The sequence below is a fragment of the Vicia villosa genome, linkage group LG5 (assembly GCF_029867415.1).
Source record: "Vicia villosa cultivar HV-30 ecotype Madison, WI linkage group LG5, Vvil1.0, whole genome shotgun sequence".
Taxonomy (NCBI): Eukaryota; Viridiplantae; Streptophyta; class Magnoliopsida; order Fabales; family Fabaceae; genus Vicia; species Vicia villosa.
In genome coordinates, this window is record NC_081184.1 from 143,933,898 (window position 1) to 144,005,986 (window position 72,089).

Below are 72,089 nucleotides of genomic sequence, written 5' to 3' on the forward strand. Positions count from 1 at the left end.
CAACAGAGAGAGAAATCAAAAACATTAAGTAACGAGCACGAAGCTCAGAAAAAAAATTAACCAAAGAACGAAACAAGTTATATCAGTTTTACTACCTCTTAATTGATACGCTACACTTAGATTTTCCATGAAAGGATATACAAGGATTCTTTCCGTCGAGCTCGAAAAAAATCCAATTAGTCTTAGGAGGTTTCTATGAACTGCAACACTAATGAGATCAACTTCTCTCTCAAATGCAGCCTCTCCACCAGCATTATGATAATCAGTGAGGCGTTTCACCGCGATTTTTGTGTTATCCGAGAGAATTCCTTTGTACACTTTTCCAAAACCACCTTGGCCAATTACACAGCTTTCGCTGAAATTTTTAGTCGCAAGTTGGAGTTCGCGCAATGAAAACTTTCTTAATTGGCCAAAATAAACTTTGGTCTCATCTTCACCTGTCCAAATATAATTTTCATACGAAATCAACTTCAATGCTCGCTGAACCTATTATGATATGCTTATATCGAATAATTTGACGAAAAAAGAAAACTTACCTAAAACATCTACAAAGACATCATTTTTGTGTTTGTCCTTCTGATGGTGTCTATATGTAAAAATGGCCCCAAGAATCAGAAGTGCAAATGCACCGCAACTCGCATATCGCACGACTTTTGCCAATTTTGATTTGCCGGTTGAATCTGCATAAGGAAGAGGTAAACTTTAGTTACCTGCTAGATAACAGTTTTTCTATCATATACTTTATTTTTTTTCGAGTTAAACAAAACAAACCTGGATGATCAGATTTAGAAACACAAGACTGCTCGAAGCTAGAGCCGCCGCAACCAAGGCGTGTATCCGAAAAGCTGAAAATAATAATCCAAAAAATAAATAAGAAATCTATAAATTAAGAGAATATGTTATTATTTGTCACTAAATGAAAAAATCGTAAATCTATAAGTATTCATACTTAAACAACGGAACCGAAAAGAGTTGTGTTGGGATAGTTCCGGTAAGATCATTAGACGAAAGATCCCTGTCAAAAGAAAAACAAAAACCAATTATAGAATTCTTGAGAAGCACCATAGAGAAGCACTTAAGAAATGGAAAGTAAAGACTTACACATTGTTGAGATTAGATAGTTGAGCCCATGTAGCTGGTATTGAACCGTTGAAATTATTGTTAGCAAGATTTAGATTTTGTAGGTATGTCAAGTTGGCAATGTAATCGGGTAAAGGGCCCGAAAGATTGTTGTTCTGCAATTCTCTGCATCATCAAGATTATAGTTTAACATAATTGAATTATTCAAAACATGACTTTTCTAGTCCTTTTGATTTTGACAGAAAATGAGAATCTCAACATGCAATATACATCAGCTGAATTCAGTGTATAGCTACAAAAAGTAAAATCCAAAACTACTTTGATTATTATCGCATCATGCTTCTGATCATGGGAAATTTAGAATCTGTTTGAGTTGATTTATTTGAGCTTATCTACTGGTATAAGAATCTACAAGATTCATCGAGAAAGTTTATGGAAACAACTTATGGAAACGGCTTACGACTTGTCCATAAGTTGTTTTTAACTTATCTCCATAAGCTCTTCATGATAGCTTATGTAAACAAGTTATTCGATTATGTGAAAACAATTTGACTTTATTTCATCTTTAACTATAAAAATAGCTTATATAAGTACTTATATGATAAGCATGCATGCTATAAGCACTTAATTAAACTGCTTATCCAAACAGGAGCTACTTAAATGATGATAGTTCATTAACTAAATAAGCTGAAAATCTTATTATTGTCAACTTATGATAGCAAGACTTACAAGTTAACCAAATATTCCAATCTGGTAATCGAGGGAGAAAGTGTTCCAGAAAATCCAATTGACGCCAGAGTCCTGAAGATCGATTCGCTAAAAATTATGAGAAATCGAAGACAAAAAATTCTAGATTATGAAAATAATAGTAAGAAACATTTTGTACTTACAGAGATATGACATGTCCATTTCTACAGGTTACATGCGACCAACTGAAACAAGGGCTCACTAAATGACTATCCCAATCTTTTATTTGATTATTTGAATCATTGAGATAATTCAAAAGATCAAGCAGAGCTTCACCTGAATCATCAAGAGTGTTGAGATATATTATGGTAATAAATAATCTATGGTTTTTCCAAAGCTTTAAAAATACTGTATGTTTCAGCGAAAACGGCCGCGACAAAACGGTATCAAAAAGTGCAGATACCGATACAACAGTGTTATTCACCGTTTTTATGATAAAAACAAATTATGGCTAATTCATACCATGGCGACCACCCTGTACCGACCAAAATCGCGAACCGCGGCCGTTATTTAAAACCTTTTTATAGTGAAATCTTTAAGTAGTTTTCTGAAACATGTTTTCATCATTGATAGCTTAAAATTCATTCCACAGTAACACAAGGAATCAAAATTGAATTCAAACAATACATACATGTTTCATAGTTTTCAGAAAGAATAACCAAACCTTCTATATCAGGATCTTTGATTGCAGAACTAAGTTTCAAGACAACAAGGAATATGAACCACCTCATCAATATTCTGAAATGAGCCTTGCTAGAAGAATTTAGGGACAACATAAAAACCACTTTGATCTCCAATGAAAACAAACCTAATCAATCCCTTCATGAAGTAAAATCACAATAAAAAAAAACAGTTTAGTAATATTGCAAATTAGTCCTTCTATTCTACCTTAATATAAAATCATGACATGCATGTATTTTGTTCATCTTTATTGATGATATATATGAAGACACAAGAAGGGAAGAAAAGTAAAAAACTTACTAGTTTGGGGAACATGAAGAATGATAAGAGATGAAGGAGGGAGTGATGAGACTTTATTGTTGTGAGAAAGATGAATGTCAAATGAGTTGAGTGATCATAAGGTGGTGAAGAGGAGGGACCCACATGGCATTGAGAGAGAGGACTAAAAAGGGTAAAGAAAGAGGACTATTGTTTTTTCTTTTTTGAAATAACATGAACCAAGCTAAATAAAATGTGAAGAAGAAGAAAAATAAAAAGGAATATACTAAGAGAGCAATGAGAAAGAATATGAAGGGGTATGTGTTGGTAGTGTCATGGTGGGAAGAGAATGAGAATCCCACTAAGTTGGGATTTCACTTTGTTGATACTAATAGGCTTCTTCATCACCCTTTTATCTCTCTATGTTCAATTCTATTTCGACAGGGAGTTAGATACAAATCTTTTGAAATATTTTGATTCATTTATAGAGTTGATATTTATTTATACATATTATTATTATTATTATTATTATTATTATTATTATTATTATTATTATTATTATTATTATTATTATTATTATTATTATTATTATTATTATTATTATTATTATTATTATATTATATTATATTATATTATTAATATTATAATAGTAAATTACACTTTTCTCTTATGAGAGATACTTATATTACACCGATGTTTTTGGTAAAATATATTTTTTTCTCATTTCTTATGCAAAATATATTACACTCATCTTTCTCGAGATACTGATATTGCACTACCCTATTCTTTTGTGTTAAAATATACATTCTTCTCTCCTTCTTCTCTCCTATTATGAAAAATATATTACACTTATATTCATATTACACCATCTTTCACTTATTATGTTTTTTTTTCTTCTAGTAGGCTAGTGACCATTTCACAGTCCCATTAAAGGGAGTAAATAGGATGTCGCACTTTCAACCCACTCACATATAATCAGATATAATCATACGTTAATTAAAGATGAATGAATTATACATTTACATATTTTCTTTAACAAAATATATTAGAAAAAATGACACCCTCCTTTCCTAAAAGATGAATAAATGATATTCTCCATTCTTCTTAGCAACTCGTTTTTCCATTGTTTGCAAAGCTCACCCAAGTTGTTGAAGATTTTACGGGCCCCGTTTCCAATACTTTCGGCGAATATGGATCCCACTTGAAGTCCTCGACTTAACATATAGTTCTTCCGATCATCGTTGGAGCCTTTGACTAGTATCGCTTCTACGTTGAACCTCTCGATGTAGGATCATACTGTCTTATATATCTTTCCTTGTCTGATGGATCTCAGGCTTTTCCCAGACTTGGGTTGCCTTCTCGACATCGTGAAGTGCACAGAAGACATCTCCTTCTAGTTCCAATACTTTCAGCTAATTTGGATCTAGTGAATTGCTTGTTTTCGTACACTTGACGACTTCAAGAAGGCAACTCATGTTAATGGAAAGCCTGAGATCCACGAGACAAGGAAAAACGAGTTGTTATGATCCTACATCTAAAGGATCAATGGAGAAGTGATACTAGTCATGAGCGTCAACGAGAAAATAATGAAGTACATGTTAAGTATAAGAGTCCGAATTCGCCGAAAGTATTGGCAGAACCCGTAAAATCTTTAAAAGTATACTGACAAGGGGCAGAAAAGTTCATACAATACAAAGTAAAGTTGGTTGTCAAGAAGACAATTTATGAGAGAGGGTTTGAGAAGGAAAATCAAGTAGAGTGGAAGACAAAGAAACCAAAAAAAGAAAGGGGAAAAGCCAAGAAATATTCAATGATCAACCGAGAGGACAAATAAGAACGACCTCTTACTAAGAGATTACACGTCATTGAACTTATCAAGAGAGTATCTTGCCTGAATACATCAACATAAAGTTTAAAGAAGAGCAAGTTGAAACACTAATACCACTCTGAAAATGAACAAATCTCAATGTTGTCATTCTCCCCCTTAACATAATTACAATAAAATATTATAAATATAATTTGTTTAAAAAACAACACAAATACAATTTTTTTAATATATATAAGTTACATATAATTTATTTAAGAGAAAAGGGGATATGTACTGACAGTGTAAAATATTTTTACACTGTCAACCAATCACAACCATGTATCCAATTAAAGCATAATTTTAATTAAAAAATAAAAAATGATATGGCAAGTGTAAGGATTTGATTGGATGTATGTGTAAAGTTTGTTTACACTGTCAGTGCACTACCTTTAAACTCTTTATTTAATTAATAAATTTAGTTATAGATTTAAATTGAACTTTTTGATTAATAAATCAAATTCAAATGATTAATAGCCGTATTAAAATTTAAATTATTTTGGAATGAACTCCATTCATTGTGGATCTTAATGTCGCGCTATATTTGTTCTTTATTTTTTAAAGATGCTCTAACTCCAATCAAATATATGTTCTAGAAGTATTATTTGGTATATTTGTAGTTTTAAAATACAAATTTAAATCATTTAAAAAAAGTTGCAAAATAGTTATAAACACTACTTTAGTAAATAATATTTTTCCTTCCATGTTTTCTTTTATAAATAAAAAAACTCCAATCAAATATCTCATTCTCTCCTATGTTTATGCTGATCTGTGGCACAAAGAAGCTTCCACTAAAAATGATTTGATTATATATTCTCCTGTTCCTTGACAGTGCCTCATCAATTTTTTTATATGTTTTTTTAAAGGAAAAGAAGAAAGGAACCACTTTGGCTACATTTTAAAAGCCTCCATTAGTAATAATAGAGAATTTGTTGGACCGTGTGGTAGTGGGAAAGAAAAGGAGGAGACTAAGTAAAGTTTTAATTAAGATAAGAGAATTGTGGATAATTATGGTATCATCACACATTAACAACAATGGTGGAGTGTGATTGTGACATTTGCAAGAAATCAAATATTTATAGATTGAGGCATGATTCACATGTTACTAAGAATTAATTGGTCACAAATTTAAATTCTGTCGGAGTAAACTGATCACTCATATTAGAAGATTGAGAATAAAAAGATAGAATCTTGTTCAACAAATTGAGTTATTGATTATTTTTATAATCGATCTAAAGGTCAAAAGATGTTAGAAGAAAGTCTTTAAGACTTCAATTATGAAGAATTTTTAATATAAATAAGAAATATAATAAAACCTTAATTGGTTTTGTTACTATTGATAGTTGTAGTGGGATTTGAGAAATAAGTAAAGATTGACCATTTAGCATGGGTATTTTGTTGGATATTTAAGGGACACAAAAGAGCTAAGTTGAAGGGTGTACTATTGTTTATAGTTGTACTTCCCTTAAAAATATAAGAAAATCCAAAGTACCAAAATGCTTATTTGTTACAAGAGATTTGAAAGAAAAATAAAAATCAAAAGAGGGGTATACTAAATATTTTCTCTTTTCTTTTTGTGCCTTTTGGGTGGGGCTATGGGGAAAAAGAAGATTATATTTTTGGTAAAATGGGATAGGATATGGTGACTAAAAAGGAAAAGGAAGCTAGAAATAAGTTAGTATGGGGAAGGCAACTTCAAAGTCTATAATAGGGCACTTTGAAGTTGAGGGGGGAAATGGTTTCATGGGAATGAATTATTAGCAAGTTGCAAGTTGCAAGTACTATAGTGCTATTGCAACCCTTTTTTCTTTTTCAATAATTTTCACTTTAATTCTTTCTTATGGAAAATGTTTATTATTATGAGACAAGTTTGATAAGAAACACAACAATGTTTTATTATCACAAGACAAGTTTGATAAGAAACAAAACAATTTTATGCCATAGTGTATCACATTTATGGTTTTTTTTTTACTTTCATAAAGTTGGAAGTATAACGACATTGTTATGATTTGATGACATTCTGACTATGTTATTGATCAAGCAGCACTTTTCTTCTTCAAGTATTCTTGATAATGATTATATTTTTTTTCTTCTTTTTAGATTAAATTAAGAGTATATAGACATTGTTATGATTCGATGACATTTCAACTATATTAATAATTAAAGAGTTAGAATCAACACAAAGATCTCAATTTTAATAATATGATATATCTAATAACTATTTACCGCATATCCGTATGGACGGATCTAGACCTTACATATTACTAGTAATTAGTATGGCTAAACATAAAAAAATTATTAATTAAATTATATTTAAAATAAGAAATAATATTATTTAAAGTAATATATTTATAATGAAAATCGTGTGCCAAAATGAAGGATTAACAAATACTCCCTCCGTTTTTTATTATAAGTCGTTTTAGACTTTTCACACAGATTAAGAAAAATAATAATTGTTGTATGAAAATGAGAAATTATGAAGGTTTTTACAAAATTATCCTTCATTAATGACATGTGGAAGATAAATTTATATAATTGAAATGAGAGAGAATAATAAATACTTAAGGATATAATAGGAAAAATAGTATTAATTATTCATTGGAATTGTAAAGCGACTTATATTTAAATACAATTTTTTTTCCAAAACGACTTATAATAAAAAACGGAGGGAGTATAAAAGTGAGAGAAATTTGAGAGGTGGTGACAGTGTTTCAAAAACAGTATCGGACCGACCAGTTGAATCGTGAATCAGAAGAGTCATCAGCCTGATTTGAATGCTAGATCAGATAAAGTATTAAACAAGTGAGAGTCTGACATAACCAACGAAAACCTATAAAAATTGGCGAACCAGCGATTTCTAAAAACCAACAGATTAAATGTTTGTTTTTCTTTTCTCAAACAAAATGACGTCGTTTTGATAATTTTGTTAAAATATAGGTAGAATTTGTTCAAAATTTATTTGGAACAACTTTTTCTCTTTTGAAATTAAATTGATTAGATATTACACTTTTTTTTTAATTTAGTTTATCTTCCAATTAGACTTTGTTCAAATTTTATTTTGATTTGTATTTTATATTGTTTTGTTGTGTGTAATGATTATGTTTATAATTTGAATTTAAAGAAGGACTTTGTTAAATTATTTTGAAATTTGGAAATTTGGTAGGTGTCATGATTTTTTTAAGAGATCGAGTCATCTAGTTTGACCAGTTTAATAACTATATAATTTTATCATAGAGATCAATTTATTCAATTGAATTATTCAATTTATTCAATTAAATTATTCAGTTTAGTCATGCGGTTCAACCGATAACTCAATGATTTAATAAAAAAAATTATATCATCCTCATGGATTTGATAATTGATTTAATTTTTAAAACATTAAAAGAAGAGAAAAATGATATATATATATATATATATATATATATATATATATATATATATATATATATATATATATATATATATATATATATATATATATATATATATATATATATATAAGAAAAAAGAAAAAAAATTGGTGGGGATATAGCCACACCATGCCTTAGAGTAGATCCGCCCAAGCATATCCGTATAACAAAATCTACCGTTAGATTGAAAGTTGTTATCATATAGATAATGTCTATAAAATTTAACATCAATCGAAAATCATTTGATATGTTAAAGAGAAATATCAAAATTAACGGTCTTGGTGAAGTTTTGTAAGACATTAGTTTTTTATATATGTATCTCGTTGACATGTCAAATGATTTTTAATTGATGTTAAATTTTATAGACATAATTTATATAATAGCTTTCAATCTAACAATAGATTTTGTTATACGAATATGCGGTAAAAAGTTATCGGAGGTGTCATATTATTAAGTTTGACACTTTGGTGTCATTTGATCCTGACCCATGACCAAGTAGAACATTTCTTCTTCAAATACTTTTGATAATGAATAATATGATGAAGAACTTTTGAAGCGACATTCAAGCTTTGTCTAGGGGTGGAGAGTGAACTTGTAGATACTCAAAGGATTGAGTCAATGGCGACTATATTTTTGAAGTTTAAATTTGAAATTTGTATACTTAAGATTGATTTATATCCCATCTTTTATAGTAAACTTCTAGGAGTTTGAGGTCCTAGAATATGTGCAAGTTACACTTGTCTTGAATGACAAATGTCAAAAGATTTTGTAGAGTTCATCAGAGTATAATATAAATTTCTCGAGGGACCTGTCAACTTTGATCAAACATACTAATAGGATAGGTTCATCTTAAATTTTTGAAGTATCAGAACCTTCTTCGGAGACAGCTGCCCCTGATGGATGACATCAATAAATTTATATGTGCATTTGATTTGACGATCTTTGGATGCTTGAGCATTAATCTAATACAATGTCAAGGAATGACCACTCTATGGATCCAATATTGTTGAGTCATTCTTCAAGTATGAATGTCATTAATGATTTTAGAGAGCCATTAGATAGATTTGACACTTCGAATATACTGAATAATGCCATATGCCAAATATTGTGGAGTGAAGTAGATCGACAATTGACTCAAACAAAAATATTTAACATCTTAACAAATCAACAATCACCTACAATACTTCAAAAATATTATATAAAATAAATAAATAAATAAATAAAGCACAAAGATGTCGAAATCCACCAAACCTATTAAAAGTTATCAAAATCTAAAATTAGATAATGTAAAAAAGTCGCCCGTAACACAATTTGACAAAAAAAATCCAACAAACTATCCTCATTTCATTGAAAGAGTTCATGTTGGTTAATTTATCAATACATTTTGTATTTTTTTTTCTTTCTTTACAAATGAGATATTTCAAAATAAAAACCTATAATAAGTACAACTATGCTACTTTTTTACACAATTTTCTACACTAAATACATATACGGTATATTCTATTTACCATAATTATACGGTGAACCGCATTTTTTTAATATATATATATATATATATATATATATATATATATATATATATATATATATATATATATATATATATATATATATATATATATATATATATATATATATATATATATATATATATATATATATATATATACGTGATGTATTAAATGAGAAATTTAATTATTATAAAAACTGATAACTTTTAATAATAATAATCGTAGGATTTAAATCAATGTCTCTAATTTTAAAATATTCATTCAATGGTCACGTGAAAAAGATATTTATGTGTTATGTATTTAAATCCATATCCATCTATTAATAATTATCTCTTAAAACTCAAAACAAATCCGAGGCGTTGATTTAAATCTTACAATTATTATTAAAAGTTTAATTTGATATTAAATCTTAATTGTTAAGATCAAACGCTCATATATATATATATATATATATATATATATATATATATATATATATATATATATATATATATATATATATATATATATATATATATATATATATATAACCAGGAGAGTCGGCCACCACTAAATAAAATAAATTTAAGTCTCCAATTAGTGAAGAATAAGAGAGATAAATAATGGAAAGATTATGAAGCATCCATTGACGGCGACGAAGTTCTCATCACATCACATGCATATTTTATTAGGGTAGAATGACACCCACTTGGAAAAAGCATACTAGTAGTGTGTGAATTATATGAGATTTTCAGCACAAATTCGTGCCACCCAAATATTTTTGCCATGCTAATTCAAAATTTTACATCAAACCTCTAAATTTGGGTGGTGATAGCTATTTTCCAGTGAGTGATCACACGTAGAAATCTCAATGCCCCTTTTATATCTTAGATTTTAATTTTTGGATGCGTTCATTCTACAATAAAATGATTTCATTACTTAGGTACAACATTTTTATTAAAAATTAGTTTGAAATTTAATTTTTGGATATAGTCTGGATTTCAATTTGCAAACGGAAAAATAAATTTGATTGTCATCTTGTATGTATATTCTCTTCAAGTTCTTCGCGATCATAGCACTATTTTTTTAAAAATTCTACAAAATTTTTCTTCCATTGTCACTACAGATTTTTTCTTTAAAACCACATTCTTTTGTATTTTGATCTTAAAGAGAGGAAAAGAAACTGAAATTTCAAGTAATGTACATGTATTTCATTGTGCATTGCTTTAAATCATCTAGTTTTGTGAGTTAATAACTGAATGTTGTGTCTGATTTGTACATGTTTTATCCCCCCGCGGAACTGATAAAAACAAAGAGTGGACATAAGAAAGTCAATTCAACACCAAGTGACAATTCAACTAAAAGGTCTTCATCATATTTCGAACATGTCGACACACTTTTCTGGACTCTCCAATTTCACAATCCAAAAGAAGTTCTTTCAAAGGTAATCACATCAGTATACCATCGTCTTCACCACCTTTACAAAAATTATAAACATTGAAGAGATGACAGTTTTTATGCACAAATATATTGACTGGATTGTAGATGTCAAAGGTGGCGTAACCACAATTATCGCATTGTTTCAGCTATGCTTGGTAGCGGAAAAGAGAATCATACACTTGTCCACCAAATCTTATCAAAGAGTTGAAAGCACATAATGAATCATACACAACACTATACATGAAAAAAAAACATTTTGATGAAATTCATGCATTTCTTGTTCCTTGTGTTAGTGGTCCAACATTGGTGGAAAAGTGGATGCGTTTCTTTGAAATGGATCATCTTATAGAAAGTACATATAACAGGGTGTGTATCGATCTGGCAAGATATGGTTTCTCATAAATATTTTTCCCACTTCGAAGTGGCCCACCTTAAAATCCAACCAAACACATTATGTGTAATGAGTGACTTTTAAAATTACTACAAACATCTCCTAAGTGGACATCTCATTCTACAAAAGAAGTTGAAAGTTGGAGGAATAATTTTTTGAAAATGATGGAAGAGTTTCCCAAGTTGAGTGAAATAGAAAGATGATCAAACTAGGAAAAGTCAAAGGCGTAATCGCCTATAGATATAGATTTAAGCGGTGACAGATGTTTTGATGCATTTCAGTTTTATCTTATTATTTTATTCAAATTTATTTGAAACTGGAATGACTTATACCACAAACATAAGTGGACATCTCATTCTACAAAAGAAGTTGAAAGTTGGAGGAATAATTTTTTGAAAATGATGGAAGAGTTTCCCAAGTTGAGTGAAATAGAAAGATGATCAAACTAGGAAAAGTCAAATGCGTAATCACCTATAGATATAGATTTAAGCGGTGACAGATGTTTTGATGCATTTCAGTTTTATCTTATTATGCATTTTAGACGGTGACACAATTTTTGTATGAAATATGGATTGATATATTCAACAATGTAATTTAGATATATTTTGCCGTGTTTTGATGTATATTTAACATTATTTGTATAAAAATTAGGAATTTTTGTGTATGTAAAACTGGGTGCTTGCAAGATTAACTTATGTAATGGATGACTCTAGATTTTTAAATTTTGGAAACCCATAGTTATTGTTGTATTATTCTTTTATAGTAAAGGCTCACTCTAGAATTTAATATCCGAAATGACACATGAAATATGATAGCTTATGTATGGTCCTTATTTACCTAAAACTTGTATAAATATGCCTCTTAAATAGATGTAGTTATTAAAAAAACACCGAATTTCTCAATATTCGTATCTCGCATTTGTTCACTTCACCGACGTGAAACCTTCTCTTGAATTTAGGGTCACAAAACACACCTCAATTGAATTTTTGAAATTCAAATTGAATAATCTCTTGAACTACTCAAACTATCAAAAGGTGATTTTGATTGAATATCATTCACCCTCGATTGATAACAAAGGAAAGATGAAGTTCAACAACTTAAAGTTGAAGAATGAAGAATTGAGACCCTAAAAGTGGATGCAAAACAAATGGTAATATTGGACCATTAAATTCAAGGTGAATATTGGACTCAAAGTTGTTGAACTCCTCTTTCCTTTGTTACATTGGCTTTTGTGTGTTTCATGGTAATATTGTGTATTTCAAACGTATTCGAATTTTAAAATTCAAAATCTAAGAATATTTTTACTCTTGTGTTACACCCACTCATTCATCAGGTTAAAGAAAATTGTAAATTTCTTCTTAATGCCTGATATCTTGATGATGGGGGCCATAATAAGGGATTCATAGGAGGTGGCTAAAACCTTTGACGTCATTCGGGAGACAGGTCCGAGATTAAGCCTCCAATTGAATATTCATAAGACTGAGATCTTTTGACCTTCATGTGATTGTAGTAAACTTCGTTAGGATTTATTCTCGTCGAGCATTATGAGGCTATTGTTGGAGGGGCTGTTAGTCGAGATGATAACTTTATCAAAGGGTTATCCATGAAGATAACTTGAAGGGATGTTGAGTTAATTCATCTTCTACCAATAATTAAGGGGTTCTCAGAGTGAGATTCTTCTACTTCAATCTTGCATAGGTATTGCCAATTTATTTTTTTGGCCTAAGAACGTGACAACCTTATCATATGAAGGAAGTAGCTATTTGGTTTGATAAATAGTTGCGAAGAGCGGTTGAAGACATCGTAGTTGGTGGGGGTCATTTCTTCAGGCACCATCAATGGAGGGTAGTTTCTTTACCCATTAAAGGTGGGGGATTGAGTTTGTACCCTGCATTAAAGGATGCCTCATACACTTTTGTGGATTCTATGACCTAATCTTGGATGTTACATGATCATATATTGAGAGACAATGGGGTATATGGTATGGACTCTGGTTTCGACATAGCTTTAGATGGTCTTAATCCTACGTTTCCAGATTTCGACATAGCTTTAGATGGTCTTAATCCTACGTTTCCAGATTTCGACTTTAGCAGTTTTACTAGCAAGGACATTGTCCCTCCTAAAGCACAACATGTTTTGAGGAGGGCCCTTTTTAGTAAAATTGTTCAGGACATAGATGTTAATTTTGACATGACCACAAGACAGAAAACAACTTTTGGTTGTTAGCAAGCCCCACATGCTCAAGACTTTCTCCTTTCTATTTCTATTGGCTGATTAGGCCAACATATATTATCGGTGGAGTACCGTACTATCTTGAGATACCACCTTATGTTTCCCTTATATTCTATTGATGAGGTTTGCCTTATTTATGGCAAGGTATGTTTGGATACGTTTGGGAAACACACGTTTTATTATAGGTAGCTTCTAAACTTCAAATATCGGCATGACATTGTTAGGGATGTCTTGTTGGATATATTTCAACGAGCCAAACTATCTATGAAGAAAGAGGTGTCTGTGAATTTCTTTACACCCACAGGAAAGGACATCGACACTTAGGCTAGCAGATGTTCTGGTATACGAGTGGGTATGAGGGAAACATGTTGGTGTGGACTTGGCCGTGGTTTTTCCATTGATGGAACCGAGGATCGAAGGTTTTACGGTTGGACATGCATCTCTCAAAGCTACTTCAAGTAAAGTGATCAAACGTGAGAAAGCGTATTCCAACAATTAATATGTTTTCGTACGTTTTTCTCTTGACACCTTTGATTTCCTAACATCAGAAACATCAAATCTTTTACAGAGAATCAAAAGACTTATAAATATCAGAGTTTGTTGTCAACTTTACCTTCTATTTTTGTTTAAGTTTTATTATATAAAAAAAACTATAAATTACTTGAGTAAAAAAAAATTGTAAATGAAGCAATAGCAATTACAACCAAACTAAAAATTAATATTGAACAAAAATTCAAATCACGATACACACAAAATGGCAAATATTATAACTATGCTAGTTACAAATGAAGTACAAAACAAATCACATATTTTTTCCTTAACTATTTGTTTTCCTTCAAGATTATATTTTCAACAATAAAAAATCATATCAATTAATTCAACTATAGCCCTCTATTCCCATAATGTTGAATTTTCTCATGACATCTCAATTCTCTAGACAACTTGAGTGGCACCACTTGAAGCCAAAACTCCCTGTCCTGTAGTAGTATCATCTTTATAAAGACTAAGTTTCTCTCCATCACCCCACAAAGCATAAGCTTCTTCCCCATGAACAGCATCATCTCCAATAAGCAACTCTTCCTCTGTCATTCTCAAAGGAACACAAAAACCTACAACTAGACAAATAATTGAAGTGGCAACAATGTTCCATCCAATGATGAATAATGCTCCAACTATTTGTTTGAGGATTTGGACACCACCGGAGCCTCCGTAGACACCACCTTTGGAGTTTGTGACGGGGAGAAAGAGAGAACTTAGTCTTGGCTCCGCGAAGAGGCCGGTGAGGATACCGCCTAGAAGGCCGGCCACCGCGTGAGTGTGGAAGACGGCGAGTGTGTCGTCCACCTTTTGAAATATTGTGAACTTTTTTCCAAGAACCATCATTGTGTACCATGGTACGCTTCCTGATAATACTCCCATTATTATGGCTGCCCATCCTTGAACCAGACCTATTCACAAACAATAAATTTTTAGATAAAAATAATTATCTAAAAGTTTGAATTTTTTTTTATAAGACTAATTTTAGTTTGTGACTCTGTGTCCTTATAATTCTAAAGGGACAAATTAAAAAATTAAATATAAAATATTCATATTAACATTGTGCATTTAATTTTTAAGAAATTAAAATATATTATTATTCAATACTTAATTTTCACTTTAAAATTTTTAAATTTATGTTTTAGAGTACATGTTGGTAACATATTATTTTAAAATATATAAAAATGTATACTTGAATAATAAATAGAGAAAAAGGGATATGCACTGACAGTGTAAAGTTTTTTTACACTGTCAACCAATCACAACCATGTATCCAATTAAAACACAATTTTAATTAAAATAAACTAATATGACATGGCAAGTGTAGAGATTTTGATTGGTTGTATGTGTAAAATTTGTTTACACTGTCAGTGCACTACCTTTAAACTCTAATAAATATGTGTTTTTAATTAATTAAGAAATTATATTAGACAAATTAATGCTATTTAATAATGAATTTAATTGAAATATACTAACCGTGTAAAAAAATTGTACACGATAAATTAATCATAACCTTAAATTAGTTTAAAATATATAACTTCTATTTTAAATTTTTTTTAAGTAACAAAATTGAGTGGCTATCATGTTTGATGGTGTAAATTTTTTTATATAATAATATATATTAATTAAACTCTTTAATAATTGATGATTAACTGCTTAATAACTTTTAATTAATATTTAAAATACTCTTAACTTACGCCATAACATAATATACTGCATATATATTAATACCAACATTTATCAATTGAATTATGCCAAATAAATCGTTTTAATTTTAATTTTTATAAATAATACAACTTACTTATTTATAAGAGAAATTTTATTTTTTAAATTCATTAAAATAATCAATGAATATGAACTCTTTCATAAATTAGATACATTTATTATCAATAAATTTAAAAAGTTTTATAAATAAGATAAGAGGGAGTTATTCTTTCAAATTAATTATATTTTATTTTTGTAATAATTATTATAAAAAGTGAACAAATGAGGTCATTAGTCATTTGGTGTAATACGTGGAGTTCTTTGGAACATTGAGTGTTTCTTGGTTCAATTTTATCTTTCTATATTTATACACCAAAATCAAACGTAATCCCATGCTTAAATTAAAATTAAGCCAGCACCACTTATTTAAAAAAGAGTCAATTATGGTGAATAAAAACGAAGAAAAAAAAGTCAATAATGGAATCTATTAGTATATACTATTCCTGGGATCCCAAGTCAAGAGTGGAATATCCTTGCCAGTTTCATGCCAAATTCTCAATACTAAAATAAGATGAAGTAACAACCAATGTATAAACAAAAAGAAGGGTCAAAACGTGTAATAATATATACTTATGTAAGTATGTTATAATGTATCTGATTTATGTGTTTATATAATAGTGACATCAGAGATTACGTACCAGCTCCAGGAGTGATGCAAACTATTAGAAACTTAGGCTTATTGGACTTTTTTCCTTTCTAATTGGGCTTCCATTCAATTTATTCACAGCCCAACTTTTGTATTATATAATGTACTATGCTAGTTGCTTTGAGGTTAATGAGAAACGAGGGAAAATTCCTCATTTGAATTTCCCCTTCCTGTTCACAACATTCACCTTCTTCATAATGCATTCTCATATTGTAATATGGTATCAGTAGAAAAACCAACTTTCTTGAATCCCTTTCTGATTCATCTTCCGCACCCCATTCTGATTCATCTTCTTCCTTGCATCCCTTTCCTCTTTCTTTCTTATGGCATCTGATTCTGAATCTGAACAATCAGAAGTTCATAAATCACCCAAAACCAAAAATGTCGATCCTACCACCAATCCACGCGATCCCTACTACCTCCATCCTGGCGAAAATCCGGGCGCAACCATTGTCTCTCCTCCCCTTGATGATAACAATTACCATAACTGGAGCAAGTCTATGCGGCGTGCCCTAACCTCCAAGAACAAACTTTCTTTCATCAATGGCAGAATCAAGAAACCTGCCCTAACAGATGACAATTACGAACTCTGGGAACGAGCCAACAGTATGGTACTCTCTTGGATCAACCGCACTCTATCTCCTCACATCGCTCAAAGTACAATCTGTTTCGATTCCGCTTTCGACCTATGGGAGGATCTTCGTGAACGTTTCACACGAGGTAACCATTTTCGGTTTTCCGATCTCCTTCGTGAAATACATTCTGTACAACAAGGAGATCGCACCTTATCTGCATATTTCACTGCATTGAAAATCCTATGGGATGAATTAGAGGATCTTAGACCTACACCTTCTTGTACATGTCTTACTCCCTGCACTTGCGATCTTGCTAAAGCTGTTCGTCAATACAAACACATAGAGTACATCACCTGTTTCTTGAAAGGTCTCAATGACAGTTACCATAACATACGCACCCAAATCCTTCTTCTTGATCCTCTCCCCAGCATTAGCAGAGTTTATTCACTTATAGCCCAACAACAAATCACTCCCTCACCATTACCGCCTGCCACCGTTCTTGCCACCACTGGCCCTAATACCAAACCTAAATCCAAAGGCAATTTCAAACCGGCTATGGTATGCACAAATTGCCAGAAAACAAATCATACCGTTGACAATTGTTACTTCAAACACGGTTTTCCACCAGGCTATCGAAACAACAACCCCAAGAGCAACACTTCAGATTCCAAGACTGCTCCTACCAACAACAAAGACATGGGCATCTCCAGAGAAGACTACAAACATCTAGTGCAGCTTCTTCAACAATCTCGCAAGGACTCCACACAATCTGCACCAGACAAAACCGCCCCTGCTACAGCCCTCATCTCAGGTATTGTACAAAAAGGGAGTATTCTTAATAAACCATCTATGTGGATTTTAGATTCTGGTGCTTCACACCATGTATGCCCGTTTATTCATTGTTTTTCCAACATTATTGCTATAGAACCTATTTCTATACATTTGCCCAATGGCTCTACCTTATATGCTAAATTCTGTGGCACTGTTATATTTGATAATTCTTTCCAATTGCATCATGTTTTCTTCATTCCTGTTTTCAAATTCAGTCTTATATCAATATCTAAACTCTGTAGTTCTTCCAGATACAACATCTCCTTCTTACACAACTCTTGTCAAATCCAGGATGTGTGTACCAAGAAGATGATTGGCCCTGTGACTCAAATGCTTAATCTCTACATTTTGCACAAGACACCTATTGCACATACACATATCAATGCTGCTCCTATACATCACTCTTTTCCTTCTGTTAACAATAGCCATGCCACTCCCAATGATGACTTATGGCACTTTAGATTAGGACATCCCTCTCCTGAGGTCCTTCATCATATGTCTCAACACTTTTCTGCTATTACTTTTCATAAGAATTCTGTTTGTAATGCTTGCCACTTGGCTAAACAATGCAAGTTATCTTTCCCTTTAAGCAATTCTGTTTCAGCCCATTGCTTTGATTTAATACATATGGACATATGGGGTCCTATATCCATACCATCCCTGGATGGTTTTCAATATTTTCTTACTATTGTTGATGACCATTCTAGATATACATGGACTATTCTCATGCATTCCAAATCTGAAGCTCGTACTCACATTAAAAATTTCATAGCATACTGCCATACTCAATTTAAATGTAACATTAAAACCATTAGGACAGACCATGGCTCTGAATTCCTTATGACCTCTTATTTTGCTTCATTAGGTATCCTCCACCAAAAGAGTTGTGTTGAAACACCTCAACAAAACTCTATTGTTGAGAGAAAACATAGACACCTTTTAAATGTGACAAGAGCCCTTCTTTTCCATGCTAAATTACCTAAGTGTTTTTGGTCATATTCCCTTTGTCATGCCACATACCTAATTAATAGACTCACCACTCCTGTTTTACAAAACAGCACACCATACAACATTCTTTTCAACACTGACCCAAACTTCTCTAACCTTAAAACCTTTGGCTGCTTGTGTTATGCTTCCACCTTACTTAGACAAAGAGATAAACTAGATCCTAGGGCAACCAAATCCATTTTTCTAGGATTCAGTTCTGGTATCAAAGGATACCTCTTGTTTGACCTTGACACTAGAAAAATCTTCACCTCTAGAAACTGTGTCTTCTATGAAACCAGTTTTCCTTACACACCTTATCCTTCAATACACTGCCCCTCATCTGTTGACCATGAAAATTCCACTACCAACTTCATATTTGATATAGACTATTTCCCCCCAACCTATTCATCCAATCACCAAAATCCTCCCAATCATGCTTCACCTAAAAACACACCTACAGCCATCACATCTATAAATTCTAATTCTAAAACCAACTCTAATACTCCTAACAGCCCTGCCATTGAAACTCAAAATAACCACACAATTGACCAAACAGATTCTACTAACAACAATACTTCTGTCTCTAACAATGACTCTAATAATTTTGATTCTGTTATGCATGATCCTGATCATACTAATAATAATAATAATTCTGATGCTAACATTGACCATAGTAATGCCATTCCATCTGCTTCTAATACTTTGAGAAAATCTGTTAGAAACAAATCAGCACCTGCACATCTTAAGGATTTCATATGTAACACCAACTGTCTTTATGATATTTCCAAGTTTATCTCATACAAATCTGTTAGCAATGCATACTTTAATTTTCTGTCTTCTATTTCTGTCACTGCTGACCCTACTTCTTATAAGCAAGCCAGCATAAACCCTCATTGGATTCAAGCTATGAATGCTGAAATCCAAGCATTAATCAAAAACAAAACATGGCAATATGTGCCACTGCCACCAGGTAAGAAGTGCATAGGATGTAAATGGGTATATAAAACTAAATTCAATTCTGATGGTACTTTAGAACGGCACAAGGCAAGGTTAGTAGCTCAAGGCTTCAAACAAGTACAAGGTATTGATTTCTTTGACACTTACTCCCCTGTTATCAAACTCACTACTGTAAGACTGATTCTTGCCCTTGCTTCCAATTTAAATATGCACTTGTTTCAATTAGATGTTCATAATGCTTTCTTGCATGGAGAGTTGACTGAAGAAGTCTATATGTCTCTCCCTAAAGGCATTAAACCTTCTTATCCTAATCAAGTCTGCCGCCTATTAAAATCTCTTTATGGATTAAAACAGTCTAGCAGACTTTGGTTTGAAAAATTGTCTCGGGTTCTGTTGGATAATAAGTTCCATCAATGCTCCTCAGACCATTCTTTGTTCATTAATCAGTCTAACTCTTCCCTTACATTAATACTTATATATGTTGATGACCTTCTTATTGCAGGCACCAACCTAACCATTATCAACAACACAAAACAACTTCTTCACCAGCACTTTCACTTGAAAGATCTTGGCAATCTCAGATATTTCCTAGGTCTGGAAATTGCAAGGAACAAGTCAGGCATACACATCAATCAGCGAAAATACACACTGGACTTGCTGTCTCAAACAGGTCTCCTTGGTTGCAAACCGGCATCAACACCGATGGCACGTGATACAAGGCTTACAACAACTGATGGCATTCCTCTCACAGATTCCACAAAGTACCGCAAGCTCATTGGTCAATTGATATACCTTCTTAATACACGACCTGATATTTCATACGCAGTGCAACAACTAAGCCAACACATGTCAAAACCCACTGATCTACACTACAACGCTGCGATACGTGTACTACGCTATCTCAAGTCATCTCCGGCACAAGGCCTATTTTTCTCCAGCAATTCTCCTCTTCAACTGAAGGCTTTCTCCGACTCTGATTGGGCAACCTGTCCAGAAACCAGAAAATCAATAACCGGCTACTGCATATATCTAGGAAACTCCCTTATATCCTGGAAGTCAAAGAAACAGGCCACCATCTCACGCAGCTCTACAGAGGCTGAATACCGCTCTATGGCTACTACCGTTTGCGAGTTACAATGGTTGACCAACATCCTCAACGAACTACACATCACCTTCAAACAACCGGCCTTGCTTTACTGCGACAATGCTTCAGCCATTCATATAGCCAGCAATTCGTCCTTCCATGAACGAACAAAACATATCGAGATCGATTGTCATATTGTTCGTGAAAAGCTTCAACAAAAACTGTTCCACTTATTACCTATATCCTCAAACCAACAACTTGCAGACATGTTCACAAAACCTTTACACCCATCTTTGTTCAAATCTAATATAGGTAAGCTTGGGTTATATTCAATATATCCTCAAGCTTATGGGGGGGTATTAGAAACTTAGGCTTATTGGACTTTTTTCCTTTCTAATTGGGCTTCCATTCAATTTATTCACAGCCCAACTTTTGTATTATATAATGTACTATGCTAGTTGCTTTGAGGTTAATGAGAAACGAGGGAAAATTCCTCATTTGAATTTCCCCTTCCTGTTCACAACATTCACCTTCTTCATAATGCATTCTCATATTGTAATACAAACAAGACCAGTGATCATGCCTTGAACAGCTCCAATAACAGATGGTTTCTTGAAATAAATCACATCAAGCCATGTCCAAACCAAAAGGCTTGTAGCTGCACAAATGTTTGTGTTAAGAACAGCCATGGAGGAATCAGTGTTGGCCGAATAAGGATCTCCACCGTTGAAACCAGCCCATCCTAACCATAGTAAACCTGCCCCCGCCAACGTTAGTAACACGTTGTTTGGTGGGAACCTCTCCCTGTCCTTCTTTGATCTAGGCCCCACCTACATTATTTTCAAACTCATTATTGTATTAGATTTTTGCAGTTTGTATATTTGCTTCCATGATACCGACCTAGTTAATTATTTGTTGATATATTTGTCACCAATGACAAATTTATACATTAATACAAACACTACCAAACAATGAGTACATTTCTATTATTAAGAATTTAAATATAATATATGAATGGATATTCTGAGATTTTTCAATCTCTACCAAGTCAATGCATATAGAAAAAAAGGCAATCATGCATATTGTATCGATGTATATATTAAAAATGGATATAAATAAACTTTAGTAACACTTATAAAAAAAAAGCATGGTGAAAAAGAGAACAATTTACCCAATAAGCAGCAGTGAAACCAGCAATTCCAGAAGAAAGATGAATAACATAACCACCAGAATAATCCATAACACCCCATTGAAACAAAAACCCACCACCCCACAAACTAAAAGCACCAACAGTATAAGAAAAAGTTAACCAAAGAGGCACAAACATCATCCACGCCTTAAAACTCATCCTCGCCAAAACCGACCCCGCCAATATAACCACCGAAATAGCTGCAAAAACACACTGAAACCAAACCATAGTCGCCATCGGATAAAACGGCGTAGCTTCAGCGGTTTCAACTACTCCATTGTGATAGTAATGCGTCGTAGCCGGTAGCCCGGCCTGGTTGATAAGAAATTTCTGGCCTAAAGCCGGCCCGGCCTTACCCCAAAATGGTAAGAGTTTTTCACCAAATGACATCTTATAAGCCCATGTAACCCAACAGATTATGACCGCTGCGAAAGCGTAAAGCGCCATGAAAGCTGAGTTTACTGCCCATTTCTTTTTGACTATGCTGCCGTAGAGGATCACGAGTCCCGGCATGCTTTGGATTCCGACAAGAGTGGCTGATACCATTTGCCATGTGTTGTCTCCTTTGTTTAGCCAGTCTGGTACTGCTTGAGATGTCCATGCTTGGTATGCTACCGGCAATGGAGGAGAAGCCATGGTTAGAGTTACACAAACACAATTCTCAGTATGTTACATTATCAATAGAAACTGTAAGAACATGGCTTTATATAGAGAGCTAGAATAGTAGTAACAAAAGACTCGTTGACCTTCAAAAATGGTTACATCAATATTTAAGACTATTAAAAAAAATAAAAACAATGTGTCATTGTATAACTAATGAGAGAAATCACTAAAAAAAAATATTAGACTATTGGGACAGCTAAATCAAACACATTATCCGTTATTTTAAGGCTTAAATGCACCTTTGGTCTATGTAAATTAGCGAGTTTTTGATTTTCGTCTTGTAAATTTTTTTTTGTGTATGAGTTCCTATATTTCACTTTCGCCTTTGTTTTAGTACCTAAAATCAAAATTCGCAGGAAAACCTGCAGATTTTCCTGCGGATTTTGGCTTTAGGAACTAAATCGCAAGCAAAAAATAAGATATAGGGACTCATACCAACAAAAAAAAACTTATAGGGACGAAAATCAAAAACTCGCTAACTTCAAAGGACCAATGATGCACTTATTTTAAAATGTCACAGTAGATTACAAATACCAACATTTTAAACCGCCACCATTTGCTACTGGTAAAACACCGGAAGTTAAAACAAAAATTCCCATTAAAGAAAGTATATAATTTGGATTTTCCTTATGTTTTATTGTTTTTTTTAATGAAAACTACAAAATGTATTTTTGTAATTTTTTTTAAAGAGATACACATAAATATGAAAGCTATTATAAAAGTTTAATTACATAATATAAAAGTTTGATTTAAAAAAAAATGATATGAAAGAGTTCTTCCGGAGTTTTATGTGACGCAATCGGAGAAATTTGCGATGTTGTGCGTGACAAAATATTGAACGGTTAAAAATCAATACGAGAATAAAAGTATAACAGAAATGATAGTGTTGCATTAGATGTGTAATAACACTAGATATGATAGGATTAAAAATAAAAAATTAGAGAGAATGTTGGGGTAACACCTACGATAAAAAAGATGATAGAAAATAGATGATTTGGATTTGTAGAGAGAAGATCTATACATTATGTGATAATTAAGGAGAATACACTACAAGAAAAATACTCCCTAGCCACGTGAAGTTGTGACGTGATTATCACGTAGGTAAAAAAGGTCAGTTGCGACGTGATAATCACGTCACTAATTTTTTTAATATTAAAATAATATACATAACGTAAATATTATGTGTGAGAGAACTTTATTTTTAAAAAACAATTGCGGCATGAGAATCACGTCGCAACCATAAAATTAAAATTAAAAATTAAAAGGACAATGACGTTTACATGGGAGAGTTTGAAAATTTTCAAAATTTTAATTGTGACGTGGGATTCACGTTGCAAAAATTCTAACTTTGATTGAGCTGAAAACAAAGATTGCGAGATCGACCAGAGATATTTTGAAGATGTTACAACGTCCTGCCGAAGTATAACCTTAAATTTATGCTACGTATTTATGTTACGTATTTTGATAGTAATATATGCTTTTCTTCAACTTTTTGCATCCATCTATTACTTATTTGTGATTTGAGTCAACAGAGTTTATTCTATATATGCATACCTGTAAACTTATTTGAATTTTAAAATAAGGGTTGTCACAAAGATACACCTTCGGATAAATCTTAATATAGTTGTGGAGGTATATCACCAAAAATATTTTTTAGATTATATGGGACAAATCATTTTAAATGTATGTAATTTGAATGCGTTTGGAGGTGTATTTCTGAAATATCTAAATAATTATAACTTTTCACTATAATAAAATAGTACCTCATAGAATGAACAAAGTAATATCCCCGTTGTTATAACACGTTTTTTGGGAATAAAATTGTGGAACCCAATATATGTTTTTTAGAGTTGCATAATTGGAGTGATAATTGAGTAAATTGCTTTAAGATGATGTGGCTTAATGAGTCCTAAAAAAACCCAAAAATGAGTTGCAAGCTATTAGCACCCTCAACAAAGTCCACACCATTCTATATGTCAAGCGCTGACTGGTAATTTAAATTTTGAGACTAGCAAAAGACAACTTTTCCACTAGTCCAATTTGGGGGCTTATACATGTCAAATAATTTTAATAATTTGTATTAAAATTTAATATTTTAAATAATGGTTAAGTTTAGTGTTTTTAATATTTTCACTTATACATTTTTTATAATTTGAATGTGATGATATCTTATGTTAAGTTTTAGATTTGAGCTTGGTTCAACACTTTTTTCTTTCTGAAATGTTTATTTAAGTATATATTTTGCCAAGTTAATAAAAAAAATGAATTTCATAAATAGGAGATTGTATTGTATGTATATTTGTAGTTTTAATTGAGTTCTTAATCTTTGACTGAGAGTCATACATCTGTCACTGCCAAAAGTTATTGACTTGTATAGAAAAAGAAAAATAAAAAAAGATACAAATCTTAAAATTAATAACTTGTAAAAGTCACCCTAAAAAAATGACTTGTAAAAGTCTTATCAACAAGTTTACTAGAAAAACGATTTCCATTTGTTATAAAAGTCATGCATGTGAAGATTAATGTAAACATATGCACCTAGTTTGTGCAAGCTCTTAAATGTTTTTAGTGAACTTTAGAGATTGCATATGAACCATCCAAATTGATACTCATACAAAATTACAGTTGACTAAGTCAAAACATAGAATTTTCATCCAGAAATGTAACTAGCAAGGAAATAGTGGCAAACTATTGAGTCAAATAATAGAGACAAATGTGTAGAAAATTGACTACAAAAACTATGTAAGGACATAAAATTAAGTGTGTGAATGAAAAATGATAATGAAGAAAACCTTACTAAAAGATAAACCATCATATTTGTATTGGCCACGGAATTGATTAGAATCTACTATAATGGTTATGTTCAAATACCTTTCTTGACTTTAGAGAGTAAAAGACATGATATTTTTGGAAATTTACAAACAGTAACAATTCAAATATTAATGCCTTAATAATAAAAATGGAATTAAATTTGTTTTTTTTTCTTTAAAAACTAGATTTTATTTTAGATTCCATAAATTTTTTTTTTAAAGCAAGAATTTCATATATGAGAGAGCTAATCCAACCTTGTTACACAAGAGCGGAACGAGTCCGACAAAAAAAGATATTACAAACCAATTCCTATTACGACATAAAAGACAAAAGGTCTTTGCAAAAATCGTAAAAGTTGCAATTGGAATAACCAATGTCGCCAAAGGAAGACCACCTCCAAATCAATATCTTGATGTTCCAAACAATATTGTAAATATTTCAAATGTCATTCCTAAAACAATAGTCGTTTCTTGTCATCCAAATAATCCAACAACTGGCTAACCAAAACACCCCCATTTTCCAACTTTTATACCTTTTACCCGACCAATTAAATACCATTCCATAAAAGATGGCATGCATTCCTCCTCTTTCCGACTCGGATAATCCACCCACGTACCAATTTCCCTCCAAGCAACCTTGATAATATCACATTTAAAGAAAGTACGGTCTTTTTCCTTCAAATGCATATTACAAAAAAACACAATTTAAGTTAGAAGTAGGAAAGTTAATACCTCTATACACTAAAAGATCTTTAGTGGAAAGCTTATTCACAAAAAGTCTCCAAGCAAAAGCTTTAATCTTAAATGGAACCTCCATTTTTCAAACAATTTCCAAAGCCTCCTCATTCCTTTTAATGGGACCAAAAGGCGTACGCATATCGGTGATAACACGAAGTAACCGTAAAAGCCTTTTTCTGAATCAAGTAACCAACACACGAAATATTTTTCTTCCTTCAATTCCCCAAAATTCTCTAAAAGAAACCGTAAAACCGCCAATTTAGAAACCAAACCCGCTTGCTCAACCTCCACCTCCGAAATTCCCAAATCTCCCCATAACCATTCCCCCTCTCTCCACCCTCCCATAGCCGTAACAGACACTTTTTTTAAAGAAGAAATCTCAAAAAGCTTCAGAAAATCCTCCATCAAAATCGAATGATTTAACCAACAAACTTCCCAAAACGGTGTAATAAAACCATTGCCCACTTTAAAACAAAAATTAAAAATAAAAGGATCTTTAATCAACGAAGTAGAAAAACCAACCTTTAATAAATCCCGCCACCAAATAGATGAAGAAGAAAGTTTGAAGGAATCTCCACCGGTAAAAACAAGCATACTCACATCACCATAACGAGCCTTCAAAACCTCGTGCCACAACGATCCGCCTCCGTAATCTATCCTCCATCTCCACTTGTTCAAAAGAGCGGAATTGAAATCTTTAATTTCTTTGATGGCTAATCCTCCTTTGGAGTATGACAAGGTCACATCTTTCCAACTAACCCAATTAATGTTCCTTTTTTCGACCACTCCCCCCATAAAAATATTAATTCATATGCATTGTTGTAAAAAAAAATTACCCAAACATCTAATCAAATCATATAGATATTTGTCGAAATATTTTAAGAACTAATATTTAAAAATGACACTTTAAAATATATGAAAATACTTTTCCTACATATGGTATAAGAGTTTATCTAAGGTTTGTTCAACCACATGTTTTTTCCGCTAGAGGGTCATTTGCCATTTATATTCACGCTCCATTTTTCTAATCTTTGGCATGAGAGTGTGTTAAAGAGTTCCACATTGAACATAATATGGTCTCAATATATGTTTAAATGTGGAGGCAATCTTAATCATAAAAGTTGATTTTATAAGGTTGAGTTAGATTCAAGCATAATTCATAAGATGGTATCAGAGTCTATCGACTTGGTCATTCAAAGTTGATTTACTAGAGACACGGTATGCCAAATTTGACATATGCAACCAACGTGGTGAGCCAAATCATGCAAAATCTGAGGGTGAGACACTTGAAGGTGGTTAACCGTTTTTTACATATCTCAAAGCCACTATAGGAATAGGAATCTTATTTAAAAGAGGTGGAAGTCTAACTATGAAGACTTACACTGATGTTGATTATGCAGGTTCATTGATAGATAGAAGATCTACTTCAGGCTATTATACCTACTTGCGTGGAATCTATGTTGTGCAATACGTAATTAAAGCTCACTACATTGTCATAGAAATATACCAAGCTATAATCAATTGAAGCCATCATCAACTTGAATTTTCTTCTTGACGGGCCCCTCTCCCTAAAAATGCTTTAAAAAAATTCCTTGTAGGGTAGTGCATCCTAAAACAACTGAAAACTGCCTCAAGGGTAGCGCTCATATAGTTGACCAATTGTTGATTCAGAGAAGCGTTCTTAAGGCGCAAAGACTCTAATTCTCCTTGAGTAGATGATAAGTTGCCCCGGGTAGAAATCATATCCTGGCTCTTCCTCGCAACTGTCCTCACTAGATGGGTCACTTGGCCAACAAGAAATCCAACAACATTAAGAGGGAGAAAAGCATTCCCCGCTCATGTAAGATAGGTAGAAACTTTCTCTATTTCTTGCAAGTATTTATCTCGCTGAAGCTTCAGATTGTGAGCGCTCTCCTCCAGATGTTGCTTCTCAGCACGATGTCGGTCAGATAGAAGAGTCTCTAAGCGGCCAGCTTCGCCAACAACCAAAGCAGCAGAAGCACGCGGGTACGGAGCCATAGTAGCCAATTATTCCCCCAGAGCAAGCCTGAACATATTGGCCAAATAAGAGTAATCCTCATGCGAATGAAGGGTACGATGAACTCTAATAGAACCAAATATGACTTTTCTCTCTTTCCAGGAACGGGCTTCTATCACTAATTGGAAGTTAATCAGGTGTTACAAGTGTTTCTTCTCAACCTCGTCTACCGGGGTACCTCCTCCGAAGTATCCCAAATCAATGATGAAGCGAATCGGTCATTTCTTCTGGTACTGAGCCTCATCGGAAAGATTCTCTTCCTTGTATACATAAATATTGTTCCCCATCAAAAAGTGACTCTCACTCTAGTACTTAGGGAACAACTAATAGATCTCCCTTTTACTCTGTCTCCAACGGTGCAAATCGTAGCATGCGCTTCAGGGCCGATTAGGGTATGCGGAAAAAATCGGCCCTCAAAAGTTTGTAGCTCAAGAAGAGGAACATAGCCATGAAAAGTCGGCTTCAGATAGATTAATCATCAGCCCCGCGTCTGTTTTGCTAGATCGTAGTGACATTTAAAGAGGTGAAAGAGAAGGATCACAGAAGGCTCCCCCTTCAAGAATTCACACAAATATTGGTATACCTTCATGTAAGTCCAGATTGCGGGATGAATTTGCGAAGGAGCCATCGCCAGGTACTTCAATATTTCTATCTCATAGGCAAATAATGGGAGGCAAAGATCTAGAACAGAGAAAGTACACTCATAAAATTGGATGAAGCAATTGCCATACTTGTTGCAGATCCTTTCATTATCAGTGGGACTCAAGACTCCCCGGTAGGAAGATTGACCGACTTTGGTAAAAGCGTCATCAAGACCACCTACCTTCACGAAAGCAAAAACAGTGGAAGAGTAGACATAATATACCCAAGAAGATGGCATACTCATCTGAAATTTGTGAGTACTCTTTTGTGATATTTTGTCTATTATGCATTAACTTTTTAGATCAAGGAAGTGAAGCGCCAAAGAAGAAGATAATTGCTAAAATGGGAAAATAACTCACAGAGAACAATCTTGATTCTTTGAGGACTTTATTCTAGCACACAAAAGGAAATATACTCTATCAAATGCATCAAATCACTCAAACACAACACTCGAGTGTTTCGATTCTCAAGAGTTGCAATGATGACACTTCATAAAAGATGTTTGAAGTACAGAGTGGTCGACCACTTTGAATGAGCCACACTCCTTCCAGAATCTTCTTAACACACGAGAATTATCATCCAGAAGATTATAAAGGACTTCAACTGCAAGTGCATCCAACGACTATCTGCAAGTCACTTTTAACAAATAACTAGTTCGTTATTTTCATCCCTCTATATAGATAAAGCGTCAAATTGAGGTACGAAGTTTTAAATTCAATTTCACTTCACTTTTCTCGCTCACGTAATGCCTTGAGTGTTGAAGTGTTAACATTGAAGGTCTCATGCACCACCACTCGTCAACTCATTTCTCACTTGTGAACGCAACAATTTATTTTTATTAAAATTAACATATTTTTCAAATAAAATAAAAATCAACCCATTTTTTTCTTATTTTAATGATATTATTTATATATTTTAAGAACTAAAATATTTTAAAAATTAAATTTAAAAACTTTTATTTTATAAAGATAAAAAAAAAAAAAACATATTTAATCTGTAATATTTTCATTGAATAAAATAAAGCTAGCAATTAGTACCAAGCAAACATAATGGTCATATAGTCATTGGCATTTTAATTAGATCGAACAACAAAAACTAGATGTGTGGCTGCTGGGATTCGAGCCCAGGTCTCCACGGCCACAACGTGGAATTCTTACCACTAAACTACAGCCACATGATGTGATATCAAAAGCCAATTTATTTTATTTATTGACTAGTTAACAATGATATATTTACACTGCTACACATGCTTTTCCTGCATAAGTTAGATAAGACAATATTGTGCTTGATATATATACTCTCCGATATCAAATATAATCTTTTGAATATTCTCGATTAATATAAATTTTATTTTTTAAGTAACCTTTTAGTTACAAAGAAATAAATTCCTGATGAATGTTACTTTCAAAAATATCTTCTTTTTTTATCAGTAAAATTAAATATATTTAATTATTTTTATTAAATATAAAGTTTTTTTATAACCAAATAAGATGGAGAATAGCATAAAAAAGAATGTCTATTTAGTTATTTAAAAAGTAAAAGACAAAAAATCAAAGCTTCTAACAAACCTTATGAATGATAGAAGTTATGGAAATAAAATGAGACAATTATAAATAGATTTTTATTTGGTCAAGAGGACAGTTATAAATAGATAGATACAACATAAAAATAAATTCTACTTGTATCCTATATTATTATAAATAAAATTACCCCTTCGTTAAGATAAACAAATAAATAATATAAATATTTAAAAATAAATGCACATCATGTATACACAGTATGAACTCCTAAATATCAACATACATGGTTTAGCTTCTACATTTGTCAAACTCCAGAACAAGGAAAGAATCATTTTACAGAAACAGAGAAAAAAATGTGTGGTGCCGGATGAAACCAATATGAAATACAACAAGAGATACAAAAATGCAAACATGGTGATTAATCAATCCTTTGAAACATTATCACTCAAGCCTTCATTGCAGATGCAACCAGTAAACCAGATTCCAAAAAATGGCAGCACTGTCTCCTCTCTGCCAGCAGTGTGATGATAGAGTGTATATATATGCTGTGTTTAGCTGATCAATGGATGGATACAGCACAAGATAATAGACTAAACTTCTTGTGGTTTAAGCCACTAATCACTTGAAATGATCTTGCCGTATAACTGCTATTAAATTAAATGGCGATACATCTTCCTCCTTTTGTTTCCAGGATTCATTGTTTCCTTGGATAAACCATGCTACTCTTGGAGACAGTGGTGAATATAAATCTGCATGTGGAGAATAATTATCAGATAATTTATTTATAACTTGAAATATTCTTTCTTTGGTACACTAATAAACATACAATATTTGATAAAGACCTACCCGAAGAAGCATAACTTTAGTTGTATAAAGGTATAAAACACAGCAAAAGAGATTTAATGAAAACTTAGCTGTTGAGTATTGAGTACACAACGCATTCACATCTTACTGCTACTTTTCAATTCTACTTACAGACACATTCTCCACATTCGTGAAAGTAAAGCTACAACAACTAACCCTCCCCAAACACTACAATGAGGAAAGCCTCTGCCTCATGCATTTGGCTACCCCAATTAATTGACCACAGCACTATTAACAGATAACAGAAGTGTAATAGTTGGAAGTAATGGAATAGATGTATATTGATGATTGTGACTAGCTTCTTACAATAGAAATAATACTAAGATGGAATGGAGAATAGCTCCTTACAAAATGGTAAACAGGAAGATACTAATATTCTCCAAGAGAATATCCCTAATGATAGTGACAATGACTCCCACTACTCTGCCACCAAATTCCATCTCAATACCAGAATGCCTCACACCATATGTGAGGTCTCCCTTTATTCCCTCCTACATGTGCTCACTGATTTCCTCAATCCCTTCCTCCACTCTCTGACTGACACCTAAGCAATTAGTTTTTCTCACATGCATTCCCTCCTTCCTTCCTATTTTCCTTTTAAGCCCTCCTGTTATACACATGTGTTAAAGGGGTCTATTAGCCACCTCTTATGTTTTCCTACTCCTGTATAAATCCAGTGTTTCAGGAACTTTTAAACGAAAATAAGCCTAACTAATTACAAAATGTGAGCACGTTGGATACAAATTATTATACTTGCTCATTTTCAGCATCCAGCACATAATGATATAGACAGATATAGTTATTAGCCAATTATTATAATGATGTAATGCTGACTCCTCATGATGTTATAAGTTGTTTCTTTTTTACTTTATCTATACAAGGCCCCTTTGTGTATCTTGGTTAGATTTTGGCATACAGCAGATAATACTTGTGCTTTTTTTGTTACCAGTCTATACAGTAAAATTCTCATTTTAGAATTACTCAACAACAACAACCAAGCTTTATCCCACTAAGTGGGGTCGGTTACATGAATCAACTTTCGTCATAATGATCTATCTAAGACCATGTTTCTATCCAAATTGTTAATCTCGAGATCTTTCTTAATAACTTCTCTTATAGTCTTTCTAGATCTTCCTCTTCCTCCAATTGTTTGACTTCTCTCCATCTGATCTACTCTCCTTACCACAGAATCTACATGTCTTCTCTCTACATGCTCAAACCACCTAAGTCTATTTTCCTTCATCTTCTCTACTATAAGTGTTACCCTAACACTCTCTAATATTTTCATTTTTAATCCTCTCCTGTCTAGCCTTACCACACATCCAACGCAACATCCTCACCTCTGCTACACTTACTTTATTTTTTTGGGTTGATTCTTAACCGCCAAACATTCTGTCACGTGCAACACCGCAGGTCTTACTGCAATCCGACAAAAAATTTCCTTCAACTTGAGCAGTACATTTGCGTCACATAAAACCCCTGAAGCCCTCCTCCATTTCAGCCACCCAACTTGAATTTGATGGTTTACATCCCCCTTCTATTTTTCTTAACCAAATAATTTGTAAATACCAGGTGACTTTTTCACGTTATTCCCTTCTGTTATAAAGATGTAACAGATGTTCACAGGAATAACAAGACTATAATATTACGAGTATGAAGTTCATGAAATTCAGTGGTGAATTCATTTGGAGACTGTTGGAATGTCCAAATTTTCAAGGATCTGTGTACACTTATGTTCATCACAGAATACTTTGGTATTTTGTTGGCTTATCTCTGGTGTTCAATGTTCAGCTCATAGTAATTTCGGGGGAATTTATGTTACTGGTATACAACAAAGCATTTGCATTTTTGAGCCATATAGTTGGATATACTACTGACTGTTTTTCTGTGTAGGAGGCTTTCCCCCCTCTACCTAGTTTTGATTTCTTTGAGGCTATAGAAACACCCTCATATAAGTCCAGATAAAATCTCATAATATAGATTACCTCTTGTTGTGTACCAAAAACTAAGATTACATCTTATTTAAACTTACCCAAACACAGTCACCAACGTGCAAACATCCTTACTAGTCCATGGAAGTGGAAAAAAAATACTACTCATCGAGGTTGGTAAAATATTTAAAACAAAGATGTTTGTATGAGTTTCTGAGCCTCATGGGATGTTTATGTAATTTACTAAAGGAGTACAAATTTGTAAGGGTATAGTATAAGAGATTTTAAAGAATAGTTGGTATTTATAAATGTAGACCTTTTCAAATTCCTATGTTGAAAACAAAGCATAATTCTGCATCAATTCTTTCACATTACCAACATTTTTAAACTTTGGTGTAAGCACTCCGCATTAGAAGCCAAGCCAAGCTAGATACCTTTTAATCCTCTATTGTCACCTATCATATAATTTATAAGGTGCCTATATCATCTATGTTTTCATAAAACATTAAAGTGTCTGAGATATACCTGGATTGACTGGAGGATCTGGCTCTCTTGTACTATGCAATAGAAATGTTCCAGATAAAATAGTTATGAAACCGCATAGCTCTGATACAATACTACCTATGCTTTGACCAGAATAGTCCTACAGGTAGGTTTAGAATATAATTAAACCATTAAATGTCTTCTTGATGATTTTTTTTTCATACTATGATTCAGTAAAACACCAACCTTAAACATAATTGCACTGGCTAATATTGTAAAAGCTGTGAACAATGCATAATAGATTGGAGAAACAACTGCTGTGTTAAAGTTATCCAACGCCTGCAACCGTGCAAGAGTTGATCATGACAGAAGCTATATTGAAGATCAAATAACCAAAAAATTGTGACAAAGGAAAAATATGGAAACAAAATTCTAGTAAATCAATTTGGGAGGTGGCTTCAGCTTATATAGCCTTCAAACAGTTATAATTTGATATGCAAATTAATTTAGAACGAAAATTCAATGGATACATGGAGTGAAAAGAATGGCAAGGAAAAAAAATGTGTGTGATAGTAGTTAGAATAATATGAAACAATAATGCAGGGTTCACTTAGTTTTCAGTAATCAGAAGTTTCATCACAGCTAGAATAACACTAGTAAAACTTAATGCTAAAACTATGTTCTGTTAACATAAATTAAGTGATACTGACCATATTAAGGTAATTAAGTTGGACAATGATACAAGTGATAGCAACCATTGTAAAAATCCATGTCTGAAAATAGAAAACCTGGTTTGCACCTTCTAGTGTAAGTTTTATTGCAATGCCAATCGCTTTTACGCTCATAACCTAAGAGAGAAAAGGGTGTTTTATCAGAAACAGAAATCAAGTGGTTGGGCTTCTTGGTATATAATTTAGTCAACTATTAGAAGTTAGAGCACACAAGAATATCAAAACAAAGATAAACTAGGTAGAGTCACTTACAGTTAAAGACCCAATTATAGAGCAAATTCCAATATAAACCAAAATATTAGTTTGGCCATAGCGAGGAGCACAATACAAAACCAAGAACAATGTTAAGGCAATTGCAGAGGCCGTGTACATGAGAAATGCTGAAGGACGAAAAACAAAGCAATAATCAGGAAAATCACAGACTAACACAGAGATTACGGCACAAAAGGTTACCAGGTTGAATGGCCAACTTCCATATCTGATGTACAGAAGTAAGCGACATCTCTTGCGGTGCATGGAGTACAATAATAGTGGACCCCATAATGCATATAAGACACCCCAGCATGCCCATTTTTTGTAACTTTTCCTTCAAAACAAAATGTGCCAAGACAGCACTAGACAATTTCACATAAATGGTTAGCTCGGCAAATAATTCAAGTAGCTAATTTGGCAAAACGAAAAAAACAATAAAGATAACACTAAATAGAATGATTTATAGGATATACACTACAAGTGTAAACTAGCATTACACAAACATTCATCAAAAATCTAAACTCTCCCCGTCACTACTATAATCAAATTTGATTTTTTTTTGCTTCATTCAACAATTGATGTATCCAGTCCATAAATAATCCATACATCAATTATTGAAGGAACCAGAAAAAGTGAAATTTACTTATAATAGTGACGAAAGGGTGTACTAATTTGCCACATCATTTCATTTTCATTACCCTTTTTTAAAACTAGCAGAGTAAAATGGAAAAATAGAGACATCGTATTGTAAAATGAATTCACAGTTACATGATAGTGTATATCAATTAAACCCTAGATGGAATAGAAATGAAAATTTACCTAACGATAATAGTCAAAGCACCTAAAGGAGTGACAAGAACAGCAGGAGCATAAATATACGCTACGAAATTCGCTATCTCTCCAACAATCACTGTAAAAAATCTCCAAATCAATTCAAGTAAATAACTGAAAACAATACAACAAAAAAAGCTGAAAATTGAAAAGTGAAGTACATACTGGTAACCATTCCGACCCACCAAAGAGGCTGAAGCAAATAACCATAGCCACCAACACCTGAAAATTACAATGCAAATGAAGATTTACCAAAAATTGTTGTGTAAAGAAAATGGAGAGAATGGTAGTTACTGGCACTAGGACCGTTGACTCTAGCGAGTTGGAGACCCTTTTTCTTGATGATGAAACTGGAACCAATGAAAGAACTGGAAACAACTGCCAAGACGAACCCAATCAGATTGCTGGAGTTCATCTCAGATAAGGATGGAAGGTTGTTGAATTGATGAATAATTGAGAATTGAAGTCATGAGAGAGAGGGTGAGTTGGAATGGAAACCCTAGATTATGATTGCGATTTGAATTAGAAGTGTGTACGGAAGGAGTGAATAATGTTGGTCGTTCTGTTTCAAACTCACAACAACGCAGAAGAACACATGGATTGGTCTTCTCAAAACAACAACTGACAAAATGCTTTCTGTATTTTGGGTGTTAAACTTTGGGGTCACTTGTCTGTCTGTCTATACCTGTCCACGTGGTTCACGTGTGCTAATAAGATTTTTGAGGTACTCTTCCCTCTCTATTTGAATTTACTAAGGTACGCTTTGGGGATAGTTGGGAATATACTCATGGACTCGATCTCTAAGGGTATGTTTGGTTGAGAGAAAAAATGGTAAAGAGAGAAAAAATTGTAAAGAGTGTGAAAAGAGAGAAGTATGAGAGAAGTAGAGTAGATTTGATATATTGATTGGTAGAAGAGAAAAAAGTGAGAAATAGAAGAGAAAGAGATGTGTTTAATTTGTAAAATGACAAAAATACCCTTCACATAATTTTATGTTATTTAAACTAGATCGCCGACCCGTGCTTCGCACGGATATATTAGAAATAAAATTATATTTTTTTAGTAGTTGATATTTTATATTTTAGTTGCATATAAAATAAGGTCATTTAAATTACATTTGTAAGTATACTATTAATTTTTTAATGTGAAAAATAAGGTCATTTAAATTATGTTTGTAAGTATACTATTAATTTTTTAATGTGAAAGCATATAAAATTATTTTATATGTCATTAAGATTATGTATGCAATTATACTATTAATTTGTTAATATGAAAGACAATAAATTAGAAAAAATTTACTATGATAATTTAAAATATATAAATGTAAAGAAATAAATATTAATTAACTAAAAAATAGTATTTAATACTTCTTTGTAAACTACATTTAATATTGTATTAATATCTATCTTCACAATCATCATTAGCCACCAATATATTCAACCCTTCCATAGAAATAACCCTTGATATGACAACATATAGTTGTACATGAAATAATTCTTGATATGACAATATATATATATATATATATATATATATATATATATATATATATATATATATATATATATATATATATATATATATATATATATATATATATATATAGTTGATATACCCAACATATTTTAGTGATTGTCCTTGACTTTTTTATTAATAATCGTACAAATGAAACAACCAAAAGAAATTTGTGTCTTTGGAATTTGAAAGGAATTCTTTTATCAGAAAGATAATATAAAATAATTAATTAAAAATATAAATTTTAAAGTTGTTACTCAAGTTTGATTGTCTCTTGGAAGTCGTCATATTATCATATATGTAGATTCTTTTACATTTATGTAGACACAATGGATCCTCTCATTCTATACATCCTCTCCTTCAACCGAAATACATGCAATTGTTTAGAGAATTAAAAAAAATGATAAATAGAATAAGAGAAATAAAATGTTAGAAAGAGATAAAGACATAAATGTGAAGGAGAGGGTTGGAGATAAAATATTAAAGGAGAGGATCCAAACCCATATGTAGATGTAGATTTGTATTTTTATTATTAAAACGATTGATTACACTTCAAGACATGTGATATGTATAAGGCCATGAACCAAGACATACGAAAAAATTTATACACAAATATTAATTACACCGTTTATGTAAAACATCATAAAAGAATAAATTATACATCTTTTATATCTAACATAATAGTGTACATAATCTTCTGTCCAAATATACACTTCTGTCCATAATCTTCTGTCCAAATATAATACATGTTTCTTCAATATACACTTTATATGATTTGATCTATAAGATGAAAGAGGAAAAAGACATAATGATATCACAAAATTTTTGAGAAATCATTATACTTATTCTATAATACTTAAATGTCTGCAGAATTAAAACATTGCACTCAATAATAAACTAACTAAATTATATTAATAAAATAGAACTTTTATTGATGCATATATTAGAGTTAAAGATCTTTACTTATGTGGCTACATGAACGATCATTTCATAGAACTCCCAAGCAAGCACCAATGATGCAACACAAATTTAAGAGCTTCTCCTAATTCAGATCATCCAATAAAAGACAATTAGATAGAAAGTTCAATAGTAGACAAAATGAAGTTGTATCAATATAAAAGAGAATTGAAATTGCTCAAAAAAAAAAAAAGAGAATTGAAATATTTATAATATAATAATTTAAGTCTCTATCCTGCCACAAAAACTAATGTTAAGGAATATAAGTTAAGAGAAACTAAAATTTTTACAATACAAAATTGAAGAGCACAACCAACAATTTATATGTAGAACACTTTGATAATGCAATATCAAAAATATATATACACAATGATAATTGACAGAACAATAACGAATAATGACTAATTAAATCATTAATTAAAATGTATATTAATACAATAAATAAGTAATTATAATCATAATAACGAAAGAATATACGTTACAAAATATTAAAAAATGTAATTCATAGGTTAAGAATATGAGTTACACAATATATTTATATATTTATTTATTGTGTCAAAGACTTGTAGTAATAATCTAATAAACTACAACAAAATAATAATAATAATAATAATAATAATATAAAAGTTTGAGCTATGTATTCTTCCTCAATAAATTATAAAATTAACAATGTTTTAATAAATACATTTGTACTATGATAAATTATGAATATAATTTTTTATTTTAATAATAAACTATAAAATTAAATTTATTAAATTAAAAAAATATTCAATTAGATAATTGAAGTTAATAAAATTTTAAATTAATAGTTTAATAATATTTAAAAGTACAATGGTAGATTTTAATAAAATCTTGTACTAATAATCTAATAAATTTTAATAAAATTTAATTTAATATATTAGCATATGTGATTTTTCTTTATAAATTACAAAATTAAAAATGTTTTGATAAATGAATTTGTACTATGATAAACTATGAATTGAATTTTTGAAATATATATTTAAATATAAAATTATATTTATTAAATGATAAAAAGTTTCCTATAAGTCATTATTAACTCATTTATTATGTAACTTTCAGGAAATTAATAATTTATTAATATTTTTATTATATAACTTCCATGAATTAAAGGTATTGTAAAGTTTTTTAAATGAATTTATATTTAATATATTTTGTATATTTTTTTATTACTTCTCTATTATACATTATTTATATAAAGAATCGTATCACATAAATTTATGAGTATAAAAATGTGACTACTAAAACTATATTAACTTTAATATTTAATTTAATATTTTAATGTATTATTTAAATTTAAATCTGAAATGTAGAAGAGAGATATTTAATTATATTTTACATTAATAATTTAATAATATTTAAAAATACAATCGTAGATTTTAATAAAATCTTGTACTAATAATCTAATAAATTTTAGTAAAAAATAATTTTATATCTTGGCATATATGATTTTTCTTTATAATTTATAATATTCAAAATGTTTTGAAATGGATTTGTATTTAATATATTTTGTGTATATATATATATATATATATATATATATATATATATATATATATATATATATATATATATATATATATATATATATATATATATATATATATATTACTTCTCTATTATAAATTATTTATATAAAAAATCTTAACACATAAATTTATGAGCCTAAAAATGTGACTACTGAAACTATATTAAATTTATAACTTAAAATTTTAATGTATTATTTAAATTTAAATATGAAATGTAGAAGAAAGAGATTTAATAAAATTTTACATTAATTATTATTATTGTAATTGAGTGATGGAGTAGTTATGGAATATGAACAAAATATTTAAAAGTTGGTGCAACAAAGACTAAAAAATTTTATTCATAGAAAAATAATATTTGTATTAAACGATTATATTTAAAAAATCTTAATAATAATAATATTTGTGTGATCCGAATCGTGAATATTTATCGACTAAATTTTAGTCCTGTATGAAAATTAATACTATGAAGTAAAAGAAAAATAATGACTTATAGGTTTTTTATTTTTAATTTATTTAATTAATATAATAATTTATTAATATTTTTAGAAGAATAACACTTAATAAATGTCGTAGTATTTTTAATATTTAAATGTTTTTATTAATACAATTAATGAGTTATTGATTATAGTTTTTTTAAAGAAAAATAATGGTCAAAGTTAAATTGAAAAATAACATAAAATATTTATATTTAAATAAATTCAAAAAATATCTAAAGTGTTTATAATAAAATATGGGAAAAATAATGATTTATAGAATTTTATTTTTATTTTCTTTTGATTGTCATAATGATTTATTAAAAAAAATAGTACAATAATACTAAATAAATATTGTACTTGATAATTTTCATATTCAAATATTGTAAAAAAATTCATTAAAATTTTATTATAAGAAATTTGTGTACTCATTTAGAAAACACGTAATTTTCTAAAAACGTATTTAAAATAGCATATCTGTTTTTATTATTTTATTTTTGTCGAGTAGAAATTATAAACACATTTATTTTATTTGTAATGTTTATATATTATCATCAATATAGTATATCAATTACAGTTTTTCTATTCATTAAAATAAAAATAATTTTCATATTTGTGATTTTTATTTATTATTTAGAAAACTAAGTAATTTATAGTTTATATAAAAAATTATAATTTTAATATTAAACAAAATAACTAAAAGAGAATAGTTAAAAAAATAATTAAAATAGAATTAGGATTATAAGTTAAAATAATGTTAGTTGAATATAATAGTGTTAATTAAAAATTTGTATTATAATAATTATTTTTTGATTATTAAAATTTTTTTAATAAAAAAATGAGAATTAGGATAATAAGATATAATAGTGTTAGATGAATATATTATTATTTTCATTATTATTATATTATTATTATTATTATTATTATTATTATTATTATTATTATTATTGTAGTAGTAGTAGTTTGTTATTATTATATTATTATTATTGTTATTTTTATATTACTATTAGTTAGATATTATGTAGATTATTATTATTAAAAATATTGATGGTTTAATTTTATTATTATTATATTATTTTTATTATTATTTATTTATTTAATTTAATATAGAGTTTGTATAATTAGGGTTTGTATTTAGAATTATCATCAATATAGTATATCAATTACAGTTTTTCTATTCATTAAAATAAAAATAATTTTCATATTTGTGATTTTTATTTATTATTTAGAAAACTAAGTAATTTATAGTTTATATAAAAAATTATAATTTTAATATTAAACAAAATAACTAAAAGAGAATAGTTAAAAAAATAATTAAAATAGAATTAGGATTATAAGTTAAAATAATGTTAGTTGAATATAATAGTGTTAATTAAAAATTTGTATTATAATAATTATTTTTTGATTATTAAAATTTTTTTAATAAAAAAATGAGAATTAGGATAATAAGATATAATAGTGTTAGATGAATATATTATTATTGTCATTATTATTATTATTATTATATTATTATTATTATTATTATTATTATTATTATTATTGTAGTAGTAGTAGTTTGTTATTATTATATTATTATTATTGTTATTTTTATATTATTATTAGTTAGATATTAGGTAGATTATTATTATTAAAAATATTGATGGTTTAATTTTATTATTATTATATTATTTTTATTATTATTTATTTATTTATTTTAATATAGAGTTTGTATAATTAGGGTTTGTATTTAGAATTATCATCAAATGACATTTGGCGAGGATTGTTAGCAAGATGACATTTGGCGAGGATTATTATCAAGATGACATGTGGCTAGGGTTGCCATCATGACTTCTTTACATTTATATTAAGTAGATGTTATTTTTATTTTGTTAATTTAATTTTAAATGATTAAAGAAAATAAACTATTTGACAATTAAATAAATATACACGGCTAGCTATATAATTGAAAAAAAAAATCAATGTACAGCTTCGGTGAACACATGAAATTTTTTAATTTTCTTGCATTAAATTGAAAGGATATAAGGGAGAATTCAAATATCTATACTCCTTTCTTCCCATTTTGGAGAGAACTTAAAAAAGGGTGGGACCCACAGGATCTTATTCTCTCTGCACTAATTATGTGTTGTCCAAACAGAAGAAATGCCTCATATCTCTCTTATTTCTCTCTCCCCTATTTCTTTCGCTTCAATTTCTCTAATTCCAAACGGACCCTAATGCAAAATATGATGGCAAAGTGATTAATATACTCAGTCTTCACGTTCACGTTCCATCTTTTTCATCATTACAATGAAAAAAACTCTCTTTCATTTTCCGTGAAAAATATTCGTCACACACAACCTATTCATCGCCGCCAGATCCACTTCGTTACTTACTTGTTTCTTGTTATGCCACAAGACAAGCGAGTTTTCAAGTAAGCAATATGTACCACTTGTATTTTTTCTATCCAATTTGCACCCGACAAAATCAGAATCGATGTACCCAACTAAGTCACGATCCGCTCTCTAAAGTACCATAGACCTATTTGTTATGTGCCAATGAGATATCAAATGATGTGTTTGACCACACTGGGATGTGATTCTTTCGGGCATGCTTGAAAGCAAGCACAGAGACAAACAACAAATATGATATCAGGATGGGATGTAGTAAGATAAAGAAGAGGGTCTATCATACCTCGTTATTTGTTTTCTTCAATTGGTTTTCTGTTTTCATCCTTTTTTCTAAGTTGCATGATGTTGACACTGAAGTTGCTATTGTTTTGGGCTTCTCCAAGTCAAATCTTTTTCAATATTTTTTTATAATGTTTGGATTGATTGATGAAGGTTCCTTCCTTGGTTTGATGAATGTGCAGCCCTATGAAGTATCAAAGCTCCCACGTCATTGACATTTCAAATTCGTTCTGCATCATTTTAGAAAATTCCTTGCACAAGGATTAATTAGTAACACCAAAGATGATATCATCGACGTAAATCTGAACCAATAAAATGTCATGTTTAATTTTCTTAATAAAAAATTGTATCGAATTTTCTTCTTTGGAACTTGTTATTCAGTAAGAGTTTGCTTAGACAATCGTACCATTCTCTAGGAGCTTGTGTCAGACCATATAAGGCTTTTTTGAGTATGAAAACATGACCAGGAGAGGTCAAGTTGATAAAACCTAGAGGTCGAGAAGGCTAATAACATCCTTATGGCCTCCAATATAGTCATATGAGCATAAATTTCATCGAAATTTATTCTTGCATGTTGATTGTAACCTTCTGCAATGAGTTTGGCTTTATTTATTAAAATGTTGCCATCTTCGTCCAACTTGTTGCGCAAGACCCATCAGGTACCAATCACTAGATTAGCTTAAGCTTCGGGAACGAGTTCTTAAACCTTGTTTCGTTCGAATTGATTTAACCATTCTTGTATGGCAAGAGACCAATGTTCGTCAATGATAGATTTGTTAATTCCTTTTGGCCCAGTTTGTGAAACAAATGCCACAAAGTTACATACCTTATTTAGGGATCGTTGAGTAGTGACTCCCTTAGAGATGTCTCTAATGAATTTTTTTTAATAAGATGGTCATATATCGTCCTCCATTATTTTAGAAGATCTTAATGATCTGAAGGAGTATATATGTTTTGATCCTGAACAGGTTCTTCGTCAATGATTTGATTATGGCTTTGACCTTGTTCTGCTTCTTGATCATCTTCTAGATTTGCCCTTTCCAAAATGCCTGCATAATTAATCACGTCTGATTCTAATGGTTTAGGTTTAGTTTCATCAAAGGTAACATGAACTGATTCTTCTATTAACATGGTTCTTTTGTTGAACACTCTAAAAGCTTTGGTATAATTGGAATATCCTGATGAATATACCTTCATTAGCCTTTACGTCAAATTTTCCTAGGTTATCTTTCCCCATTGTTAAGGATAAATCATCTGCATCCGAAAACATGTAGATGATAGATATTCAATTTTCTTCCTTTATATAGTTCATAGAGTGTCCGCTTTAGAATTGGTCTTATCAAGACACGATTCGTGACATAGAAAGCAGTGTTTTCTACATCATTCCATAAATATTTATGAAGATTTGTCTCATTGAGCAACATCCTTGCAAGCTCTTCTAGAGATCTATTTTTCCTCTCTACTACCTTCATTTTGTTGGGGAGTTCGTGGATTGGAAAAGGTATGTCGAATACCATTCTCATTACGAAAAATTTAGAATTCCTCATTTTGAAATTCTCCACCATGGTCACTTCTAATAATTACAATAATTACTTCTTTTTCATTTTGGATAACCTTGGCTAGTTTTTGAAAGACATCAAACACATCTCTTTTATGAGATAATAATAATAATAATGACAAGGTGTGGTAAGAGTAGTCATCCATAATCAAAAGGGCGTAGATAATTTCCCCAAGACTTATGGTTCTAGATGGTCCAAAAAGATCCATGTGAAGCAGTTGTAAAGGTCGATGTGTGGAATCCTTAAACAGTTGGATTTTTGCATAAAACGAGGGCGTCAATCGATTGACACGTAGGTGTAATCGATTACACCAAGACTCATCAACTTTCTGCCAAACGAAAAATAACATTTCTAGGCCATGCAATCAATTGATTAAACAGTGAAATCGATTGACACTGTGTTATTTCTCAAAAATACCAATTTGAACACTTCTTCCTCCAATCTAAACCATTCTAATTCATCCCAAATAATAAAACAACACCAATACACATGATCATTGGTCATAACTCTAAGAACAAATCATACACATGCAACCATGTTTACTCTTTACTCATACAACATGTATTCACAACAATAACAACAAAACATGGCATCAACACAACAACAAAACACCTTCAAGAATCAAGAACATCATCCAACCAATCCACATCATAAGATTATTTCAACATAACAACATAACTAATGGTTCTAACATAAAATTAATCTACATGCAGTATCATCAACAAGCATGGAATCAAAAAATAGAACATGTATGATCATCAAGTTTCATGATCATAACAATAACATAAACTCTAACTTCCCAACCATGGATTCTTCCCCCGAAGCTAAATATAACTAGGAACTCACCTTCAGGAGATGAAGATGATGATTCCATGGATTTCTTCTTCAAGATTACTTCTTTTTATTTCTTCCCTTATTTTATCTTTTTCTTCTTTCTCCTCTCCCTTTCTATGTTTCTATCCTTCCTCTTTTCCTTGGTTTTTAATGATATAAATAAATAAAGAGGTGTGGTTGGTATACATGGGTTGAGAATGAGTTGTTGGTATTGAAAGTTGGACCAATATAATTATTAATGTTACTAAAATGTTCCTTCTTATACTAATTAATAAAGGTGAGTCTCTTTCAATAAGAATTGATCTCTTTTGAGTCCAATAATCAATTACTCTATTGGTCTCAACTGATAACAATTAAAGCACTTAAGAGTATACGAGATATTACAGTATGAAAGTGGGCTCTAAACTTAATTGAATTTTATTTGAATATGGCATGTTAAAAGAAATGAAATACCATGTTATAATTTATATTCTAGCCAACTATTCAGTGGAAGGTGAAAAGATTGTGGAACAAAATTATGTGGGTATGATACCTTGGAAACTTTATATATATATATATATATATATATATATATATATATATATATATATATATATATCGAATTATTGATAGAATTCAAACAAACAATTATGATAGTTTAAGAGGAGTTTCAATCAGTGATAAACCAATTAAATTGAAATTACAAAAGCACAAAGTGTTATTGAATTGATAAGATAAAGTTGTCTATAAATTCTTAACAACAACCGACCTTAGCTCAGTTGGTAGAGCGGAGGACTGTAGTTGGATTGAACTGACATCCTTAGGTCGCTGGTTCGAATCCGGCAGGTCGGAAACTTGTCATTTATTTACACGGTGTCTTTATTTTTTAATTCTCAATTTGATTCATTTTTCTTTTACTATTTTTCTAGTGACTTCCATTGGTTATGTTCACCGATCTCTATATGGTGATTTCTATTAAATATGTACTAGAATATTGAAGAGCAGGCATGCAACATTTTTGTTATTTTAAAAAAAATTCAATTAAAAAGTCAAAATGCCTTTGCCTTTATACGCTCATTCAATTTATGTGAATGATTTGTCGTGCCATATATCATTGCTTTAAGCCAAATACATGTTATCTTTCGTAATTTGATTTAAATAATTAATCATTGAATAAGTTTAACAATATTTTTTTATTGAGGAAAAATTGAATTCAATATTATATGAATTGCAACATTCACACACATTATGCATTAACCACTTGCGAAATTTTCTTCTTAAATATTTTTCATTAGTGTTAATTGAACTAAACATTATAGAGTTTGTTTTTTTAAAAAACAAATTTAAAAATATCAACAACTTGTTTACATTAATACATAAATATAAATAAATGCTACATTATAGATTTTGTAACTTTCATAATCCCTCGTAATATAGAGTTTGTCACTTTCATTGTCTTTATATGGGGAGTCTGGCAGGTGGTTGTTAGCGACTCTATGGGGGAGGTCGACCGTCAGGTGGCGACAACGGTAAGACGGCAGAAGGAAGTTTGGAGTGGTTCGGGAAGTTTGTGGATGTCAGGTTTGGTCGCTTTAATTTGCATATTCGTTCATTGATGTTAGAATATTATAAAGATCTTTTATATTAATTTAGACATTCTTTTACTTAGAAATACTGTAAGATACTTTAAGATGTTCTAAAATAATATAAATAATATTATAAAATATCTATAATCTTTTAAATTCTAATGATTAATGGGTTGTGATTTGAGTTCGTTAAGTATCCATTAGGTTTCAGTGGTTATAAATAAGTATCTCTATAATTTTTGTCTTTACAACCTTGAAAACTTTATCAAGACGAAAATAAGGGTTAGGAATCCTTGGTAAACTTGGAGAGACAATGGTTGAAATTCCTTAGATTTCTTAGAACTCAGGAAATCTTTGGGAGCATTTAAAGGAATTAAAAAATACTTCTAAACACCTTACGCTTGTGTGATTCATGTATAGAGTTGAACATATTTATAAACACTTAGGTAGAAAATAGTGTTTGTTCTTGGGAACTTGGGTGACTACTTTCTTGTAGTTCTTTTGTAATCTCTTGTAAAAATTATTGGAAGCATACTGAATTAGAGGTGTTGGACTATTTTCGTGTTAGGGTAGAATATCCTTCATTCGGTCACATTCAAAAAAGAGGTGTTGGACTATTTTCGTGTTAGGGCAGAAGCTACATCTATTGTTTTCAATTAGACCAAGTCTATGGAGTCTTCCTCTAGTGTCCAACCTTTCATAACATGTGAGCTAAAGTATCATAATGGCCTTAGGTCTAGCACCATTGTGATAAAAAATCCTCCTCCAACTTACCTTTTGTTCTACTTTCAGCAAGGCAAGATACATGGTCTTCATGTGGAATTTGTCCTTCTGTTGCTTCACGCTCTACGCCTGCAAGTTAATTACATTATTTCTTTGCATTAGAATGACTTTTAAAATCCATGAACAGTTCATTCTAATCTTCACACCCATCGGCTTCTCTTTTTTCAAGTAATATGCATGAATACATCGAACCCATAGACTGTCACCCTTTCAGCTTATATTCCACAGTAGCTTTGTCAGAGTAGCTTTGTTTCATGTCTGCAGGGAAGTTAGGTTCATTCCCCCATTAAACTTTGGGCCGTAGACTCTCTCCCAAGAAATTGGATATTTCCTACTAATCTCATTTCCACCTGTCCACATGAAGCTCCTACAAATTGCATCAATTTTGTTAAGAACATGCTTCGGGAGAGGAAAGTATTGCATCCAATAGTTTGTGACTGCAAAAGAAATGTTCTTCAACAATTGGATTCTACTAGCATAACTAAGGAGTCGGGCACTCTAGTGGTTTATCTTCCCTACAATTTTCTCAATAAAACACATGTAGTGTTATGTGTTTAGTTTTCTTGTTGTGACAGGAATTGCTAAGTATCTGAATGGGAGGGGCCCTTTAGAAAAACCAGTTATCTTTATAATCTTCTATTTGGTATTCTCCTTGGTGCTTGCAAAATAAATATTGCACTTGTTAGCATTCATCTTTAAACCACTAGCAGTAGAAAAACTAGAGAATGTTTTCATCATGAGGTCAACAGAAATTGCATCTCCTTTAGCAAACAAGAGTAAATCGTCTTCAAAGCTAAGATTCATGATTTGTACCTTTTCACACTTGGAGTGATAATTGTAGTTTGGATTTTTCTGCATTTTATGGAAACACCTGTTTAAATACTCCATAACCAGTACAAAAAGTAGGGAAGATGGGGTCCCCTGTCTGAGTCCGCGCTTTGCTGGCATTGCAGGAGTCAGTTCTCCATTGATGTGAAATCTGTAGGACATAGTTGTAATAGCTGTCATGATTCAGCTTGTGAATTATCTAGGGATACCCACTTCATTGAGGATGCACTAAAGAGCCTTCCAATCAACCGTATCATAGACTTTTTGTAAGTCTATCTGCATCATACACCCAGGGGATCCTTCTCTCCTAGAATAACCTTTAATGAGTTCAAAAGCAATGAAGATGTGATTGTGGATATTTTTCCCTATAACAAAGGCAACTTGGTTGCTATTCACAATACTACCAATTACCCTACCCAACCTATAGGTTAGAATTTTGGAAATGATTTTGTAGGGTGTTGTACAGCAGGAGATTGGTATATAATCCTTTATGGTTCTTGCTTCTTATTTCTTTAGAATAAGAGTTACTATTGTGCAGTTCATGGCCTTGTAATTCTATTGTTGGCAGAGAAATCTAGGACAACAACTACCACATCACTTTTTATAGTTGTCCAACTAGTTTTAAAAAACTTGGCACCAAATCCATCCAACCCTGGAGTCTACAAGTTGACTATACTCTTGAGGGCATTAGATTTCATTCTCATTCATAGGATGAATCAAGTATTGTCTTTGCTCATGAGTTAGTTGTGCTCGCTCTCTCATAACAGGGATATCAATATTGCTTAGGTTCTTATTAGCTTTTCCCATCAAAGTTTTAGAGAAGGATAACACCTCCTCTTTGATTTCCTCATCAATAACCACATGTGTGCCATCCTTTGTATACATGCCCTTCATGGCTTTATGTTTGTGCTTAGCTTTGATTGTGGCATGTAAATAAGCATTATTTCCATCCCCTTATCTAAGCCACTCAATTTTTTATCTTTGTTGTAAGTTTTATTCCTCTATCTCATGCCATCTAATCATTTCCCCAGTACAACTCTTTGCTGTTTCAATTTTGTGAGTATTCAATCTATTAGTTGTAAGGTTGTTTTGTGCTGCAAGCAAATCTTCTCCAGCCTTCAAAATTTTAGAAGACAAGTCAGATAAAGGCTTAGTGACCTTCCTCATGTTTGGTTGGAGTCTCTTCAATTTTTGCCATAAAACATACACCGGTCGCCCCGTCAGAGGTTCATTCCAACTTTTCTCCACATTTGCAGCATATCCTTCCATGTCAGTACTACTATTCGGAAACTTGAATTGGCTTTTATTTCTTATGTCATCAACATTATCATGGAGGCTAATTAGAGCATGATTAAGCACACTAGAAAAATGAATAGTCAAGCTCATGTTCATGAAGTCTTGAAACCATTCAAGATTCCCTAGTGCTTTATCAATCCTGGAATAAATGAGGGTATTAGTTTGTTTGTTAAATCATTTAAAGTGTTCAAACAATTTAGTTCTAGTCATCATGTTGGAGAGGTCTTTGTACTCTTTGTCAGTCATATTGTTAAAGTTACCAATGAGACACCAAGAGCCCTTTTATTGATAGTGGATTCTTTGAATAAATAATATATAATTTTAATCAATATATTTGGTGTATATGTAGAGATTAAATACATTAATTATTAAATAAATATAAAAAACTATTTGTCTCATCTATAATGGAGAACGAAAAAAATAGTACTTAATTGAGACAATTTTATAAAACTATCATATTTATTAACTTATATGTTTTTTTTTTAAAGTTATTTTAACATTTTTACACATTTTCACCTTAAAGATATGAAATTTCAGCTAATAGATTATTTAAGGATTTTTGTTGGAAAACATGATTATTGTTAAACTTTTTCCACAATCCAAACACACTAAAAAAAACTTTGGTGGCAATATCTTGGCTCTTACTATGTCTTATCTAGATGAAAGAGTGTAAAATCTAAAAAGAAAATGAAAGCATCGTCTTGGTTACACACGGGAATGGTCAGTTGTTCACACCACCGGCAATGGTGCTTCGTTGACCCGCAACAAGGACAATATATTTTTTTAGTGTTTTCCGCCGTGGATTTTCAGTTACCTTTATCTAATATTTAGAATAATTCCTTCACACACGAACGGATGCAGAAAAAAAAATCCAAATAACCATGTTTAATAATTTATTTACACCAAAAACCATCTTTTCGGAAAAATTACCGGTATGACCAGGTTTCAGAGGTGGTCTCCGCATAGGAGCCACCTCAGGTGGCGCCAACCCCCAAATTGTCACAACATATGCGCCACCCAGGGTGGCATCAATGTTGTTTTTTTTGTTTCTAGCCACCTAGGGTGGCGCCTTCTCACATTTTCTTTTTTTTTTTTTTTTTTATTTTTTTTTTTTTTCTTGTTTATATACTAATTTTTTTTTTAATTTTTATTTATTTATTAATAAAATGGTTTTTAACATAAATAAATAAGTTATATTTTGGTTTTTTTATTTATTAATAAAATTGTTTTAACAATTAAATAAATAATGAAACACCACATGTCATTCATTCCAAACATTACAAGTACAAGAAATGCAGAAACAACATTAGAAATACGGTCATACAGTTCAAACATTACAAATACGGTACAAAAAAGATAAATAATAAAACATGGATATTATGCTATTCACGACCCCTCCGACCATGACCCCTCCGCCCCGGCGCCGGACCATGACCCCTCTCACCGCCAGTTCCGCAATCTGGAACTGTTCGATTCCGGTTGGAAGGTTCTCGACGAGCCACTTCTCCACGACCCCCCTATTCCTTGGTTGTTCTTGTTGTGTCTGGGTAGGCGGTCCTCGGATTAGCCCCTCCATGCGCTCATTGGACATGTATTCTTGTATGTTGCTGTCAAATAGTCGGGTCCCCATGCCCTCAAAGATTTGTCTTGGCGGTGGAGTTGCGTCACATGGTCGGTAAAACCCAGCGCTTGATTGACCTTGAAAAAATGGCATTGTTTGCTGGGGTGTGGTGTACCCATATTGTTGGTGTTGTGGAAATTGGGGTGTGGGGTATCCATGTTGTTGGTACTGTGACGATTGAGTGGTCATTTGCTCGTTTGGGTCGTAATCGTCATCTGAACCCATGTCGGGGCTGGGTTGCCTATTGTAGTTGGAGGGGCCGGCGTCGCCGTGTTGTTGGGTGAAGGCCCATGATTGTTGCTGGATGGGTTGCCTAGTGGAGGAGGAGGGGCCGACATCATAGTGTTGTTGGGTGAAGCCCCACGATTGTTGTTGGACGGGTAGCCTAGTGGAGGGGTCGGCGTCACGGAGTTGTTGGGTGAAGCCCCATGATTGTTGTTGGAAGTAGGGGTGGCAAAACGGGCCGGGACCCGCCGGGCCGCCCGCGCACCCGCCAAAAATTGGCGGGTTGGGTTGGGATTTTACGCTCGCCGCTCGCCAAAGCCCGCCCCGCCAAAACCCGCCGCCCGCCATACCCGCCCCGCTAAAGCCCGCCGCTCGCCAAAACCCGCTCCTCCTCCAAAACTCACTCTTTTTTTAGTTAATTCTAGTAATTGCAATTCTTGATGGTTTATTTTATACATTTATTTATAAATATATGTAATATTTTTTAGAGTAAATTTGTTAAAAAATTACTTTTATAAAAAATTGTTTTAAAAAATAAGTGAAAAGTTTAATTAAAAGGTAAAAAAAACATATTAATCTATTAAAAAAATATAAATAAAAATAGGCGGGTAAGCCCGCCGCCCGCCAACCCGCCATCTTGGCGGGGCGGGCATGATTTTGATGCCCATTTTACTTGGCGGGCATGCCCGCCCCGCTTGTTTTTTGGCGGGCATAAGGCGGGGCGGGCGGCGGGCGGCGGGCGGGGCGGGCGGCCCGTTTTGCCACCCCTAGTTGGAAGGGTTGACTTTGGTAGGGCGTTGTTGGTGTTGTTTGAAATTCCTCATGGTTAGGTTGTTCGGATGTTTGGCGTTGTCGGCGTTGTTGGCGTTGTTGTCGTTGTTGGGGTGGTTGTTGGGGTGGTTGTTGTGCGTATTGTTGGGGTGGTTGTTGTGCGTATTGTTGGGGTGGTTGTTGTGCGTGTTGTTGTTGGCGGGGGTCGTGTAGGTAGTAGGGGTCTGACACATACATATCGGGGGTTGTGACTGTTCTATACCAAGCAAGGTATCCCGCGGTTGGAAACATGGGGAGTTGGGCAACAGGGAATTGTAGCAGACGGTTGCGACGCTGTTTCCACATCTCACAAAATTCAGGTGCGAATGTACGATAATCTGCGTGGTCCCATTGATTGTTAACTCTTTTAATATGCCAGCGACCCAAATCAGTGGGGGGATCCGGGATCGGTTGATGCATGCCAAACTGCAGTCTCACATGGTCAGATTGGTGCATCTCCACGATGTTGAACCTTATTATCGGTACTACTGCAGTCCAAACTTCCCGGTCACTCTCGTTTGGCTCATGGTCCAGCAACAAGTATGGTCTCCAATTAAACTGCGTAGGAGAAAAAATAACATATTATTAAAAAGCATGATGAATTGTAATACATCTATATGATCATATAAAAGTTTAGGGATAATACATCTTCAGCTCGGAGGTGATCAATTAGGTCCCGATATAAAACAACACTCCCCCTCGGATTCTTACTGTAATCCAATTTAGGACCACAGAACCTAAAAAAAAAAAGAGCAAAAATGTTATTTCAGATTTTTATGAAAAAGATAGTTAGCATTCAAGGAATAGCGTTGAAAAAGAGAAAAAGACGTACCTTGTTGCATAAGGGAACGTGTAGTTGTTCCTGCCTACAGGGGACAGCGTCGGCATTCTCCACCAACCCCATACTTGTAGGAGGAACGCACATCCATAGAAGGTGCACTTCTCGGCAACCGCGTTCTTACAAAGAGACTGGTATAACATCGCCAAAACGGCGGACCCCCAACTATATTTCCTAATCTTGCTAATACTGTCAAATTTACTTAAATAGAAAAAGTTGACAGTGTTACCTGTCGACTCCGGGAATAAAAGTTTACCAAACATCAACATTATATAGACCTTAGTCATTAACCAAACATGCTCCTCGGTAGAGTTGTCCATCAAGACGAGTTCATCATAATAATCTCTAAGGGAGGCCAGACTGATACCCTGGCCTCTTGAACCTTGAGTAGGCACAACTAGATCTCTTCCCAACACTCTCTCACACATTGAATTAGCATGTTGAACAGATCCATTAACAGCCTTGCCATCAATGGGCAGACCAAGTAACATATAAACATCCTCTAGAGTAATAGTACACTCACCTATTGGAAGATGAAACGTGTGGGTTTCAGGCCTCCATCGCTCTTGTAAGGCAAGGATGAATTTTCTGTCTATGGTGTTGTTGTTAACTTTTATGATATGTCCGAAGCCACATGCTTGGAGATTCGGAATAATCCTCTCGTCGGGTTCAACATAAGCGTGAGAACGTGTACGGAATCGATCAACAGCCTAAGAACCACAAATAAATCGATTAAACTGGATATCATATACGCATGGATGTTTAGAAATAACTATAAACTTACATAGGTCGCCAAATTCGCTCTAGTTCCTCTGTGTGTTTCACCCATGGTAAGAAGTTGTTGTTGAGCCATTTTCAAGAACTCTTTAAGTTTTCTGCGGATTTGAAAATGCAAAGTGTTTTTTTGAAGAAGAAGAATATATGTTGGTGAAAAGAAAGCAAGTCTATGAGAGTATTTATAGAGGGTTGGTGGTTGCTGATGTTAAGTGCATGAGGGCCAAGTGGTGAGCATGCATGTGATACAGATATCAAAGTGATAAAGATGGGTTCACATGCATTCTGTGTTGAAATGACCATGCATTCCCGTGTTTTGTGCTGACTTTTTCTAAGCATGCATGCATTAATTGTCTTGTGGCAGAATAGACTAGGCCTGCATCCCGTGTTCGGTGCTGAATTGTCTAGGCATGCATGCATACAGTATTTCGATGCAGGTAGATCACATGCTGGCGGATCAGATTAGGGTTTTGGCAGTGGGGACCACTAGACAAAATTAGGGCAAAAAAAAAACAAAAAAAAAAAGAAAGTACACTAATGCGCCATCCCAGGTGGCGCCATGCTGTAAAAAGTTGGTCTAATGCGCCACCCCAGGTGGCGCCTACATGCTACTGTTATTTTTTTTTTTGAAAATTTAGGGTTAGGGTTTGGTTAGGGTTTTCTATGTTTTTTTTTTAAAATTTAGGGTTAGGGTTTGGTTAGGGTTTTCTGTGTCACCGAAAATAATTAGCATACAGTCTTCGCATGTGATTGTACAGTGTACACTGTTCAGTATGGTTGTGTCTGGTCAAGTCGACTGTAGTTCACCAGTGTCAAGCACACCTCAAATCAACTCAGGCATTCATTTTCCGTCAACTTTATTCGCATGTGATTGTACAGTATGGTTGTGTCTGGTCAAGTCGACTGTGCAACAGTTCAGCAGTGTCATGCACACCTCAAATCAATTGTGAAACAGTCTGGTGTGCAGCAGTGTCATTTATTCATCAAATCAACTCAGTACGCATGTGATTGTATAGTATTCGCCTTCATAATTGTCATCACTCAATGTTCGTCTACATAAAGGAAACCTATAACGTGTAAACTAACACAACACATTACACATCTGATTACATATTTGAAATAAAACTCTCTACCCACTCAACAATGGCCCCTCCACAATACATTATCAACGCTCATGTTTTTGGCGAGACTTATGACAACGAAGAAGTTGGTTTTCTGTTTAGAAACACTGAGGTTAAACGATTTTGTTTAAGCAGAAAAGCAAATTTCAGTTACTTCAAAGGGAGATTAGAGACGAAGCTTGCAATGGGTGGTGTATCCCAGATTTTTTACCAATATCGATTTCTTCGTGGAGACAACCCGGTCAAGTTTATCCAAGTTGAGATCAAAGACGATGAAGACATGCAGAATATGTTTGCCAATCATGAGTATTCTGGTTACGAATGCATAGAACTGTATGTTACTCTACCAGAAGTTCAAACCACACAAATGGTTGAGTCACAAGTCATTGATGCACTTGGAGACGAGCAAGCAGAGGTCGACGTTGTAGATGAAGAAGAAGAAGCACCGGAAATAGAAGTTGATAACCTGGTAAACGAGGAAAGTGAAGATGAACCGGAAGTTGTTGTACCACGAGATCAAGTGCATATGCCTCCAGTGCACATGAGGAACCTGAATTTTGATGGGGATGACGAACCATCGACTGATATTTTCTATGATCCATACACCCAAACAGATCAACGGTTAAAAGTAGGAGACAGATTTCGTTCTAAGGAGGCATGTATCATGGCCATAAAAAGATTTCATATGGCAAACAATGTTGATTTTAGAGTTGATCGCGCCAATGTCGAAAGGTACAAAATTTACTGTAGAAACACTGATTGTGGATTCAGGTTGCATGCATCATACAGGAAGAGAAGTGACTCATGGGTTATAGGATATATTTCCCAAGATCACACATGTGTTAACACAAATGTTTCACAAGATCACCGTAAGCTCAGTTATGACATCATTTGTCAAGAAATCTTGCCTCTAGTTGAAAAAGATCCATCGTTAAAGGTGAAAACGATAATCTCTCATATCGTTGCAACGTACAACTACACTCCGTCTTATAGAAAGGCGTGGCTGGCGAAGACCAAGGCGATCGAAGTTGTGTATGGAAATTGGGAGGATTCGTATAAACGACTCCCACATTTCTTATATGCGCTTCAAATTTATGCTCCTGGAACTGTTACTATTTTAGAGACCCTTCCGGCGCAATCTCCAGACGGAACATCACTTCAAGGAAATGTGATATTCCACAGGCTCTTCTGGGCTTTCCGCCCATGTGTACAAGGATTTTCATATTGCAAACCAATTCTTCAAATAGATGGAACTTGGTTGTACGGAAAATATAAAGGCACCATGTTGATGGCTGTGGCTCAAGACGGAAATAGTAACATCTTTCCTGTTGCTTTCGCTCTTGTGGAAGGAGAAACTGCTGGAGGTTGGGGTTTCTTTCTCAGAAATCTTCGGACACACGTTGCCCCCAACCTGGACTTTGCTTGATTTCAGACAGACATGCTGCCATCGAGAGTGCGTACAACAATCCAGCAAACGGGTGGCAAAACCCTACATCAACGCATGTTTACTGTATTCGACACATTGCACAAAATTTCATGCGGGAGATAAAGGACAGGGCTCTTCGGAAGACTCTTGTCAATGCCGGATATGCGTTGACTCAACCGACGTTCCAATATTATCGCCAAGAAATTGTAGCGGCAAATCCAGATGCAGGCAGATGGGTTGACAGTCTTGCTAGAGAGAAATGGACCAGATCATACGACAACGGGAAGCGATGGGGGCACATGACTACGAATCTTGTGGAGTCTATGAACGGGGTGTTTAAGGGCATCAGACACCTTCCGATTACTGCCTTGGTGGAAGCAACATACTATAGGATGGCTTCTCTTTTCGCAAAAAGATGTGAGCGTTGGAATGCAGTTATAGAATCCGGACAATTATGGAGCGAAACATGCGTCAAATTCATGAAAGAACAATCTGCCAAAGCCAACAGCCACATTGTGACATCTTTCGATCGATTCAACCGGACCTTCAGTGTTAAGGAAACAATTGACCATAACGAGGGCCTTCCGAGACAACAATACAGGGTTCTTATAGATGAAGGGTGGTGCGATTGTGGAAAGTTTCAAGCCTTTCGGATGCCATGCTCTCATGTAATTGCAGCATGTTCGTATGCGCATCAAGATCCGTTAGCACTTTTATCTCCCATTTACAAGGCAGATACCTTGCTCGGGGTGTACAACAACTCATTTCAAGTGATGGCAAAGGAGGATTATTGGCCTACGTATGAAGGGGACGTGGTTTGGCATAATGATAACATGCGGAGAAAGAAAAGAGGTCGCCCGAACAGCACCCGGATCACAACCGAGATGGATCATGAGAAAATGGTACGAAAGTGTAGCATATGTCGTGAAGTCGGGCACAATAAAAATACCTGTCCTAACCGTGGATCAAATTCCACCAACAATTAGTTGTATGTCATCTGTATTTTTATTGACAATGTATTTGTATTTGTATTAGTATTTGTATTTGTATTTGTATTTGTATTTGTATTTGTATTTGTATTTGTATTGGTATTCGTATTTGTATTTGTTATGTATTTGTATTATCCTTTATTAAATCAACTAGTTATGTCTTTGTCTCGTAGTGAAATTGTCTTCATGGCCCATACTGCCACTCTTTATTTTGGACAGTCAGTCAAATACGCATGCTTTCGTCTAGTCCCATCAAGTCAGTCATTGATCAGTGTGTCTGCATTTATCATACATGTTAGGCGTGCTTGTAAACAGTACGCAACATCATTAATTTTTTCTACCCACTACTATTATAAATTAGGGGTTCCTATGGTTGAGTTTACACACAGATACACAAACTCCAAATACCAAACAATCACACAAACACAACCATGCCTCGCCGGACAACCACTAGGCCAGATGGATGTCACCGGACAACAGAGTTGCCGCCCCGGAGATCAACATGGCGTGCCGAACCTGAGCCGGAGTATCGTAGAAGGAACGGACATGTCATATTCTCCGCCGTCAAACCTCCCATGCCGGTAATGTTTTGGAATATCTCTTCCGTCGAGCAACTCAAGAGGACTCTCCTGAGATTTTTAGAGGGGGAGTACGAGGCCGGCGAACAGATAAGAAGCATCAAGAGGCTTAAAACAAGGGCCGAACCTGTGACTGGAGCAACGATAAGTTTCTGGCATAAGGTGGAATACGATCTTGATGCCATTCAAATGATGCATGGACCTAATGACATTGTTTTAACCGTGGTGATTTCTTAGATGTTTTACTTTATCTCTTCTGTTGGTTATTTCTATGTACCTTTTAATTAATCAATGAACTACTCTTTTCCGTGGACGCTCGACTTAGCTGATTCACTGAACTTATTTATTTATGTTAAAAACCATTTTATTAATAAATAAAAAAAAATTAAAAAAAAAATTAGTATATAAACAAGAAAAAAAAAACAAAAAAAAAAACAAAAAAAAAAAAAGAAAATGTGAGAAGGCGCCACCCTAGGTGGCTAGAAACAAAAAAAACAACATTGATGCCACCCTGGGTGGCGCATATGTTGTGACAATTTGGGGGTTGGCGCCACCTGAGGTGGCTCCTATGTGGAGACCACCTCTGAAACCTGGTCATACCGGTAATTTTTCCGAAAAGATGGTTTTTGGTGTAAATAAATTATTAAACATGGTTATTTGGATTTTTTTTTCACGGATGCATATGTTAAATATTTTTTCAGTTATACGCTAACGCTACTCCTTTTCTTAGTTATAAAATTCATTTATTTTTTTTTAAATCTAAATTTATTTACGAATTACTTACTATATAATTTAAAAATATGTCATTTATTTGTTGGAAATAAAAGTATAATTTTTATTAATATTATTAAAAGAAAAAAAAACTCTCAAATACACGTGTATCTAGACAAATCACATTTTTAATTTTAAAATATTAATATGGTACGGTTCAATATTATAATCTTATCAAATGGCGTAATAATTTACATTGATAGTGCACTTACCTTAAATCTCTATTATTAATTTTTTTTAGATCTTTTATTGATGCGCAAATATTAATTTGTTGATGGTTAGATATAAAATATATGTATTAAATATATTATTAATTTTTAAACGTGTATGAAGTGTGTTAAACAGTCTTTTTTGTGCAACTAAAATTAAGATAATAAAATAAACATGCCTTAGAATAAGGGTGTATATATATGGATTGAATCGACCCACAACATCCCGTCAAACCCTATCAAAGAATTTAAAAAATTAGTTGGATCAGATAATTGAATGAATATTATTATAAAACCAACTAAAACTATATAGAGATCAAAAGATAGGAAGAGAAGAGAACAAGCAATATTGTATTGTATTCTTCTCAAGGGTGAACTTTACATTGTAACATGATTCTTATTTATAGGACCCAAGGGATGTAGAAAATTAAGTACATTAAAGTGGAATAGGAAGATGAAGAATAAGAAGAGGGATGGACATCCACTAGTATAAATGTTTATAACACTCCCCCTTGGATGTCCATTGAGGATATGCCTCGTTAAAACCTTACTAGAAAAAACCCAGTGGGAAAAAAATCTAGTGAAGGAAAAAGAGTACAATATCCTTTCATTTCTCCCCCTCAGTTGAACAGTCATTTCTTCGATGAAGATCAATCTTGTGTACTAGTTGATTAAAAATTCTGCCTGGGAGTGACTTTGTGAAAAGGTCTGCAAGGTTATCACATGAACAGATTTGTTGGATGCTTATATCACCATTCTTTTGGAGATCATGAGTAAAGAAGAACTTTGGGGAAATGTGTTTTGTCCGGTCTCCTTTAATGTAACCATCTTTCAATTGAGCGATGCATGCGGTATTATCTTCATATATGATCGTTGTATTTAATTTTTCAAAAGATAAACCACAAGTATTCTGGACGTACTGAATTAAGGATCTCAACCAAACGCATTCTCGACTTGCCTCATGTAATGCTAAAAGTTCTGCATGATTAGATGATGTTGCTGCTATGGTTTGTTTCACCGATCTCCATGAAATAGATGTACCTCCACATGTAAACAAATAACCAGTTTGTGATCTACCATTATGAGGATCTGACAAGTAACCTGCATCTGCATAACCTGTTAATTCGAATTGGGATACTTTTTTATAAAACAAACCCATGTCTATTGTACCTCTAAGGTAACGAAGTATATGTTTGACTCCGTTCCAATGTCTTCGTGTAGGTGAAAAACTGTATCTTGCTAATAGATTTACAGCAAATGATATATCAGGACGTGTATAATTAGCAAGGTACATTAGTGCTCCAATTGCACTGAGATATGGTACTTCAGGACCAAGCAATTCTTCATCCTTTTCTCGAGGTCTGAAAGGATCTTTCTCCACATCTAATGATCTAACAACCATTGGAGTAGACAACGGATGACTTTTGTCCATATAGAAGCGTTTTAACACTTTTTCTATATAGCCTTCTTGATGTACAAATATTCCTTTGTCCAAATGTTCAATTTGCAAACCTAGACATAATTTTGTCTTTCCTAGGTCCTTCATCTCAAACTCTTTCTTTAAACAACTCATAGCTTTTGGGAGCTCTTCAGGAGTTCCAATAATATTTATGTCATCCACATAGACAGCTATTATTGCGAATTCCTTTCCTGATCTTTTTATAAAAATACAAGGACAAATGGAGTTATTTGTATATCCTTCTCTAAGCAAATATTCACTGAGGCGATTATACCACATTCGTCCAGACTGTTTCAGCCCATAAAGAGACTTTTTCAATCTTATGGAGTAGCGTTCTCGAGATTCGGAGTTGTGTGCATCTGGTACATTGAACCCTTCAGGGAGTTTCATGTAAATTTCACTATCAAGTGAACCATACAGATAAGCTGTTACAACATCCATCATGTGCAAATTAAGCCCTTCATGTGCTACTAGGCTTATTAGATATCGAAAAGTGCTTGCATCCATTACAGGTGAATATGTTTCATCAAAATCAATTACAGGTCTTTGGGAAAATCCTTGAGCGACAAGTCGAGCTTTGTATCTCACAATTTCACCTTTTTCATTTTGTTTTCGTACGAAAACCCATCTATATCCAACTGGCTTCACACCTTCAGGTGTTCGGACTACAGGTCCAAAAACTTGTCTTTTGTAGAGTGAGTTTAATTCTGCTTCAATTGCATCCTTCCATTTTGGCCACTCCTCACTTTGTCTACAAATTTTGATAGACGTTGGTTCCTTATCCTCTTTGCCATTTATCTCATTCAGCGCTATATTGTATGCAAAAACATCATCAATGTCGACTTCGTTTCGGTTCCATTGTATTCCATTTTGGACATAATTTATCGAGATCTCTTTATTTTCACGAGTTTCAGGTACCTGATCAATCTCTTCTAGAGATGAAATGTCTATTATGTCTGACGATTCTTTTAGATTTCCTATATCCTCACTTGGGCCATCTTTATTCTTAGCTCCCTTTCTTGTTCGATGATTTTTATCTTTGGAACCGATTGGTCTACCACGCTTCAGGCGTGGTTGAGACTCATTAGATTGTCCAACAGGGATATCAATTTTTATTGGAGCATTTGCAGCTGGTATATATGATTTAGTCACACCTTTTGGATCAGTGAACGCATTTGGCAATTGATTTGCTAAGTTTTGCAGGTGAATTATCTTTTGAACTTCTAGTTCACATTGTTTTGTTCGAGGATCAAGATGAGATAATGATAATTCATTCCAACTGATATCTTTTTCCAGCTTCTTATTCTCTCCCCCTAATGCTGGAAAATTTGATTCATCAAAATGACAATCAGCAAAACGAGCAGTGAATAAATCTCCTGTTGTTGGTTCAAGGTACTTTATAATAGACGGAGATTCATATCCAACATATATTCCCATCCTCCTTTGAGGACCCATCTTATTGCGATGTGGTAGAGAAATTGGAACATACACTGCACATCCAAAAATTCTTAGATGGGAAATATTAGGTTCTTTACCAAAAACTAATTGTAAAGGGGAAGAGGTGTGGTAACTCGTTGGCCTGATGTGAATTAATGTTGCAGCATGCAAAATTGCATGTCCCCAAGCAGAAACTGGGAGCTTGCATCTCATAATAAGTGATCTTGCAATTAATTTTATTCGTTTAATAAATGATTCTGCAAGTCCATTTTGTGTATGAACATGTGCTACTGGGTGTTCAATGTCAATCCCAATAGACATACAATACTCATTAAATGCTTGAGATGAAAATTCTGCAGCATTATCAAGACGAATTTTCTTGACAGGATAATCGGGGAAATGAGCTCTTATTCGAATCAGTTGAGCTAGCAATCTCACAAACGCCTGGTTACGAGTTGACAACAAACAAACATGTGACCATCTAGTTGATGCATCAATTAAAACCATAAAATATCTAAATGGTCCACATGATGGGTGTATTGGCCCACAAATATCACCATGTATACGCTCTAAAAAACTGATAGATTCATTTCCAATTTTTGTTGGTGATGGCCGAATTATCAACTTCCCCTGTGAGCAAGAGCTGCATGAGAACTTATTCGATTGAATAATTTCCCTATTCATTAATTGATGACCGCATGAATTTTCAATTATTTTTCGCATCATTATATAACCGGGATGGCCCAACCGGTCATGCCAAATTAGAAATTTATCATTATTTGTAAACTTCTGGTTTACAGTTGCATGTGCTTCAGTTGTACTAATATAAGTGTAGTACAAGCCAGAGGATAAAGCCGATAGCTTTTCCATTACACATTTTGTGTCTGAATTGTGTTTTGTAATACACAGATGTTCAATCCCTCCATCATCTCCTGTTTCAATATGGTATCCATTTAGGCGGATATTTTTGAAACTTAATAAATTTCTATGGGACTTGGGAGAATATAATGCATTATCAATGTGCAATATTGTTCCACCACGTAACAACATATGGGCTCTTCCAGAGCCTTCAATTATTTTTGAGGTGCCAGAAATAGTACTGACATCAGTTTTTCGATTCACTAAGTTAGAGAAATATCTTTTATGCTTGAGAATTGTGTGGGTTGTTGTACTGTCAGCAAGGCACATATCTTCATTACTGGAGCTAGCGTCCATATTCATTCTAAGAACAATAATAATTTTTTTTAACAATAAGTTATAAGCGCACATTAAAAACACAAATTATTTAAATAGTAAATTATGTAAACAAACAAGTAGAAAACACACTTTATTATTATTAGAAAATAAAATTCAAAACATCCATAAAACATAAAAAGAAAATTTCCACAAATTTTATTTCTTGACGCTTCCATCTCCAATAAGGTGATCAATTTTTCCATCTGGATCAGCAAAGAAGTCACCAATATCTAAATGGGTAACATCCATATTACCATAATCTGGATCATCATCTTCATTAGCAAAGTGAGTCTCGATCTTTTCCTTTTTATTTTTCAGTGATTTTTGATAAAGATCAACAAGGTGTTTTGGAGTACGACAAGTGCGACTCCAATGACCTTTTCCTCCACAACGATAGCAAATATTTTCATTTGTTTTGCTACACTGACCCTCTTTTTCATTCTTTTCAACATTTTTCCACTTCGGGTGGAAATATGTGTTTTTATGATTCCCATTACGACCACGATCAAAACCAAGACCATGAGCATAATTACGACCACGACCACGACCACGTCCACGTGCGTATGCACGACCGCGACCACGATTTTTCCTATAGTGGTCGTGCCTTGCCACATTCACTTCTGGGAATGGAGTTGTACCAGTGGGACGGGCCTCGTGATTTTTCATCAATAGTTCATTATTTTGCTCGGCCACAAGAAGACAAGATATTAGGTCAGAATATTTAATAAACGCCTTTTCTCGTTACTGCTGCTGCAGGAGCACATTGGATGCATGAAAAGTGGAAAATTTTTTTCTAGCATATCTTCATCAGTTACTTTTTCTCCACATAATAATAACTTAGAAGTTATTCTAAACATTGCAGAATTATAATCACTTACACTTTTAAAATCCTGCAAACGTAAATGCATCCATTCATATCGAGCTTTTGGTAGGATAACCGTTTTTTGATGATCATATCTATCTTTCAAATTTTTCCACAAGACATGTGGGTCAGTTACGGTAAGATACTCATTTTTAAGATCCTCGTGAAGGTGACGACGAAGGAATATCATGGCTTTTGCCTTTTGTTGATCAGATGATTTATTTCCTTCTTTAATAGTGTCACCGTGACCTTCTGCGCTTAAATGAATTTGGGCGTCTAGGGCCCATGTCAAATAGTTCTTTCCCGAAATATCAAGAGCCCCAAAATCCAATTTTGTAAGATTTGACATACTTAGTAGTTCTATCATAAAAAATAAAAGAAATAAAAATATTATAATGAGATAATTATCATAAAGGAAATATTAAATATTAATATTTAAAATAATACTTTTGTAAATTCTAATATTTAGAAATAACACAATAGTAAACTAGATTGTCACATTAGTCTTAAAATTATCTGTTTTTTTTTTTTTATAAAAAAAAATCAATTTAGTGACAAAATACATCTTACATATACAATAAAATAAAATAAATAAATAAAGCATTATGAGTTCTTCATGAACTATACAATGTTATTTCGCTATCCTTCAGGGATGCCTTGCTTTTGTTACAAACAATGATCTAAAAATTATAACCATCCTTCTGGGATGCGTTAAAATTAAAACCATCCTTCTGGGATGCAAAAAGTTATTTCTTCTTTCTCTAATTCAATTCCACCGAATAAACAAAAATAATTCTTTCATGCTTTAAGCCAAATCCAGCTTTTAATCCTTTGACACAATTAAATTTATTTGTGCACTATCCATCAAAATTGGGATCATTGTAAAGCCACATGTGTTATCCAGAACCTCAACAACATCAACCCATCTTACTTAAAGTTGAGTTGCTACCTGAGATTTTTTTTATATAATATTCTTAAACATACATCAATTCTATGACAAATAAAATTACAATAAAATTACATAATCTTAACCATAAAATTACAATAAAATCATTGAACAATAAAATTACAAAATTTTAAATGTCCTAATATGATTATATTTACTGAATATCATAAATAAATAAAAACAATGATCTCCTCCAAATCATACCTCAGAGCGTCGTGCTGATAACGTATTATAAAACCAACTAAAACTATATAGAGATCAAAAGATAGGAAGAGAAGAGAACAAGCAATATTGTATTGTATTCTTCTCAAGGGTGAACTTTACATTGTAACATGATTCTTATTTATAGGACCCAAGGGATGTAGAAAATTAAGTACATTAAAGTGGAATAGGAAGATGAAGAATAAGAAGAGGGATGGACATCCACTAGTATAAATGTTTATAACAAATATGAATTTAAAAACTAAAAAACTTATTTAAAAATTGGGCTTTAGAAAAAATCAAACTCAAGTCCAAACTAGCTTCGTATGCAATTTCTTCCTCCATTACATGTTGGCACATGCAAAAACAATATAAGTTTTTTTTATCTAAAGAATATAAATAATTAATAAAATACAAAAAATAAATAACATAAGTAAAAAAAAACTACTCTAGTTCTATATGAAAAATCCTACCTCCATGTTATGCACCTGCAAAAATAAAAATATATTTTTAAAAAATAATAAATTAATATAATTTAAATATTAAATTAATTGAAGTTTTTTATTATTAAAAGTTTTAAAAGTAATGAGTAGCTAGAGTTATGGAGAGAAATTTGAAGAAAAAAAACACGTAATAATTAATTAACTAATAAGTAATAAGAAAATTAGTTATTTTTTAGTGGAGAGTTAGTGGGTTAGTGGCATAAAATTAAGTTTTATGTAATAATTAATTATATTAAATTAAAATGAATATAAATACTAAATAATTACAATTTTATTTAATAATAAAGATAAAAAATCAAACTAGTGAGTTAGTGGAAGAAAAATAGTTTAAATTAAATTATTAATTAAATTAAATTATTAATTAAATTAAATTAAATATATGATATATAATTACCAAAATAAACTAAATGAAATGACTCAAATAACCTTAATTTTGACTCTAGTTAGTTCTATATAAAAAATCATACCTCTGTGTCATGTACCTGCAAAAATAAAAATATATCTTTAAAAAATAATAAATTAATATAATTTAAATATTGAATTAATTGAATTTTATTTTGAAAAGTTTTAAAAGTAATGAAAGTAGCTAGAGTTATGAAGAGAAATTTGAAAAAAAAAAACACCTAATAATTAATTAACTAATAAATAATAAGAAAATTAGTTATCTTTTAGTGGAGAGTTAGTGGATTAGTGGAAGAAAATTAGTTTTTATGTAATAGTTAATTAAATTAAATTAAGATAAATATAAATACTAAATAATTACCAAAATTTTATTTAATAATAGAGATAAAAATATCAAACGACTTCAAAAGTTAGTAGGTTAGTGGAAGAAAATTAGCTTTTATTAAATTATTAATTAAACTAAATATAAATAATATATAATTATCAAAATAAACTAAATGAAATTACTCAAATAACCCTATTTTTCCCTCCAAAATTTTCTTCAATAACTTAACAACTTTAATTAATATAAGATAATCTACTAACCCATTAATCAAATATTTATTATTACAATATTAATGATTTTGATGAATATTAACTTATTGTTCCAATTTTCATCTCTTAACATTTCTTATTTTAGGAAACCATGTCTTTAACTAATTTTGAAGGTTTCATTTTTTAGTTATTTTAATGCTAATTCAATTTTATGTCATTTAATTTTAGTTTATTACTATGCTAGTATTTTATGATAACTTTTATTAGTTGATGATATCATTTATTATTTTATAATATTAAAAAGATAGTAAAATTAGGTTATTTAATTTTTTAAAGAAAAAATATGATGATTCATTATTTAGTCATTATAGTATTAATAAAACAAAAAAATTATTTGGACAACTCACTATCCAACTCAACTCATTTCAGAAATGAGTGAGTTTACCTAAACAGGCCTATTGGTGTAATATGTGGTTATTTTACCTCATTTAACGAGAGTGTCTTATATGAATTTGATATTAAATTTGGTCAAACTCAACTCAAACCGACACACATACACTTTAACCTTACTATAATATCAAAGTATTATTGCCATCGGGTTAACATATTCGAAGGAAAATTAAATTGAAGTCTTTTTTTTTTTTTTGCTTTATAGCACCGGTTTAGTCCGGTTCGGGGGCGAGTTCTGGCATCAAGTGGTTCCATCCCCCTCCCGATCGCAGTTGCGGGGGATCGAACCGTGGTTCTCCCTACCAAGTCCAGCGCCAATCACCACTGGACCAACTAACAATTGGTAATTAAATTGAAGTCTTTCATGTAAATAAAAACTATTTATTTTTTTAGGTGGTTTGATTGTCAAGACAATTCATGAGATGACCAGGATTTAAACTATGATTGTCGCACTCTCCATCATATCATAATTAATTAAGGTTTAAATAGTCTTGTAATTCCCTTAATTTAATTCATAATTTCACTTTGTTTCTTTAATAAATAGACATTATTTTTTATTTCCTAAAAAATAATTATTTAACCAATTCGATCTTATATATTAAAATTTGACCACATACATTAATTTACACTTATGTGAGAACCCAATTGGCAAAATTGCACAATGTGAGATAGTAAACCTCCATAAAAGGTGTAGTAAACATCCCTTATTATAATACATTGACCCCAATTTATAGTTAATTTCACAACTACTAATGTCATGCATTATTTAAGGTTCAATTCTGATTGATATGTGTACCTCTAACTTTGTTTATGTTTCTGTATCAATACAATGTAAGATTAATGATGATTCCTTTGATATTGGAAATGAGACTAGTTTTATCAAGGTTAATTTTAACAACATAAAAGGCCTTCAACATAATAGAAATACAATACAATTGGTTTTTAGTGTCAAGTCCTCAATTCTGAACTCAACCCAAGCACCTATTTATCTAAACAATAATAGAATAATGTGGGATAAGATAATAATCTCACTCGGTTTCTAAACTAATCCACTAAATATCTCACAACCTTTCTATCCGGTCAAGGTATAACTTGCATTATTTGTCAGGGTAACCCACATATCTCCTAAGACCTATAACAACTATCTCAATGTCCCACCTTCCTTCAATGGTCAACATTTCAGCATAAATAATAATAGATAATCATAAACTTGTTGAGAAACAAATTTGAGTTTTGTAAGTCTCACATTGTTTGGAAAAGTGAAGGTTAAGCACTTTATAAGTGAGAGGACCTATACACCCACTACCTTAAAATTAAATTGAAGTCTTTCATGTAAATAAAAACTATTTATTTTTTTAGGTGGTTTGATTGTCAAGACAATTCATGAGATGACCAGGATTTAAACTATGATTGTCGCACTCTCCATCATATCATAATTAATTAAGGTTTAAATAGTCTTGTAATTCCCTTAATTTAACTCATAATTTCACTTTGATTCTTTAATAAATAGACATTATTTTTTATTTCCTAAAAAATAATTATTTAACCAATTCGATCTTATATATTAAAATTTGACCACATATATTAATTTACACTTATGTGAGAACCCAATTGGAAAAATTGCACAATGTGAGATAGTAAACCTCCATAAAAGGTGTAGTAAACATCCCTTATTATAATACATTGACCCCAATTTATAGTTAATTTCACAACTACTAATGCCATAAATTATTTAAGGTTCAATTTTGATTGATATGTGTACCTCTAACTTTGTTTATGTTTCTGTATCAATACAATGTAAGATTAATAATGATTCCTTTGATATTGGAAATGAGACTAGTTTTTATCAAGGTTAATTTTAACAACATAAAAGGCCTTCAACATAGTAGAAATACAATACAATGGGTTTTTAGTGTCAAGTCCTCAATTCTGAACTCAACCCAAGCACCTGTTTATCTAAACAATAATAGAATAATGTGGGATAAGATAATAATCTCACTCGGTTTCTAAGCTAATCCACTAAATATCTCACAACCTCTCTACCCGGTCAAGGTATAACTTGCATTATTTGTCAGGGTAACCCACATATCTCCTAAGACCTATAACAACTATCTCAATGTCCCACCTCCCTTCAATGGTCAACATTTCAGCATAAATAATAATAGATAATCATAAACTTGTTGAGAAACAAATTTGAGTTGTGTAAGTCTCACATTGCTTGGAAAAGTGAAGGTTAAGCACTTTATAAGTGAGAGGACCTATACACCCACTACCTTAAAATTAAATTGAAGTCTTTCATGTAAATAAAAACTATTTATTTTTTTAGGTGGTTTGATTGTCAAGACAATTCATGAGATGACCAGGATTTAAACTATGATTGTCGCACTCTCCATCATATCATAATTAATTAAGGTTTAAATAGTCTTGTAATTCCCTTAATTTAATTCATAATTTCACTTTGATTCTTTAATAAATAGACATTATTTTTTATTTCCTAAAAAATAATTACTTAACCAATTCGATCTTATATATTAAAATTTGACCACATACATTAATTTACACTTATGTGAGAACCCAATTGGCAAAATTGCACAATGTGAGATAGTAAACCTCCATAAAAGGTGTAGTAAACATCCCTTATTATAATACATTGACCCCAATTTATAGTTAATTTCACAACTACTAATGCCATGAATTATTTAAGGTTCTATTCTAATTGATATGTGTACCTCTAACTTTGTTTATGTTTCTGTATCAATACAATGTAAGATTAATGATGATTCCTTTGATATTGGAAATGAGACTAGTTTTTATCAAGGTTAATTTTAACAACATAAAAGGCTTTCAACATAGTAGAAATACAATACAATGGGTTTTTAGTGTCAAGTCCTCAATTCTGAACTCAACCCAAGCACCTGTTTATCTAAACAATAATAGAATAATGTGGGATAAGATAATAATCTCACTCGATTTCTAAGCTAATCCACTAAATATCTCACAACCTCTCTACCAGGTCAAGGTATAACTTGCATTATTTGTCAGGGTAACCCACATATCTCCTAAGACCTATAACAACTATCTCAATGTCCCACCTCCTTTCAATGGTCAACATTTCAGCATAAATAATAATAGATAATCATAAACTTGTTGAGAAACAAATTTGAGTTGTGTAAGTCTCACATTGCTTGGAAAAGTGAAGGTTAAGCACTTTATAAGTGAGAGGACCTATACACCCACTACCTTAAGGTTTTGGGTGAATATGTGGTGTCTTTCTCACTTGTTTGGATTAGTCTTTGACCTTTCAGAGAGTGTTTGATCTAATGTAAATGTTTTCTCCTCATGATGACCCATCGGTTCTAGGTCTATTCGTAATGGTGATTAAACCTAGAATTATTTCTTTAGTCTCATGATTCGAATTGGGAAAATTCATGATTCGAATCACAAATCCACGGGACAAAATCATACTGCTTGTTTCGAATCAAGCCTCCCCTTGACTCGAGTATCGAGCTAAGAGCTTCCCTAAATCGAACCAAAACATTCCTGGTTTAAATCACACTTTCATAACTCGAAAAAAAAAACATCTTCACACTATAAAATAATCTTTAAGTCTATTTTGATTACCCATAACCTCATACACCCTCCCACCATTATTATGGCTTCAAAAAACACATGAAATCACAACAATTCTACAACATATCAAGTCAACAAATTATATACTCTAGTATACTTTCATCATATTATAGTTCAAGTTGTTCCTCTACCACATGCAAGATTCATACATACCGAAATCATAACCTTATAGTGTGTTTGAATGAAAAATTTAATGAGAGAATGTAATATTTTGAGGAAATTTAAAAAGATTTGAACAAAACTGATTGTTTGGACAAAAATAAGAATTAATGATGAGAATCTATAAAATATTTTGTCGAAGTTAAATTTAATAATTTTAAAATGACATATAAAACCAAAGAATTTGGAATTCCTCTCAAACTTTATAGAACTTGAATGCCAAATTGAATACTATTATTCTTTCAAATTTTGCAAGTTGGTCCTTATACTTTCTAAATTTTGAATACTATTATTCTTTCAAATTTTGCAAGTTGGTCGTTATACTTTCTAAATTTTACAAAATTTACTCTTAAATTTTTTCCAAAATTACAAATTAGTTCTTAATAATTTTAAAAGATTTCAAATTAGTCCTTTTAAAATTTTAAAAGTTACAACTTGGTCCCTATTTTTCCAAATTTAAATTTGGCCCCTAGATTTTTAAATTTATAAAAATGTCCCCAACAATTTAATAATGAACAATTTAATATTGTATCCAAACCAAAGATTTTAAGAATGAATGAATTTCAATTGAATCATTTAAATTGTTAAAATTTTCAATTACTTCATCCAAACACACTCTAAACAAAGGAACTCACCTTAGCAAAATGGGATGATGATCTTCGCTCCTATCCTAGCACATGCAAGGCTAAAATCCAACTTGATCATCCTTGAATTTGAACCTCTCTTCTTCTTCATTAATTTCAGGTGGCTCACTTCCATTTACCTTGATTCTTCAATTTTTCCTTCCTAGTTGTTTTTATTAGTTTTTGGTTAATTATGTTTGAATTTTATGAAGAAATAGGAAGAAAATGAAGGAATCAAGAAACAAAGCAAAAATATGAAAAAGTGGAGAAATTGTGAAAAGAATATTTTCAGCATTATCTATTACATGTCGTATGCCCAGTAATTTGATTATATTTAAAGTTTCGTAATTCGGATTAAGACAAGACTTTTTACAAAATAAAGCTTAAAAAAAGCTTAAAAAAAGCTCTAGACACTGGAATTATTGTTTCTTTATCACTTCAATTATGATTCCTATTAGTATGAATAACTAAGTTTTATTGAGTTGGGGTTGTTAGATAAACATGTATAAACCTGTTGAAATATATGTTTGGGTCTTTGTACTATTTAAATCTTTGATTCATTCAATATCATTATTCAATTTAATTTTGTGTTTATT

At 32.2% G+C, this 72,089-nt stretch overlaps 5 protein-coding genes and 2 non-coding genes across 7 annotated transcripts in view; 2 read left to right on the forward strand and 5 right to left on the reverse strand.

Annotated features, from left to right (window-relative positions):
* LOC131602919 (probable LRR receptor-like serine/threonine-protein kinase At5g63710) overlaps positions 1-3,112 on the reverse strand; it is a 4,242-nt gene extending 1,130 nt beyond the window's left edge. The window contains exons 1-9 of the mRNA XM_058875143.1: positions 2,809-3,112; positions 2,492-2,646; positions 1,971-2,103; positions 1,810-1,881; positions 1,102-1,245; positions 950-1,015; positions 772-845; positions 537-680; positions 96-437 (exon numbers count right to left, since the gene is read on the reverse strand). Of these exons, the coding sequence (XP_058731126.1) occupies positions 96-437; positions 537-680; positions 772-845; positions 950-1,015; positions 1,102-1,245; positions 1,810-1,881; positions 1,971-2,103; positions 2,492-2,603 (1,087 nt within the window). The 5' untranslated portion in view covers positions 2,604-2,646; positions 2,809-3,112. The remainder of the gene's footprint in view (positions 1-95; positions 438-536; positions 681-771; positions 846-949; positions 1,016-1,101; positions 1,246-1,809; positions 1,882-1,970; positions 2,104-2,491; positions 2,647-2,808) is intronic.
* An 11,285-nt stretch (positions 3,113-14,397) lies between these two features.
* On the reverse strand, positions 14,398-22,812 carry LOC131602921 (ammonium transporter 3 member 1-like). Its single transcript, XM_058875144.1, has 4 exons — positions 22,146-22,812; positions 21,537-21,804; positions 16,533-16,553; positions 14,398-15,041 (listed from the first exon to the last, which is right to left on the reverse strand). Exons 1-4 carry the CDS (start codon positions 22,797-22,799, stop codon positions 14,527-14,529), a joined length of 1,458 nt encoding a protein of 485 aa, XP_058731127.1. The 5' UTR covers positions 22,800-22,812; the 3' UTR covers positions 14,398-14,526.
* Positions 22,813-30,156: 7,344 nt separating this feature from the next.
* TRNAH-GUG (transfer RNA histidin (anticodon GUG)) lies at positions 30,157-30,228 on the reverse strand. Its single transcript has one exon. It is a non-coding gene; the product is annotated as a tRNA-His (tRNA).
* Positions 30,229-30,771: 543 nt separating this feature from the next.
* LOC131602922 (probable magnesium transporter NIPA7) lies at positions 30,772-36,497 on the reverse strand. Its single transcript, XM_058875145.1, has 9 exons — positions 35,961-36,497; positions 35,832-35,888; positions 35,655-35,745; positions 35,037-35,197; positions 34,836-34,963; positions 34,563-34,700; positions 34,099-34,191; positions 33,895-34,012; positions 30,772-31,323 (listed from the first exon to the last, which is right to left on the reverse strand). Exons 1-9 carry the CDS (start codon positions 36,079-36,081, stop codon positions 31,193-31,195), a joined length of 1,038 nt encoding a protein of 345 aa, XP_058731128.1. The 5' UTR covers positions 36,082-36,497; the 3' UTR covers positions 30,772-31,192.
* Positions 36,498-45,960: 9,463 nt separating this feature from the next.
* TRNAY-GUA (transfer RNA tyrosine (anticodon GUA)) lies at positions 45,961-46,048 on the forward strand. The gene is given in 2 exon segments: positions 45,961-45,997; positions 46,013-46,048. It is a non-coding gene; the product is annotated as a tRNA-Tyr (tRNA).
* A 9,052-nt stretch (positions 46,049-55,100) lies between these two features.
* Positions 55,101-60,041, forward strand: LOC131605653 (uncharacterized). Its single transcript, XM_058877985.1, has 4 exons — positions 55,101-56,285; positions 56,624-56,921; positions 59,783-59,859; positions 59,946-60,041. Exons 1-4 carry the CDS (start codon positions 55,101-55,103, stop codon positions 60,039-60,041), a joined length of 1,656 nt encoding a protein of 551 aa, XP_058733968.1.
* Positions 60,042-63,339: 3,298 nt separating this feature from the next.
* Positions 63,340-63,849, reverse strand: LOC131605654 (uncharacterized). The gene has a single exon (XM_058877987.1). It carries the CDS (start codon positions 63,847-63,849, stop codon positions 63,340-63,342), a length of 510 nt encoding a protein of 169 aa, XP_058733970.1.
* Between the last annotated feature and the right edge of the window lie 8,240 nt (positions 63,850-72,089).

Bases quoted from the DNA above. Each gene is read 5' to 3' on its own strand.
- LOC131602921 (XM_058875144.1), bottom strand. From the start codon at position 22,799: ATGGCTTCTCCTCCATTGCCGGTAGCATACCAAGCATGGACATCTCAA. The intron at 16,554-21,536 runs GTATTACAATAT...AGTTTCTAATAG, and splicing joins CATGATCACTGGTCTTGTTT to TTTGCATCACTCCTGGAGCT. The intron at 15,042-16,532 runs GTACGTAATCTC...GTTTGTGAATAG, and splicing joins TTGCATCACTCCTGGAGCTG to GTCTGGTTCAAGGATGGGCA.
- LOC131602922 (XM_058875145.1), bottom strand. From the start codon at position 36,081: ATGAACTCCAGCAATCTGATTGGGTTCGTCTTGGCAGTTGTTTCCAGT. The intron at 34,701-34,835 runs GTAAGTGACTCT...TTTCTCTCTTAG, and splicing joins CTATAATTGGGTCTTTAACT to GTTATGAGCGTAAAAGCGAT. The intron at 34,013-34,098 runs GTTGGTGTTTTA...ACCTACCTGTAG, and splicing joins CCAGTGCAATTATGTTTAAG to GACTATTCTGGTCAAAGCAT.
- LOC131605653 (XM_058877985.1), top strand. From the start codon at position 55,101: ATGGCCCCTCCACAATACATTATCAACGCTCATGTTTTTGGCGAGACT. The intron at 56,922-59,782 runs GTGAGCGTTGGA...TCACATGAACAG, and splicing joins TTCTCTTTTCGCAAAAAGAT to ATTTGTTGGATGCTTATATC. The intron at 59,860-59,945 runs GTCTCCTTTAAT...ATTTTTCAAAAG, and splicing joins GGGGAAATGTGTTTTGTCCG to ATAAACCACAAGTATTCTGG.
- LOC131605654 (XM_058877987.1), bottom strand. From the start codon at position 63,849: ATGAAAAATCACGAGGCCCGTCCCACTGGTACAACTCCATTCCCAGAA.